Source organism: Megascapheus bottae, chromosome 4 (genome assembly GCF_031878675.1).
Source record: "Megascapheus bottae isolate mThoBot1 chromosome 4, mThoBot2.hap1, whole genome shotgun sequence".
Taxonomy (NCBI): domain Eukaryota; kingdom Metazoa; phylum Chordata; class Mammalia; order Rodentia; family Geomyidae; genus Megascapheus; species Megascapheus bottae.
The window spans coordinates 3,492,234-3,564,322 of record NC_143512.1 but is presented as its reverse complement, the minus strand read 5'-3'; positions in this window follow the sequence as shown (position 1 = coordinate 3,564,322).

Genomic DNA, 72,089 nt, shown 5'->3' with positions numbered 1-72,089 from the left:
CAGTTGATGAGTGGATCAACAAGTTGTGGTATTTGTACACAATGGAATTCTATGCTGCTGTCAGAAAGAATGACATCGCCCCATTTGTTAGGAAATGGAAAGACTTAGAAAAAAAATCATATTAAGTGAAATAAGCCAGACTCAAAGGAACTTAGGTGCAAGGTTTCCCTCATTCGTCATAATCAGTAGAAACCTTGGGCTCTACTAGCAGAGATTTGCAATAGAGCAAAATCTTGATACATAAGGCCATATAATGTGAAGCTAATTGAAAGGACCTCCAGGATATTGAAACAAAAGCCATATAATGAATGATTGTTGTCCTTAATGTACTATGTTGTCTCTCATCTCCTTTGCTGTCCCTTGGTTATCTCATATTGCTATAGTATCTCACTTTGTTATCTGATATATTGAATTTATTTGTATTTGGATATTTGAAATTTGATAGGGAAGGGGGAAAACCAAGAAGGGTGGGGGATGAGGGGGGGAGGGAAATGGGTACCAAGACATGTGAAAGGGTATCAATGTATGTGAATTAATGCACCTTCAATCTGGCAAATATCATGTAAACCTTTTACTAATTACAATAAAAAAAATAAAATAAAATAGTTCCTGTAATGAAAAAAAAAAACTAGACCTGCACAATTTGTGATACAGCTCCACTTCTGGCTTTTGGGTGGTTAACTGGAGATAGCGTTTACAGACTTTGATGCCAAGGCTGCCTTTTTACTGGGATAATCAGATCTCAACCTCCTGAACAGCTAGGATTACTGGCATGAGCCATTGGAACCTGGCTAAAATTTGTACTTTCTAATTTTTCCTTTTATTTTATTGTAATTAATAGAAGGGTGACATTACATTCACCATGAAGAGGGTGCATTACTTAACAAGCATTGATACCCTTTCTCATGTCTTGGTCCCTATTTCCCTCCTCCCACCCCCGCCACTCATCTTGTTTCCTTCCCTTTCCTATCAGCCTCAAATAACCAAATACACATATATACAATATATCATAACCAGGTGAAATTGTTTCTTTAATGTAAAATTAGCACATTTTCAAAATAAAACTTGGGGGCTAGGAGTTTGGCCTAGTGGTTAAAGTGCTTGCCTAACATGCACGAAGGCCCGGGTTCGATTCCTTGGTACCACATACATAGAAAAAAGCCGGAAGTGGTGCTGAGGCTCAAGTGGTAGAGCTCTAGCCTTGAGAAAGTCCAAGCACAGTGCTCAGGCCCTGAGCTCAAGCCCAGGACTGGCAAAAACAAACAAAAAAAAACAAAAAATAAAATCAAATAAAATAAAAATAAAACTTGATATTGAAGAACTTGCATGCACACAAATGAATATGCACATACAAGCAAAATAGGGCTGGGAGTTTGGCCTAGTGGTAGTATTTGCCTAGTATGCATGAAGACCCAGATTCAATTCCTCAGTACCACATACATAGAAAAGCCAGAAGTGGTGCTATGGTTCAAGTGGTAAAGTACTTGAGGAAAGTGGTAACCTTGAGGAAAGCCTAAGGACAGTGCTCAGACCCTGAGTTCAGTCTCCATGACTGACCAAAAAAAAGAAAAAGAAAAATATTTCTTATGAGACTTAAAAATAAATTAGCTACGGTTATAGTAATAAATAAGAACATAACATTTTCTATAACAGAATGTTTCTAAAGAGTTATTAAAATACTAAACTCTATAGGTAAAACTTAGAAAATGCAAATAAGCTATTAATCCCTATTGTTGGGGTCCTTCTCGGAGGTCTACGAGGAGGGTAAGATGGCCGCGGAGCCCACAAATAATCCTGGGAACACAGATTCCGGAGACCCGACTCTCGGTGCAGATCTAACTTTATTTTACAAAAGGTGCTCGCTAAATACAGATTGAGTAGTGGCCGCCACATCATCAAATAGGGACCTCCCTGAATGTGACTGTCAGCCAATGGTGTCCTGAGACATACCCCACTTGCTCCAAGCCAGAGCGGCCAGGAGCCCTCTGGCTCCTGACTGCTTGCTTCACTGAGTGTGTACAGGCTGAAGCACAGGTGACAAGCAGCAGGGTTCCTGTAGTTACCCCACCCCCTATAAACACAGAAGAATGTTTTACCAAATTCAACTTTCCTATGCTATATAAAAATTTCAAGAACAGAACACTTCTGACAGTAGTACCTGCTAATAAGTGATGATTTCTTCTTTTCTGTATTTCCCATGTATTAAAGCAAACATGAATTGCTTTTGAAGTTAGAAAACAATCACTGAACTTTACTTTTAAAATCAACCATCACAATCAAAGCTTCTGTTACTGTGATCCTGTCACTTCAACAAACTAAAGTTAAAATACATGTTTTAGAAAATTATCATCTTCTAAAATTCTATGTTGCTGTTGAAAGAACAATATTGCCCCATTGGTAAGGAAATGGAAAGACTTAGAAAAAATCATATTAAGTGAAGAAAGCCAGACTCAAAGGAACATAGGCTCAATGGTTTCCCTCATTTGTCAGTAGAAACCTTGGGCTCTCCTAGCAGAGATTCACAATAGAACAAAATCTAGGTGCATTAAGTCCATATAGTATGACGCTAAATGTAAGGACCTCCAGGACATAGAAACAAAAGTCATATAATGAGTGATTGTTGTCCTTAATGTACTTTGTTATCTCTCATCTGTTTTGCTGTACCTTGGTTATCTCATATTGTTACAGTATTTCACCTTGTTATCTGATATATTTTATATATGCTTAATTGGTTACCACGTTAACCGAACAAATCTTAGCAGAGCAATGTCAGTGGAAGTACACTCTCCGTTGTACTTACTCAGAGACAGCATTGAAATAAAAGCAGATACAGGGAAGTTGAATGAGGAAGAATAAAATACCCCGCTTAGACAAGAAGGTTCTTAGCAGAAAGAGCAATGCCATAGGAAGATCAATGGCAAAATCCAGTGTCCATTACACTGGATGAAAACCTCCAAGAAGTAAAACCAGATACACTGAAGTTGCTTGTGGTAGAGTAATTGACCACGTTTACACAGAACAAATCTTAGTAGATAGAGCAATGTCAGTGGTAGTTCAGTCTCCGTTGTACTGGATGAAGCACCCCGATAAAATAAAAGCAGATACACTGAAGTTGCAGGAGGAAGAATAAAATACCCCATTTAGACAAAAAAGTTCTTAGCAGATAGAACAAGGCCGAAGGATGTTCAACGCAAATATTCAGTATCCATTACACCAGATGAAATCTTCCAGGAAGTAAAAGCAGATAGAATAAAACTGCATGTGGGAGTATAAATGACCACGTTTATAAAGAACAAATCTTACCAGATAGAGCAATGTCGGTGGAAGTATAATCTCAGTTGTACGGCATCAACATCCACGATGAAAGAACAGCAGGTATACTAAAGTTGCATGAGGAAATTTAAAATACTCCCCTTAGACAAAAAAGTTCTTAGCAGATGGAACAAGGGCGAGGAATGGTCAACGCAAAAACTCCAGTATCCATTACACTGGATGAAATATTGGAAATAGTAAAAGCAGATACACTGAAGTTGCTTGTGGAAGAAGAAACGACCACATTAACTGAACAAATCTTACCAGATATAGCAAAGTCGGTGGAAGTACAGTTCCCGTTGTACTTGCTCAGAGACCACGACGAAATAAAAGCAGGTACACTGAAATTGAATGAGGAAGAATAAAATACCCTGCTTAGCCAAGAAAGTTCTTAGCAGAAAGGGAAATGCCAGGGGAAGTTCAATGACAAAATCCAGTATCCATTACACTGGATGAAAACCTCCAAGAAGTAAACCAGATACATTGAAGTTGCTTGTGGTAGAATAAATGACCACGTTTACACAGAACAAATCTTAGTAGATAGAGCAATGTCAGTGGTAGTTCAGTCTCTGTTGTACAGGATGAAGCACCACGATGAAATGAAAGCAGATACACTGAAGTTTCAGGAGGAAGAGTAAAATCCTACGTTTAGACAAAAAAGTTCTTAGCAGATAGAAGAAGGCCGAGGAATGTTCAACGCAAAAATCCAGTATCCATTACACTGGATGAAATACTCCAAGTAGTAAGAGCAGATACATTGAAGTTGCATGGGAAACAATGACCACGTTTAGACAGAACAAATCTTAGCAGTTAGAGCAATGTCATTGGTAGTACTGTCTCCATTGTACTGGACGAGGCACCACGATGAAATAAAAGCAGATACGCTGAAGTTGGATGAGGAAGAATGAAATACACCGCTTAGACGAAAAAGTTCTTAGCAGACAGAACAATGCCGAAGGGAGTTCAACCACACAATCCAGTATCAATTACACTGGATGGAATCCTCCAAGAAGTAAAAGCAGATACAGTGAAGTTGCTTGTAGAAGAATAAATGACCATGTGTACACAGAACAAATCTAACAGATAGAGAAGTGTTGGTGGAAGTACAATCTCTATTGTACTGGATCAAGGACCACGATAAAAGAAAAGCAGGTACACAATAGTTGCGTGAGGAAATTAAAAATATCCTGATTAGACAAAAAAGATCATAGCAGAAAGAACACTCCTGGAGGAATTTTAAGGCAAAATCCAGTATCCTTTACACTGGATGAAATCCTCCAAGAAGTAAAAGCAGATACATTGAAGTTGCATGGGAAAGAATAAATGCCCACGTTTAGACAGAACAAATCTTAGCAGTTAGAGCAGTGTCAGTGGAAGTTCAGTCTCAGTTGTACTGGATGAAGCACCACGATAAAAGAAAAGCAGGTACACTAAAGTTGCATGAGGAAATTTAAAATACCACCCTTAGACAAAAATGTACTTAGCAGATAGAACAAGGCCGAGGGAATTTCAACCGAAAAATCCATTACACCGGATGTAAAAGCAGATACATTGAGTTGCATGAGGAAGGGTAATTGACCACGTTTGCACAGAAAACAATCTTAGCAGTTAGAGCAATGTCGGTGGAAGTACAGTCTCCGTTGTACTTTATCAAGTACCACAGTGAAAGAAAAGCAGATACAGTGAAGTTGCATGTGGAAGAATAAATGACCATGTTTAGTCTGAACAAATCTTAACAGTTAGCGCAACGTCAGTGGAAGTACAGTCTCAGTTGTACTGGATCAAAAACAATGATGCCAGTGACTGTTGCATTGTCTGTTTATATTGGGTGGGGGATATTATTCCTTGATTTGACAATTTTCTTGAGTTTCTTGTTCTGCCCATTTGAAAATGGGAGCATGATTAATACTAAACACGATTCTAGTTTTTCAGATATAACCAACCTCGACCTCTTTTGCTGGCAGTCACGAGATGTTCACAATTTTTGATTGGTATTATCACTCTTTCTTTTTTTACACTGACAGACCAGTCTAATACAACCACTTGTCACCGATTTATGACCAAAACAATGAGCCTCTCAATCCAATCTCTATTGTACTTAAGTCCCTCTGGACCTAGAGTATTAATGAACACCTAGATATACAATATTGCTCAACAGCCATCAAGTGTAGATCCATGCATTATAAGGGTTGAAAGATGAACAGAGGACCAGAGTTAGAAAAATAGTATGAGAGAGATCAGGGGAGGTACAAGAAGAATAAGATTATTATAGTAATGAAGAAAAGGTATAGCATAAGTTGATTAGCAGGTAGCGAATTTGAGTACAAAGTTTGGAAAGTATTAGATAAAACTTGTGAAAGTAAGAAGGGTAATAAGAAGAATATGTCGAGAAAAGAGGGAGGTAGATATCGGAGATTTCAATGATGGAAAATTTTAAAAAGAAAGAAAGAAAAAAAGGAAAGTAAGACAACAAGCACAGAAAACAAAAAAAAACCCATACAGAACAAAAAGCAGAGAAACAAAAAAGAAAAACGAAAAAGCAAAAAGAACAACAACAACAACAACAAAATCAATAAAAAAGAAAGAAAAAGAAAAAGGTGGGGGGAGGTTCCTCACTATTGTGAGCTCTTACTTAAGAAATACTAGGGTTGAGACCAGGACATTAAAAAGCAGGTGACTGTATCAATATAGATATCATTTGTATTCAGACTGTACCCAGAGTTGTCACTATGTTTGCAGGAACGAGCACAGTGACAGAGGGATGCGGGAGAGAAAAGAGAAAAAAAAGTGTAGGTAGGATGGTAAAGATAAAATAAGAACACCTATAAATGCAAATGAAAGAAGGGGTGGAAGAAAAAAAAAGAAAAAAATCCCAAAAACAAAGAACCAAAAAAAAGGATTTTAAAAATAAAAATGAAAACGAAAAAAAAAAAAGGTCTTCTTCAGGATATATTTTTTTTTAGCGGGGGGGGGGGGGAGGTCAGGGCAGGATAGGAAACTTGGGTCTCCACTAAATTCGGGATCCAAACAGTTCAGAAAGGCTTTTTCTCTTGTGATCTGGCTATGAGGTTTTTTTGGATCTGATTGTTTGTTTGGAAAAGGAAGCTGAAGGTTTGGGGGGGGCGGGTTTTGTTTACCAGGCTGTGGCTGGCGCAGGGGACGGACTTCAGCAGCTCTGGGGCGGGATTTCCGGCTAAGGGATCTCTGGGAAATCCTTTGCCAGTAAGAAAGATGGCGCTGCCAGCACCACCCCTCTAGTTCCAATTGCTTTGGCCTGGGTCCTTGCCAGTAGTCAAGATGGAGCTGCTCTCAGCTTGTGGGGGAGGGGCTCCCTCCCAATGCTGATCTGCGAGTAGAAGTGGAAACTTCTCCTCGGTGGTACTCACAAATTGCTGGATTCTCCGGTTCCGTGAAGCTGGCAGGTCCGTGCACAGCCCGGTGTCGGCTCTGGGCTCCCTCAGGCTCTGTGTGGCTCTGTCTGCAGCTGGCGGGTTACAGCTCCAAGAAGCACTGCTCCTCAGATTTAGAAGAGCCGCTTTGTCTCCGCGGCTGCTCCGAGCGGCTGGAACCGGTCCCAGCTGTCTTCTTTGTGCCGGATTTCTGCCTTTTTCCTCTGTGAATGAGATCTGTGTGTCGCTAAAGCTTACTTAGGCTCGATTTGAGGTATGTACTGTCCCCTACGCTGCCAAAACTGATGTCTCGGCCCCGTTCAATCTGCTAAGAACTTTTTTGTCTAAGTGTGGTATTTATACTTCCTCATGCAACTTCTGTGTCCTGCTTTTTTTCATCCCTGTCTTTGATCGATTGCAAGGGAGACTGTTCTTCCACCAACATTGCTCTATGTGCTAAGATTTGTTCTGTGTAAAGGTGGTCATTTATTCTTCTTCAAGCAACTTCAATGTATCTGCTTTTACTTTTTGAATATTTCATCCAGTGTAATTGGTCCTGGATTTTGGCCTTGAAATTCCTACAGCATTGTTCTATCTGCTGAGATCTTTCTTGTCTAAGTGGGGTATTTTAAATTTCCTCAAGCAACTTTAGTTTTCCTGCTTTTCTTTCATCGTGGTCTTTCATCCAGTACAATGGAGACTGTATTTCCACTGACATTACTCTCTCTGCTAAGATTTGTTCTGTGCAAACGTGATCAATTATTCTTCCACAAGCACATTCAATGTATCTGCTTTTACTTTTTGTTTTATTTCATCCAGTGTAATGGGTACTGGATTTTGCTTTGAAATTCCTACCTCATTGTTCTGTTTGCTATAATCTTATTTCAAAGCAGCATATTATAAATTTCCTCATGCAACTTTTGTGTACCTGCTTTTCTTTCACCGTGGTCCTTGATACAGTACAATGGAGACTGTACTTCCACCGACATTGCCCTATCTGCTAAGATTTGTTCTGTTTAAACGTGGTCATTTATTCTAACACAAGCAACTTCAATGTATCTGCTTTTACTTCTTGGACGTTTTCATCCAGTGTAATGGATACTGGAGTTTTGCGTTCAACTTCCCTCGGCCCTCTTCTATCTATTAAGAACATTTTTGTCAAACCGGAGTATTTTATTCTTCCTCCTGCAACTTCAGTGTATCTGCTTTTATTTCATCGTGTTGCTTGATCCAGTACAACGGAGACTGAACTTCCACCGACATTGCTCTAACTGCTAGGATTGTTCTGTCTAAACGTGGTCATTTATTCTTCCACATGCAACTTCGATGTATCTGATTTTACTTCTTGGAGGATTTCATCCAGTGTAATGGATACTGGATTTTTGCGTTGAACATTCCTCGGCTATGTTCTATCTGCTAAGAACTTCTCTGAAGAAGAAACAAAAATGGCCTATAGACACATGAAGAAATGCTCAACATCTCTGGTCATAAAAGAAATGCAAACCAAAACAACTCTAAGATTCCACCTCACTCCACTTAGAATGGCCAGGATCAGGAAAACGAATAACAACAGATGCTGGAGGGGATGTGGCCAGGAGGGATCACTACTACACTGTTGGTAGGAGTGCAAACTCATTCAACCACTATGGAAAGCAGTGTGGCAGTGCCTCAAAAGGCTAAACATAGAACTCCCCTATGACCCAGCAATTCCACTACTTGGCATTTACCCAACCATCCAGAAACAAGGACATACTAAATCCACTACCACAACAATGTTCATTGCAGCACTATTCACCATAGCAAAGGTATGGAACCAACCTAGATGTCCCTCAGTTGATGAGTGGATCAACAAGTTGTGGTATTTGTACACAATGGAATTCTATGCTGCTGTCAGAAAGAATGACATCGCCCCATTTGTTAGGAAATGGAAAGACTTAGAAAAAAAATCATATTAAGTGAAATAAGCCAGACTCAAAGGAACTTAGGTGCAAGGTTTCCCTCATTCGTCATAATCAGTAGAAACCTTGGGCTCTACTAGCAGAGATTTGCAATAGAGCAAAATCTTGATACATAAGGCCATATAATGTGAAGCTAATTGAAAGGACCTCCAGGATATTGAAACAAAAGCCATATAATGAATGATTGTTGTCCTTAATGTACTATGTTGTCTCTCATCTCCTTTGCTGTCCCTTCGTTATCTCATATTGCTATAGTATCTCACTTTGTTATCTGATATATTGAATTTATTTGTATTTGGATATTTGAAATTTGATAGGGAAGGGGGAAAACCAAGAAGGGTGGGGGATGAGGGGGGGAGGGAAATGGGTACCAAGACATGTGAAAGGGTATCAATGTATGTGAATTAATGCACCTTCAATCTGGCAAATATCATGTAAACCTTTTACTAATTACAATAAAAAAAATAAAATAAAATAGTTCCTGTAATGAAAAAAAAAACTAGACCTGCACAATTTGTGATACAGCTCCACTTCTGGCTTTTGGGTGGTTAACTGGAGATAGCGTTTACAGACTTTGATGCCAAGGCTGCCTTTTTTACTGGGATAATCAGATCTCAACCTCCTGAACAGCTAGGATTACTGGCATGAGCCATTGGAACCTGGCTAAAATTTGTACTTTTTAATTTTTCCTTTTATTTTATTGTAATTAATAGAAGGGTGACATTACATTCACCATGAAGAGGGTGCATTACTTAACAAGCATTGATACCCTTTCTCATGTCTTGGTCCCTATTTCCCTCCCCCCACCCCCGCCCCTCATCTTGGTTCCTTCCCTTTCCTATCGGCCTCAAATAACCAAATACACATATATACAATATATCATAACCAGGTGAAATTGTTTCTTTAATGTAAAATTAGCACATTTTCAAAATAAAACTTGGGGGCTAGGAGTTTGGCCTAGTGGTTAAAGTGCTTGCCTAACATGCATGAAGACCCGGGTTCGATTCCTTGGTACCACATACATAGAAAAAAGCCGGAAGTGGTGCTGAGGCTCAAGTGGTAGAGCTCTAGCCTTGACAAAGTCCACGGACAGTGCTCAGGCCCTGAGCTCAAGCACAGGACTGACAAGAACAAACAAAAAAAACAAAAAATAAAATCAAATAAAATAAAAATAAAACTTGATATTGAAGAACTTGCATGCACACAAATGAATATGCACATACAAGCAAAATAGGGCTGGGAGTTTGGCCTACTGGTAGTATTTGCCTAGTATGCATGAAGACCCAGATTCAATTCCTCAGTACCACATACATAGAAAAGCCAGAAGTGGTGCTATGGTTCAAGTGGTAAAGTACTTGAGGAAAGTGGTAACCTTGAGGAAAGCCTAAGGACAGTGCTCAGACCCTGAGTTCAGTCTCCATGACTGACCAAAAAAAAGAAAAAGAAAAATATTTCTTATGAGACTTAAAAATAAATTAGCTACGGTTATAGTAATAAATAAGAACATAACATTTTCTATAACAGAATGTTTCTAAAGAGTTATTAAAATACTAAAACTTAGAAAATGCAAATAAGCTATTAATCCCTATTGTTGGGGTCCTTCTCGGAGGTCTACGAGGAGGGTAAGATGGCCGCGGAGCCCACAAATAATCCTGGGAACACAGATTCCGGAGACCCGACTCTCGGTGCAGATCTAACTTTATTTTACAAAAGGTGCTCGCTAAATACAGATTGAGTAGTGGCCGCCACATCATCAAATAGGGACCTCCCTGAATGTGACTGTCAGCCAATGGTGTCCTGAGACATACCCCACTTGCTCCAAGCCAGAGCGGCCAGGAGCCCTCTGGCTCCTGACTGCTTGCTTCACTGAGTGTGTACAGGCTGAAGCACAGGTGACAAGCAGCAGGGTTCCTGTAGTTACCCCACCCCCTATAAACACAGAAGAATGTTTTACCAAATTCAACTTTCCTATGCTATATAAAAATTTCAAGAACAGAACACTTCTGACAGTAGTACCTGCTAATAAGTGATGATTTCTTCTTTTCTGTATTTCCCATGTATTAAAGCAAACATGAATTGCTTTTGAAGTTAGAAAACAATCACTGAACTTTACTTTTAAAATCAACCATCACAATCAAAGCTTCTGTTACTGTGATCCTGTCACTTCAACAAACTAAAGTTAAAATACATGTTTTAGAAAATTATCATCTTCTAAAATTCTATGTTGCTGTTGAAAGAACAATATTGCCCCATTGGTAAGGAAATGGAAAGACTTAGAAAAAATCATATTAAGTGAAGAAAGCCAGACTCAAAGGAACATAGGCTCAATGGTTTCCCTCATTTGTCAGTAGAAACCTTGGGCTCTCCTAGCAGAGATTCACAATAGAACAAAATCTAGGTGCATTAAGTCCATATAGTATGACGCTAAATGTAAGGACCTCCAGGACATAGAAACAAAAGTCATATAATGAGTGATTGTTGTCCTTAATGTACTTTGTTATCTCTCATCTGTTTTGCTGTACCTTGGTTATCTCATATTGTTACAGTATTTCACCTTGTTATCTGATATATTTTATATATGCTTAATTGGTTACCACGTTAACCGAACAAATCTTAGCAGAGCAATGTCAGTGGAAGTACACTCTCCGTTGTACTTACTCAGAGACAGCATTGAAATAAAAGCAGATACAGGGAAGTTGAATGAGGAAGAATAAAATACCCCGCTTAGACAAGAAGGTTCTTAGCAGAAAGAGCAATGCCATAGGAAGATCAATGGCAAAATCCAGTGTCCATTACACTGGATGAAAACCTCCAAGAAGTAAAACCAGATACACTGAAGTTGCTTGTGGTAGAGTAATTGACCACGTTTACACAGAACAAATCTTAGTAGATAGAGCAATGTCAGTGGTAGTTCAGTCTCCGTTGTACTGGACGAAGCACCCCGATAAAATAAAAGCAGATACACTGAAGTTGCAGGAGGAAGAATAAAATACCCCATTTAGACAAAAAAGTTCTTAGCAGATAGAACAAGGCCGAAGGATGTTCAACGCAAATATTCAGTATCCATTACACCAGATGAAATCTTCCAGGAAGTAAAAGCAGATAGAATAAAACTGCATGTGGGAGTATAAATGACCACGTTTATAAAGAACAAATCTTACCAGATAGAGCAATGTCGGTGGAAGTATAATCTCAGTTGTACGGCATCAACATCCACGATGAAAGAACAGCAGGTATACTAAAGTTGCATGAGGAAATTTAAAATACTCCCCTTAGACAAAAAAGTTCTTAGCAGATGGAACAAGGGCGAGGAATGGTCAACGCAAAAACTCCAGTATCCATTACACTGGATGAAATATTGGAAATAGTAAAAGCAGATACACTGAAGTTGCTTGTGGAAGAAGAAACGACCACATTAACTGAACAAATCTTACCAGATATAGCAAAGTCGGTGGAAGTACAGTTCCCATTGTACTTGCTCAGAGACCACGACGAAATAAAAGCAGGTACACTGAAATTGAATGAGGAAGAATAAAATACCCTGCTTAGCCAAGAAAGTTCTTAGCAGAAAGGGAAATGCCAGGGGAAGTTCAATGACAAAATCCAGTATCCATTACACTGGATGAAAACCTCCAAGAAGTAAACCAGATACATTGAAGTTGCTTGTGGTAGAATAAATGACCACGTTTACACAGAACAAATCTTAGTAGATAGAGCAATGTCAGTGGTAGTTCAGTCTCTGTTGTACAGGATGAAGCACCACGATGAAATGAAAGCAGATACACTGAAGTTTCAGGAGGAAGAGTAAAATCCTACGTTTAGACAAAAAAGTTCTTAGCAGATAGAAGAAGGCCGAGGAATGTTCAACGCAAAAATCCAGTATCCATTACACTGGATGAAATACTCCAAGTAGTAAGAGCAGATACATTGAAGTTGCATGGGAAACAATGACCACGTTTAGACAGAACAAATCTTAGCAGTTAGAGCAATGTCATTGGTAGTACTGTCTCCATTGTACTGGACGAGGCACCACGATGAAATAAAAGCAGATACGCTGAAGTTGGATGAGGAAGAATGAAATACAACGCTTAGACGGAAAAGTTCTTAGCAGACAGAACAATGCCGAAGGGAGTTCAACCACACAATCCAGTATCAATTACACTGGATGGAATCCTCCAAGAAGTAAAAGCAGATACAGTGAAGTTGCTTGTAGAAGAATAAATGACCATGTGTACACAGAACAAATCTAACAGATAGAGAAGTGTTGGTGGAAGTACAATCTCTATTGTACTGGATCAAGGACCACGATAAAAGAAAAGCAGGTACACAATAGTTGCGTGAGGAAATTAAAAATATCCTGATTAGACAAAAAAGATCATAGCAGAAAGAACACTCCTGGAGGAATTTTAAGGCAAAATCCAGTATCCTTTACACTGGATGAAATCCTCCAAGAAGTAAAAGCAGATACATTGAAGTTGCATGGGAAAGAATAAATGCCCACGTTTAGACAGAACAAATCTTAGCAGTTAGAGCAGTGTCAGTGGAAGTTCAGTCTCAGTTGTACTGGATGAAGCACCACGATAAAAGAAAAGCAGGTACACTAAAGTTGCATGAGGAAATTTAAAATACCACCCTTAGACAAAAATGTACTTAGCAGATAGAACAAGGCCGAGGGAATTTCAACCGAAAAATCCATTACACCGGATGTAAAAGCAGATACATTGAGTTGCATGAGGAAGGGTAATTGACCACGTTTGCACAGAAAACAATCTTAGCAGTTAGAGCAATGTTGGTGGAAGTACAGTCTCCGCTGTACTTTATCAAGTACCACAGTGAAAGAAAAGCAGATACAGTGAAGTTGCATGTGGAAGAATAAATGACCATGTTTAGTCTGAACAAATCTTAACAGTTAGCGCAATGTCAGTAGAAGTACAGTCTCAGTTGTACTGGATCAAAAACAATGATGCCAGTGACTGTGGCATTGTCTGTTTATATTGGGTGGGGGATATTATTCCTTGATTTGACAATTTTCTTGAGTTTCTTGTTCTGCCCATTTGAAAATGGGAGCATGATTAATACTAAACACGATTCTAGTTTTTCAGATATAACCAACCTCGACCTCTTTTGCTGGCAGTCACGAGATGTTCACAATTTTTGATTGGTATTATCACTCTTTCTTTTTTTACACTGACAGACCAGTCTAATACAACCACTTGTCACCGATTTATGACCAAAACAATGAGCCTCTCAATCCAATCTCTATTGTACTTAAGTCCCTCTGGACCTAGAGTATTAATGAACACCTAGATATACAATATTGCTCAACAGCCATCAAGTGTAGATCCATGCATTGTAAGGGTTGAAAGATGAACAGAGGACCAGAGTTAGAAAAATAGTATGAGAGAGATCAGGGGAGGTACAAGAAGAATAAGATTATTATAGTAATGAAGAAAAGGTATAGCATAAGTTGATTAGCAGGTAGCGAATTTGAGTACAAAGTTTGGAAAGTATTAGATAAAACTTGTGAAAGTAAGAAGGGTAATAAGAAGAATATGTCGAGAAAAGAGGGAGGTAGATATCGGAGATTTCAATGATGGAAAATTTTAAAAAGAAAGAAAGAAAAAAAGGAAAGTAAGACAACAAGCACAGAAAACAAAAAAAAACCCATACAGAACAAAAAGCAGAGAAACAAAAAAGAAAAACAAAAAAGCAAAAAGAACAACAACAACAACAACAAAATCAATAAAAAAGAAAGAAAAAGAAAAAGGTGGGGGGAGGTTCCTCACTATTGTGAGCTCTTACTTAAGAAATACTAGGGTTGAGACCAGGACATTAAAAAGCAGGTGACTGTATCAATATAGATATCATTTGTATTCAGACTGTACCCAGAGTTGTCACTATGTTTGCAGGAACGAGCACAGTGACAGAGGGATGCGGGAGAGAAAAGAGAAAAAAAAGTGTAGGTAGGATGGTAAAGATAAAATAAGAACACCTATAAATGCAAATGAAAGAAGGGGTGGAAGAAAAAAAAAAGAAAAAAATCCCAAAAACAAAGAACCAAAAAAAAGGATTTTAAAAATAAAAATGAAAACGAAAAAAAAAAAAAGGTCTTCTTCAGGATATATTTTTTTTTAGCGGGGGTGGGGGAGGTCAGGGCAGGATAGGAAACTTGGGTCTCCACTAAATTCGGGATCCAAACAGTTCAGAAAGGCTTTTTCTCTTGTGATCTGGCTATGAGGTTTTTTTGGATCTGATTGTTTGTTTGGAAAAGGAAGCTGAAGGTTTCGGGGGGGGGGGGGGCCGGTTTTGTTTACCAGGCTGTGGCTGGCGCAGGGGACGGACTTCAGCAGCTCTGGGGCGGGATTTCCGGCTAAGGGATCTCTGGGAAATCCTTTGCCAGTAAGAAAGATGGCGCTGCCAGCACCACCCCTCTAGTTCCAATTGCTTTGGCCTGGGTCCTTGCCAGTAGTCAAGATGGAGCTGCTCTCAGCTTGTGGGGGAGGGGCTCCCTCCCAATGCCGATCTGCGAGTAGAAGTGGAAACTTCTCCTCGGTGGTACTCACAAATTGCTGGATTCTCCGGTTCCGTGAAGCTGGCAGGTCCGTGCACAGCCCGGTGTCGGCTCTGGGCTCCCTCAGGCTCTGTGTGGCTCTGTCTGCAGCTGGCGGGTTACAGCTCCAAGAAGCACTGCTCCTCAGATTTAGAAGAGCCGCTTTGTCTCCGCGGCTGCTCCGAGCGGCTGGAACCGGTCCCAGCTGTCTTCTTTGTGCCGGATTTCTGCCTTTTTCCTCTGTGAATGAGATCTGTGTGTCGCTAAAGCTTACTTAGGCTCGATTTGAGGTATGTACTGTCCCCTACGCTGCCAAAACTGATGTCTCGGCCCCGTTCAATCTGCTAAGAACTGTTTTGTCTAAGTGTGGTATTTATACTTCCTCATGCAACTTCTGTGTCCTGCTTTTTTTCATCCCTGTCTTTGATCGATTGCAACGGAGACTGTTCTTCCACCGACATTGCTCTATGTGCTAAGATTTGTTCTGTGTAAAGGTGGTCATTTATTCTTCTTCAAGCAACTTCAATGTATCTGCTTTTACTTTTTGAATATTTCATCCAGTGTAATTGGTCCTGGATTTTGGCCTTGAAATTCCTACAGCATTGTTCTATCTGCTGAGATCTTTCTTGTCTAAGTGGGGTATTTTAAATTTCCTCAAGCAACTTTAGTTTTCCTGCTTTTCTTTCATCGTGGTCTTTCATCCAGTACAATGGAGACTGTATTTCCACTGACATTACTCTCTCTGCTAAGATTTGTTCTGTGCAAACGTGATCAATTATTCTTCCACAAGCACATTCAATGTATCTGCCTTTACTTTTTGTTTTATTTCATCCAGTGTAATGGGTACTGGATTTTGCTTTGAAATTCCTACCTCATTGTTCTGTTTGCTATAATCTTATTTCAAAGCAGCATATTATAAATTTCCTCATGCAACTTTTGTGTACCTGCTTTTCTTTCACCGTGGTCCTTGATACAGTACAATGGAGACTGTACTTCCACCGACATTGCCCTATCTGCTAAGATTTGTTCTGTTTAAACGTGGTCATTTATTCTAACACAAGCAACTTCAATGTATCTGCTTTTACTTCTTGGACGTTTTCATCCAGTGTAATGGATACTGGAGTTTTGCGTTCAACTTCCCTCGGCCCTCTTCTATCTATTAAGAACATTTTTGTCAAACCGGAGTATTTTATTCTTCCTCCTGCAACTTCAGTGTATCTGCTTTTATTTCATCGTGTTGCTTGATCCAGTACAACGGAGACTGAACTTCCACCGACATTGCTCTAACTGCTAGGATTGTTCTGTCTAAACGTGGTCATTTATTCTTCCACATGCAACTTCGATGTATCTGATTTTACTTCTTGGAGGATTTCATCCAGTGTAATGGATACTGGATTTTTGCGTTGAACATTCCTCGGCTATGTTCTATCTGCTAAGAACTTCTCTGAAGAAGAAACAAAAATGGCCTATAGACACATGAAGAAATGCTCAACATCTCTGGTCATAAAAGAAATGCAAACCAAAACAACTCTAAGATTCCACCTCACTCCACTTAGAATGGCCAGGATCAGGAAAACGAATAACAACAGATGCTGGAGGGGATGTGGCCAGGAGGGATCACTACTACACTGTTGGTAGGAGTGCAAACTCATTCAACCACTATGGAAAGCAGTGTGGCAGTGCCTCAAAAGGCTAAACATAGAACTCCCCTATGACCCAGCAATTCCACTACTTGGCATTTACCCAACCATCCAGAAACAAGGACATACTAAATCCACTACCACAACAATGTTCATTGCAGCACTATTCACCATAGCAAAGGTATGGAACCAACCTAGATGTCCCTCAGTTGATGAGTGGATCAACAAGTTGTGGTATTTGTACACAATGGAATTCTATACTGCTGTCAGAAAGAGTGACATCGCCCCATTTGTTAGGAAATGGAAAGACTTAGAAAAAAAAATCATATTAAGTGAAATAAGCCAGACTCAAAGGAACTTAGGTGCAAGGTTTCCCTCATTCGTCATAATCAGTAGAAACCTTGGGCTCTACTAGCAGAGATTTGCAATAGAGCAAAATCTTGATACATAAGGCCATATAATGTGAAGCTAATTGAAAGGACCTCCAGGATATTGAAACAAAAGCCATATAATGAATGATTGTTGTCCTTAATGTACTATGTTGTCTCTCATCTCCTTTGCTGTCCCTTGGTTATCTCATATTGCTATAGTATCTCACTTTGTTATCTGATATATTGAATTTATTTGTATTTGGATATTTGAAATTTGATAGGGAAGGGGGAAAACCAAGAAGGGTGGGGGATGAGGGGGGGAGGGAAATGGGTACCAAGACATGTGAAAGGGTATCAATGTATGTGAATTAATGCACCTTCAATCTGGCAAATATCATGTAAACCTTTTACTAATTACAATAAAAAAAATAAAATAAAATAGTTCCTGTAATGAAAAAAAAAACTAGACCTGCACAATTTGTGATACAGCTCCACTTCTGGCTTTTGGGTGGTTAACTGGAGATAGCGTTTACAGACTTTGATGCCAAGGCTGCCTTTTTACTGGGATAATCAGATCTCAACCTCCTGAACAGCTAGGATTACTGGCATGAGCCATTGGAACCTGGCTAAAATTTGTACTTTCTAATTTTTCCTTTTATTTTATTGTAATTAATAGAAGGGTGACATTACATTCACCATGAAGAGGGTGCATTACTTAACAAGCATTGATACCCTTTCTCATGTCTTGGTCCCTATTTCCCTCCCCCCACCCCCGCCACTCATCTTGTTTCCTTCCCTTTCCTATCAGCGTCAAATAAAAAAATACACATATATACAATATATCATAACCAGGTGAAATTGTTTCTTTAATGTAAAATTAGCACATTTTCAAAATAAAACTTGGGGGCTAGGAGTTTGGCCTAGTGGTTAAAGTGCTTGCCTAACATGCACGAAGACCCGGGTTCGATTCCTTGGTACCACATACATAGAAAAAAGCCGGAAGTGGTGCTGAGGCTCAAGTGGTAGAGCTCTAGCCTTGAGAAAGTCCAAGGACAGTGCTCAGGCCCTGAGCTCAAGCCCAGGACTGGCAAAAACAAACAAAAAAAAACAAAAAAATAAAATCAAATAAAATAAAAATAAAACTTGATATTGAAGAACTTGCATGCACACAAATGAATATGCACATACGAGCAAAATAGGGCTGGGAGTTTGGCCTAGTGGTAGTATTTGCCTAGTATGCATGAAGACCCAGATTCAATTCCTCAGTACCACATACATAGAAAAGCCAGAAGTGGTGCTATGGTTCAAGTGGTAAAGTACTTGAGGAAAGTGGTAACCTTGAGGAAAGCCTAAGGACAGTGCTCAGACCCTGAGTTCAGTCTCCATGACTGACCAAAAAAAAAGAAAAAGAAAAATATTTCTTATGAGACTTAAAAATAAATTAGCTACGGTTATAGTAATAAATAAGAACATAACATTTTCTATAACAGAATGTTTCTAAAGAGTTATTAAAATACTAAACTCTATAGGTAAAACTTAGAAAATGCAAATAAGCTATTAATCCCTATTGTTGGGGTCCTTCTCGGAGGTCTACGAGGAGGGTAAGATGGCCGCGGAGCCCACAAATAATCCTGGGAACACAGATTCCGGAGACCAGACTCTCGGTGCAGATCTAACTTTATTTTACAAAAGGTGCTCGCTAAATACAGATTGAGTAGTGGCCGCCACATCATCAAATAGGGACCTCCCTGAATGTGACTGTCAGCCAATGGTGTCCTGAGACATACCCCACTTGCTCCAAGCCAGAGCGGCCAGGAGCCCTCTGGCTCCTGACTGCTTGCTTCACTGAGTGTGTACAGGCTGAAGCACAGGTGACAAGCAGCAGGGTTCCTGTAGTTACCCCACCCCCTATAAACACAGAAGAATGTTTTACCAAATTCAACTTTCCTATGCTATATAAAAATTTCAAGAACAGAACACTTCTGACAGTAGTACCTGCTAATAAGTGATGATTTCTTCTTTTCTGTATTTCCCATGTATTAAAGCAAACATGAATTGCTTTTGAAGTTAGAAAACAATCACTGAACTTTACTTTTAAAATCAACCATCACAATCAAAGCTTCTGTTACTGTGATCCTGTCACTTCAACAAACTAAAGTTAAAATACATGTTTTAGAAAATTATCATCTTCTAAAATTCTATGTTGCTGTTGAAAGAACAATATTGCCCCATTGGTAAGGAAATGGAAAGACTTAGAAAAAATCATATTAAGTGAAGAAAGCCAGACTCAAAGGAACATAGGCTCAATGGTTTCCCTCATTTGTCAGTAGAAACCTTGGGCTCTCCTAGCAGAGATTCACAATAGAACAAAATCTAGGTGCATTAAGTCCATATAGTATGACGCTAAATGTAAGGACCTCCAGGACATAGAAACAAAAGTCATATAATGAGTGATTGTTGTCCTTAATGTACTTTGTTATCTCTCATCTGTTTTGCTGTACCTTGGTTATCTCATATTGTTACAGTATTTCACCTTGTTATCTGATATATTTTATATATGCTTAATTGGTTACCACGTTAACCGAACAAATCTTAGCAGAGCAATGTCAGTGGAAGTACACTCTCCGTTGTACTTACTCAGAGACAGCATTGAAATAAAAGCAGATACAGGGAAGTTGAATGAGGAAGAATAAAATACCCCGCTTAGACAAGAAGGTTCTTAGCAGAAAGAGCAATGCCATAGGAAGATCAATGGCAAAATCCAGTGTCCATTACACTGGATGAAAACCTCCAAGAAGTAAAACCAGATACACTGAAGTTGCTTGTGGTAGAGTAATTGACCACGTTTACACAGAACAAATCTTAGTAGATAGAGCAATGTCAGTGGTAGTTCAGTCTCCGTTGTACTGGATGAAGCACCCCGATAAAATAAAAGCAGATACACTGAAGTTGCAGGAGGAAGAATAAAATACCCCATTTAGACAAAAAAGTTCTTAGCAGATAGAACAAGGCCGAAGGATGTTCAACGCAAATATTCAGTATCCATTACACCAGATGAAATCTTCCAGGAAGTAAAAGCAGATAGAATAAAACTGCATGTGGGAGTATAAATGACCACGTTTATAAAGAACAAATCTTACCAGATAGAGCAATGTCGGTGGAAGTATAATCTCAGTTGTACGGCATCAACATCCACGATGAAAGAACAGCAGGTATACTAAAGTTGCATGAGGAAATTTAAAATACTCCCCTTAGACAAAAAAGTTCTTAGCAGATGGAACAAGGGCGAGGAATGGTCAACGCAAAAACTCCAGTATCCATTACACTGGATGAAATATTGGAAATAGTAAAAGCAGATACACTGAAGTTGCTTGTGGAAGAAGAAACGACCACATTAACTGAACAAATCTTACCAGATATAGCAAAGTCGGTGGAAGTACAGTTCCCATTGTACTTGCTCAGAGACCACGACGAAATAAAAGCAGGTACACTGAAATTGAATGAGGAAGAATAAAATACCCTGCTTAGCCAAGAAAGTTCTTAGCAGAAAGGGAAATGCCAGGGGAAGTTCAATGACAAAATCCAGTATCCATTACACTGGATGAAAACCTCCAAGAAGTAAACCAGATACATTGAAGTTGCTTGTGGTAGAATAAATGACCACGTTTACACAGAACAAATCTTAGTAGACAGAGCAATGTCAGTGGTAGTTCAGTCTCTGTTGTACAGGATGAAGCACCACGATGAAATGAAAGCAGATACACTGAAGTTTCAGGAGGAAGAGTAAAATCCTACGTTTAGACAAAAAAGTTCTTAGCAGATAGAAGAAGGCCGAGGAATGTTCAACGCAAAAATCCAGTATCCATTACACTGGATGAAATACTCCAAGTAGTAAGAGCAGATACATTGAAGTTGCATGGGAAACAATGACCACGTTTAGACAGAACAAATCTTAGCAGTTAGAGCAATGTCATTGGTAGTACTGTCTCCATTGTACTGGACGAGGCACCACGATGAAATAAAAGCAGATACGCTGAAGTTGGATGAGGAAGAATGAAATACACCGCTTAGACGAAAAAGTTCTTAGCAGACAGAACAATGCCGAAGGGAGTTCAACCACACAATCCAGTATCAATTACACTGGATGGAATCCTCCAAGAAGTAAAAGCAGATACAGTGAAGTTGCTTGTAGAAGAATAAATGACCATGTGTACACAGAACAAATCTAACAGATAGAGAAGTGTTGGTGGAAGTACAATCTCTATTGTACTGGATCAAGGACCACGATAAAAGAAAAGCAGGTACACAATAGTTGCGTGAGGAAATTAAAAATATCCTGATTAGACAAAAAAGATCATAGCAGAAAGAACACTGCTGGAGGAATTTTAAGGCAAAATCCAGTATCCTTTACACTGGATGAAATCCTCCAAGAAGTAAAAGCAGATACATTGAAGTTGCATGGGAAAGAATAAATGCCCACGTTTAGACAGAACAAATCTTAGCAGTTAGAGCAGTGTCAGTGGAAGTTCAGTCTCAGTTGTACTGGATGAAGCACCACGATAAAAGAAAAGCAGGTACACTAAAGTTGCATGAGGAAATTTAAAATACCACCCTTAGACAAAAATGTACTTAGCAGATAGAACAAGGCCGAGGGAATTTCAACCGAAAAATCCATTACACCGGATGTAAAAGCAGATACATTGAGTTGCATGAGGAAGGGTAATTGACCACGTTTGCACAGAAAACAATCTTAGCAGTCGGTGGAAGTACAGTCTCCGTTGTACTTTATCAAGTACCACAGTGAAAGAAAAGCAGATACAGTGAAGTTGCATGTGGAAGAATAAATGACCATGTTTAGTCTGAACAAATCTTAACAGTTAGCGCAATGTCAGTGGAAGTACAGTCTCAGTTGTACTGGATCAAAAACAATGATGCCAGTGACTGTGGCATTGTCTGTTTATATTGGGTGGGGGATATTATTCCTTGATTTGACAATTTTCTTGAGTTTCTTGTTCTGCCCATTTGAAAATGGGAGCATGATTAATACTAAACACGATTCTAGTTTTTCAGATATAACCAACCTCGACCTCTTTTGCTGGCAGTCACGAGATGTTCACAATTTTTGATTGGTATTATCACTCTTTCTTTTTTTACACTGACAGACCAGTCTAATACAACCACTTGTCACCGATTTATGACCAAAACAATGAGCCTCTCAATCCAATCTCTATTGTACTTAAGTCCCTCTGGACCTAGAGTATTAATGAACACCTAGATATACAATATTGCTCAACAGCCATCAAGTGTAGATCCATGCATTGTAAGGGTTGAAAGATGAACAGAGGACCAGAGTTAGAAAAATAGTATGAGAGAGATCAGGGGAGGTACAAGAAGAATAAGATTATTATAGTAATGAAGAAAAGGTATAGCATAAGGATATCTGACCTAAGTTGATTAGCAGGTAGCGAATTTGAGTACAAAGTTTGGAAAGTATTAGATAAAACTTGTGAAAGTAAGAAGGGTAATAAGAAGAATATGTCGAGAAAAGAGGGAGGTAGATATCGGAGATTTCAATGATGGAAAATTTTAAAAAGAAAGAAAGAAAAAAAGGAAAGTAAGACAACAAGCACAGAAAACAAAAAAAAAACCCATACAGAACAAAAAGCAGAGAAACAAAAAAGAAAAACAAAAAAGCAAAAAGAACAACACCAACAACAACAAAATCAATAAAAAAGAAAGAAAAAGAAAAAGGTGGGGGGAGGTTCCTCACTATTGTGAGCTCTTACTTAAGAAATACTAGGGTTGAGACCAGGACATTAAAAAGCAGGTGACTGTATCAATATAGATATCATTTGTATTCAGACTGTACCCAGAGTTGTCACTATGTTTGCAGGAACGAGCACAGTGACAGAGGGATGCGGGAGAGAAAAGAGAAAAAAAAGTGTAGGTAGGATGGTAAAGATAAAATAAGAACACCTATAAATGCAAATGAAAGAAGGGGTGGAAGAAAAAAAAAGAAAAAAAATCCCAAAAACAAAGAACCAAAAAAAAGGATTTTAAAAATAAAAATGAAAACGAAAAAAAAAAAAGGTCTTCTTCAGGATATATTTTTTTTAGCGGGGGGGGGGAGGTCAGGGCAGGATAGGAAACTTGGGTCTCCACTAAATTCGGGATCCAAACAGTTCAGAAAGGCTTTTTCTCTTGTGATCTGGCTATGAGGTTTTTTTGGATCTGATTGTTTGTTTGGAAAAGGAAGCTGAAGGTTTGGGGGGGGCGGGTTTTGTTTACCAGGCTGTGGCTGGCGCAGGGGACGGACTTCAGCAGCTCTGGGGCGGGATTTCCGGCTAAGGGATCTCTGGGAAATCCTTTGCCAGTAAGAAAGATGGCGCTGCCAGCACCACCCCTCTAGTTCCAATTGCTTTGGCCTGGGTCCTTGCCAGTAGTCAAGATGGAGCTGCTCTCAGCTTGTGGGGGAGGGGCTCCCTCCCAATGCCGATCTGCGAGTAGAAGTGGAAACTTCTCCTCGGTGGTACTCACAAATTGCTGGATTCTCCGGTTCCGTGAAGCTGGCAGGTCCGTGCACAGCCCGGTGTCGGCTCTGGGCTCCCTCAGGCTCTGTGTGGCTCTGTCTGCAGCTGGCGGGTTACAGCTCCAAGAAGCACTGCTCCTCAGATTTAGAAGAGCCGCCGCTTTGTCTCCGCGGCTGCTCCGAGCGGCTGGAACCGGTCCCAGCTGTCTTCTTTGTGCCGGATTTCTGCCTTTTTCCTCTGTGAATGAGATCTGTGTGTCGCTAAAGCTTACTTAGGCTCGATTTGAGGTATGTACTGTCCCCTACGCTGCCAAAACTGATGTCTCGGCCCCGTTCAATCTGCCAAGAACTTTTTTGTCTAAGTGTGGTATTTATACTTCCTCATGCAACTTCTGTGTCCTGCTTTTTTTCATCCCTGTCTTTGATCGATTGCAACGGAGACTGTTCTTCCACCGACATTGCTCTATGTGCTAAGATTTGTTCTGTGTAAAGGTGGTCATTTATTCTTCTTCAAGCAACTTCAATGTATCTGCTTTTACTTTTTGAATATTTCATCCAGTGTAATTGGTCCTGGATTTTGGCCTTGAAATTCCTACAGCATTGTTCTATCTGCTGAGATCTTTCTTGTCTAAGTGGGGTATTTTAAATTTCCTCAAGCAACTTTAGTTTTCCTGCTTTTCTTTCATCGTGGTCTTTCATCCAGTACAATGGAGACTGTATTTCCACTGACATTACTCTCTCTGCTAAGATTTGTTCTGTGCAAACGTGATCAATTATTCTTCCACAAGCACATTCAATGTATCTGCTTTTACTTTTTGTTTTATTTCATCCAGTGTAATGGGTACTGGATTTTGCTTTGAAATTCCTACCTCATTGTTCTGTTTGCTATAATCTTATTTCAAAGCAGCATATTATAAATTTCCTCATGCAACTTTTGTGTACCTGCTTTTCTTTCACCGTGGTCCTTGATACAGTACAATGGAGACTGTACTTCCACCGACATTGCCCTATCTGCTAAGATTTGTTCTGTTTAAACGTGGTCATTTATTCTAACACAAGCAACTTCAATGTATCTGCTTTTACTTCTTGGACGTTTTCATCCAGTGTAATGGATACTGGAGTTTTGCGTTCAACTTCCCTCGGCCCTCTTCTATCTATTAAGAACATTTTTGTCAAACCGGAGTATTTTATTCTTCCTCCTGCAACTTCAGTGTATCTGCTTTTATTTCATCGTGTTGCTTGATCCAGTACAACGGAGACTGAACTTCCACCGACATTGCTCTAACTGCTAGGATTGTTCTGTCTAAACGTGGTCATTTATTCTTCCACATGCAACTTCGATGTATCTGATTTTACTTCTTGGAGGATTTCATCCAGTGTAATGGATACTGGATTTTTGCGTTGAACATTCCTCGGCTATGTTCTATCTGCTAAGAACTTCTCTGAAGAAGAAACAAAAATGGCCTATAGACACATGAAGAAATGCTCAACATCTCTGGTCATAAAAGAAATGCAAACCAAAACAACTCTAAGATTCCACCTCACTCCACTTAGAATGGCCAGGATCAGGAAAACGAATAACAACAGATGCTGGAGGGGATGTGGCCAGGAGGGATCACTACTACACTGTTGGTAGGAGTGCAAACTCATTCAACCACTATGGAAAGCAGTGTGGCAGTGCCTCAAAAGGCTAAACATAGAACTCCCCTGTGACCCAGCAATTCCACTACTTGGCATTTACCCAACCATCCAGAAACAAGGACATACTAAATCCACTACCACAACAATGTTCATTGCAGCACTATTCACCATAGCAAAGGTATGGAACCAACCTAGATGTCCCTCAGTTGATGAGTGGATCAACAAGTTGTGGTATTTGTACACAATGGAATTCTATACTGCTGTCAGAAAGAGTGACATCGCCCCATTTGTTAGGAAATGGAAAGACTTAGAAAAAAAAATCATATTAAGTGAAATAAGCCAGACTCAAAGGAACTTAGGTGCAAGGTTTCCCTCATTCGTCATAATCAGTAGAAACCTTGGGCTCTACTAGCAGAGATTTGCAATAGAGCAAAATCTTGATACATAAGGCCATATAATGTGAAGCTAATTGAAAGGACCTCCAGGATATTGAAACAAAAGCCATATAATGAATGATTGTTGTCCTTAATGTACTATGTTGTCTCTCATCTCCTTTGCTGTCCCTTGGTTATCTCATATTGCTATAGTATCTCACTTTGTTATCTGATATATTGAATTTATTTGTATTTGGATATTTGAAATTTGATAGGGAAGGGGGAAAACCAAGAAGGGTGGGGGATGAGGGGGGGAGGGAAATGGGTACCAAGACATGTGAAAGGGTATCAATGTATGTGAATTAATGCACCTTCAATCTGGCAAATATCATGTAAACCTTTTACTAATTACAATAAAAAAAATAAAATAAAATAGTTCCTGTAATGAAAAAAAAAAACTAGACCTGCACAATTTGTGATACAGCTCCACTTCTGGCTTTTGGGTGGTTAACTGGAGATAGCGTTTACAGACTTTGATGCCAAGGCTGCCTTTTTTACTGGGATAATCAGATCTCAACCTCCTGAACAGCTAGGATTACTGGCATGAGCCATTGGAACCTGGCTAAAATTTGTACTTTTTAATTTTTCCTTTTATTTTATTGTAATTAATAGAAGGGTTACATTACATTCACCATGAAGAGGGTGCATTACTTAACAAGCATTGATACCCTTTCTCATGTCTTGGTCCCTATTTCCCTCCCCCCACCCCCGCCCCTCATCTTGGTTCCTTCCCTTTCCTATCGGCCTCAAATAACCAAATACACATATATACAATATATCATAACCAGGTGAAATTGTTTCTTTAATGTAAAATTAGCACATTTTCAAAATAAAACTTGGGGGCTAGGAGTTTGGCCTAGTGGTTAAAGTGCTTGCCTAACATGCACGAAGACCCGGGTTCGATTCCTTGGTACCACATACATAGAAAAAAGCCGGAAGTGGTGCTGAGGCTCAAGTGGTAGAGCTCTAGCCTTGAGAAAGTCCAAGGACAGTGCTCAGGCCCTGAGCTCAAGCCCAGGACTGGCAAAAACAAACAAAAAAAAAAACAAAAAAATAAAATCAAATAAAATAAAAATAAAACTTGATATTGAAGAACTTGCATGCACACAAATGAATATGCACATACGAGCAAAATAGGGCTGGGAGTTTGGCCTACTGGTAGTATTTGCCTAGTATGCATGAAGACCCAGATTCAATTCCTCAGTACCACATACATAGAAAAGCCAGAAGTGGTGCTATGGTTCAAGTGGTAAAGTACTTGAGGAAAGTGGTAACCTTGAGGAAAGCCTAAGGACAGTGCTCAGACCCTAAGTTCAGTCTCCATGACTGACCAAAAAAAAAGAAAAAGAAAAATATTTCTTATGAGACTTAAAAATAAATTAGCTACGGTTATAGTAATAAATAAGAACATAACATTTTCTATAACAGAATGTTTCTAAAGAGTTATTAAAATACTAAACTCTATAGGTAAAACTTAGAAAATGCAAATAAGCTATTAATCCCTATTGTTGGGGTCCTTCTCGGAGGTCTACGAGGAGGGTAAGATGGCCGCGGAGCCCACAAATAATCCTGGGAACACAGATTCCGGAGACCCGACTCTCGGTGCAGATCTAACTTTATTTTACAAAAGGTGCTCGCTAAATACAGATTGAGTAGTGGCCGCCACATCATCAAATAGGGACCTCCCTGAATGTGACTGTCAGCCAATGGTGTCCTGAGACATACCCCACTTGCTCCAAGCCAGAGCGGCCAGGAGCCCTCTGGCTCCTGACTGCTTGCTTCACTGAGTGTGTACAGGCTGAAGCACAGGTGACAAGCAGCAGGGTTCCTGTAGTTACCCCACCCCCTATAAACACAGAAGAATGTTTTACCAAATTCAACTTTCCTATGCTATATAAAAATTTCAAGAACAGAACACTTCTGACAGTAGTACCTGCTAATAAGTGATGATTTCTTCTTTTCTGTATTTCCCATGTATTAAAGCAAACATGAATTGCTTTTGAAGTTAGAAAACAATCACTGAACTTTACTTTTAAAATCAACCATCACAATCAAAGCTTCTGTTACTGTGATCCTGTCACTTCAACAAACTAAAGTTAAAATACATGTTTTAGAAAATTATCATCTTCTAAAATTCTATGTTGCTGTTGAAAGAACAATATTGCCCCATTGGTAAGGAAATGGAAAGACTTAGAAAAAATCATATTAAGTGAAGAAAGCCAGACTCAAAGGAACATAGGCTCAATGGTTTCCCTCATTTGTCAGTAGAAACCTTGGGCTCTCCTAGCAGAGATTCACAATAGAACAAAATCTAGGTGCATTAAGTCCATATAGTATGACGCTAAATGTAAGGACCTCCAGGACATAGAAACAAAAGTCATATAATGAGTGATTGTTGTCCTTAATGTACTTTGTTATCTCTCATCTGTTTTGCTGTACCTTGGTTATCTCATATTGTTACAGTATTTCACCTTGTTATCTGATATATTTTATATATGCTTAATTGGTTACCACGTTAACCGAACAAATCTTAGCAGAGCAATGTCAGTGGAAGTACACTCTCCGTTGTACTTACTCAGAGACAGCATTGAAATAAAAGCAGATACAGGGAAGTTGAATGAGGAAGAATAAAATACCCCGCTTAGACAAGAAGGTTCTTAGCAGAAAGAGCAATGCCATAGGAAGATCAATGGCAAAATCCAGTGTCCATTACACTGGATGAAAACCTCCAAGAAGTAAAACCAGATACACTGAAGTTGCTTGTGGTAGAGTAATTGACCACGTTTACACAGAACAAATCTTAGTAGATAGAGCAATGTCAGTGGTAGTTCAGTCTCCGTTGTACTGGACGAAGCACCCCGATAAAATAAAAGCAGATACACTGAAGTTGCAGGAGGAAGAATAAAATACCCCATTTAGACAAAAAAGTTCTTAGCAGATAGAACAAGGCCGAAGGATGTTCAACGCAAATATTCAGTATCCATTACACCAGATGAAATCTTCCAGGAAGTAAAAGCAGATAGAATAAAACTGCATGTGGGAGTATAAATGACCACGTTTATAAAGAACAAATCTTACCAGATAGAGCAATGTCGGTGGAAGTATAATCTCAGTTGTACGGCATCAACATCCACGATGAAAGAACAGCAGGTATACTAAAGTTGCATGAGGAAATTTAAAATACTCCCCTTAGACAAAAAAGTTCTTAGCAGATGGAACAAGGGCGAGGAATGGTCAACGCAAAAACTCCAGTATCCATTACACTGGATGAAATATTGGAAATAGTAAAAGCAGATACACTGAAGTTGCTTGTGGAAGAAGAAACGACCACATTAACTGAACAAATCTTACCAGATATAGCAAAGTCGGTGGAAGTACAGTTCCCATTGTACTTGCTCAGAGACCACGACGAAATAAAAGCAGGTACACTGAAATTGAATGAGGAAGAATAAAATACCCTGCTTAGCCAAGAAAGTTCTTAGCAGAAAGGGAAATGCCAGGGGAAGTTCAATGACAAAATCCAGTATCCATTACACTGGATGAAAACCTCCAAGAAGTAAACCAGATACATTGAAGTTGCTTGTGGTAGAATAAATGACCACGTTTACACAGAACAAATCTTAGTAGACAGAGCAATGTCAGTGGTAGTTCAGTCTCTGTTGTACAGGATGAAGCACCACGATGAAATGAAAGCAGATACACTGAAGTTTCAGGAGGAAGAGTAAAATCCTACGTTTAGACAAAAAAGTTCTTAGCAGATAGAAGAAGGCCGAGGAATGTTCAACGCAAAAATCCAGTATCCATTACACTGGATGAAATACTCCAAGTAGTAAGAGCAGATACATTGAAGTTGCATGGGAAACAATGACCACGTTTAGACAGAACAAATCTTAGCAGTTAGAGCAATGTCATTGGTAGTACTGTCTCCATTGTACTGGACGAGGCACCACGATGAAATAAAAGCAGATACGCTGAAGTTGGATGAGGAAGAATGAAATACACCGCTTAGACGAAAAAGTTCTTAGCAGACAGAACAATGCCGAAGGGAGTTCAACCACACAATCCAGTATCAATTACACTGGATGGAATCCTCCAAGAAGTAAAAGCAGATACAGTGAAGTTGCTTGTAGAAGAATAAATGACCATGTGTACACAGAACAAATCTAACAGATAGAGAAGTGTTGGTGGAAGTACAATCTCTATTGTACTGGATCAAGGACCACGATAAAAGAAAAGCAGGTACACAATAGTTGCGTGAGGAAATTAAAAATATCCTGATTAGACAAAAAAGATCATAGCAGAAAGAACACTCCTGGAGGAATTTTAAGGCAAAATCCAGTATCCTTTACACTGGATGAAATCCTCCAAGAAGTAAAAGCAGATACATTGAAGTTGCATGGGAAAGAATAAATGCCCACGTTTAGACAGAACAAATCTTAGCAGTTAGAGCAGTGTCAGTGGAAGTTCAGTCTCAGTTGTACTGGATGAAGCACCACGATAAAAGAAAAGCAGGTACACTAAAGTTGCATGAGGAAATTTAAAATACCACCCTTAGACAAAAATGTACTTAGCAGATAGAACAAGGCCGAGGGAATTTCAACCGAAAAATCCATTACACCGGATGTAAAAGCAGATACATTGAGTTGCATGAGGAAGGGTAATTGACCACGTTTGCACAGAAAACAATCTTAGCAGGTAGAGCAATGTCGGTGGAAGTACAGTCTCCGTTGTACTTTATCAAGTACCACAGTGAAAGAAAAGCAGATACAGTGAAGTTGCATGTGGAAGAATAAATGACCATGTTTAGTCTGAACAAATCTTAACAGTTAGCGCAATGTCAGTGGAAGTACAGTCTCAGTTGTACTGGATCAAAAACAATGATGCCAGTGACTGTGGCATTGTCTGTTTATATTGGGTGGGGGATATTATTCCTTGATTTGACAATTTTCTTGAGTTTCTTGTTCTGCCCATTTGAAAATGGGAGCATGATTAATACTAAACACGATTCTAGTTTTTCAGATATAACCAACCTCGACCTCTTTTGCTGGCAGTCACGAGATGTTCACAATTTTTGATTGGTATTATCACTCTTTCTTTTTTTACACTGACAGACCAGTCTAATACAACCACTTGTCACCGATTTATGACCAAAACAATGAGCCTCTCAATCCAATCTCTATTGTACTTAAGTCCCTCTGGACCTAGAGTATTAATGAACACCTAGATATACAATATTGCTCAACAGCCATCAAGTGTAGATCCATGCATTGTAAGGGTTGAAAGATGAACAGAGGACCAGAGTTAGAAAAATAGTATGAGAGAGATCAGGGGAGGTACAAGAAGAATAAGATTATTATAGTAATGAAGAAAAGGTATAGCATAAGGATATCTGACCTAAGTTGATTAGCAGGTAGCGAATTTGAGTACAAAGTTTGGAAAGTATTAGATAAAACTTGTGAAAGTAAGAAGGGTAATAAGAAGAATATGTCGAGAAAAGAGGGAGGTAGATATCGGAGATTTCAATGATGGAAAATTTTAAAAAGAAAGAAAGAAAAAAAGGAAAGTAAGACAACAAGCACAGAAAACAAAAAAAAACCCATACAGAACAAAAAGCAGAGAAACAAAAAAGAAAAACGAAAAAGCAAAAAGAACAACAACAACAACAACAAAATCAATAAAAAAGAAAGAAAAAGAAAAAGGTGGGGGGAGGTTCCTCACTATTGTGAGCTCTTACTTAAGAAATACTAGGGTTGAGACCAGGACATTAAAAAGCAGGTGACTGTATCAATATAGATATCATTTGTATTCAGACTGTACCCAGAGTTGTCACTATGTTTGCAGGAACGAGCACAGTGACAGAGGGATGCGGGAGAGAAAAGAGAAAAAAAAGTGTAGGTAGGATGGTAAAGATAAAATAAGAACACCTATAAATGCAAATGAAAGAAGGGGTGGAAGAAAAAAAAAGAAAAAAATCCCAAAAGCAAAGAACCAAAAAAAAAGGATTTTAAAAATAAAAATGAAAACGAAAAAACAAAAAAAGGTCTTCTTCAGGATATATTTTTTTTTTAGCGGGGGGGGGGGGAGGTCAGGGCAGGATAGGAAACTTGGGTCTCCACTAAATTCGGGATCCAAACAGTTCAGAAAGGCTTTTTCTCTTGTGATCTGGCTATGAGGTTTTTTTGGATCTGATTGTTTGTTTGGAAAAGGAAGCTGAAGGTTTGGGGGGGGCGGGTTTTGTTTACCAGGCTGTGGCTGGCGCAGGGGACGGACTTCAGCAGCTCTGGGGCGGGATTTCCGGCTAAGGGATCTCTGGGAAATCCTTTGCCAGTAAGAAAGATGGCGCTGCCAGCACCACCCCTCTAGTTCCAATTGCTTTGGCCTGGGTCCTTGCCAGTAGTCAAGATGGAGCTGCTCTCAGCTTGTGGGGGAGGGGCTCCCTCCCAATGCCGATCTGCGAGTAGAAGTGGAAACTTCTCCTCGGTGGTACTCACAAATTGCTGGATTCTCCGGTTCCGTGAAGCTGGCAGGTCCGTGCACAGCCCGGTGTCGGCTCTGGGCTCCCTCAGGCTCTGTGTGGCTCTGTCTGCAGCTGGCGGGTTACAGCTCCAAGAAGCACTGCTCCTCAGATTTAGAAGAGCCGCTTTGTCTCCGCGGCTGCTCCGAGCGGCTGGAACCGGTCCCAGCTGTCTTCTTTGTGCCGGATTTCTGCCTTTTTCCTCTGTGAATGAGATCTGTGTGTCGCTAAAGCTTACTTAGGCTCGATTTGAGGTATGTACTGTCCCCTACGCTGCCAAAACTGATGTCTCGGCCCCGTTCAATCTGCCAAGAACTTTTTTGTCTAAGTGTGGTATTTATACTTCCTCATGCAACTTCTGTGTCCTGCTTTTTTTCATCCCTGTCTTTGATCGATTGCAACGGAGACTGTTCTTCCACCGACATTGCTCTATGTGCTAAGATTTGTTCTGTGTAAAGGTGGTCATTTATTCTTCTTCAAGCAACTTCAATGTATCTGCTTTTACTTTTTGAATATTTCATCCAGTGTAATTGGTCCTGGATTTTGGCCTTGAAATTCCTACAGCATTGTTCTATCTGCTGAGATCTTTCTTGTCTAAGTGGGGTATTTTAAATTTCCTCAAGCAACTTTAGTTTTCCTGCTTTTCTTTCATCGTGGTCTTTCATCCAGTACAATGGAGACTGTATTTCCACTGACATTACTCTCTCTGCTAAGATTTGTTCTGTGCAAACGTGATCAATTATTCTTCCACAAGCACATTCAATGTATCTGCTTTTACTTTTTGTTTTATTTCATCCAGTGTAATGGGTACTGGATTTTGCTTTGAAATTCCTACCTCATTGTTCTGTTTGCTATAATCTTATTTCAAAGCAGCATATTATAAATTTCCTCATGCAACTTTTGTGTACCTGCTTTTCTTTCACCGTGGTCCTTGATACAGTACAATGGAGACTGTACTTCCACCGACATTGCCCTATCTGCTAAGATTTGTTCTGTTTAAACGTGGTCATTTATTCTAACACAAGCAACTTCAATGTATCTGCTTTTACTTCTTGGACGTTTTCATCCAGTGTAATGGATACTGGAGTTTTGCGTTCAACTTCCCTCGGCCCTCTTCTATCTATTAAGAACATTTTTGTCAAACCGGAGTATTTTATTCTTCCTCCTGCAACTTCAGTGTATCTGCTTTTATTTCATCGTGTTGCTTGATCCAGTACAACGGAGACTGAACTTCCACCGACATTGCTCTAACTGCTAGGATTGTTCTGTCTAAACGTGGTCATTTATTCTTCCACATGCAACTTCGATGTATCTGATTTTACTTCTTGGAGGATTTCATCCAGTGTAATGGATACTGGATTTTTGCGTTGAACATTCCTCGGCTATGTTCTATCTGCTAAGAACTTCTCTGAAGAAGAAACAAAAATGGCCTATAGACACATGAAGAAATGCTCAACATCTCTGGTCATAAAAGAAATGCAAACCAAAACAACTCTAAGATTCCACCTCACTCCACTTAGAATGGCCAGGATCAGGAAAACGAATAACAACAGATGCTGGAGGGGATGTGGCCAGGAGGGATCACTACTACACTGTTGGTAGGAGTGCAAACTCATTCAACCACTATGGAAAGCAGTGTGGCAGTGCCTCAAAAGGCTAAACATAGAACTCCCCTGTGACCCAGCAATTCCACTACTTGGCATTTACCCAACCATCCAGAAACAAGGACATACTAAATCCACTACCACAACAATGTTCATTGCAGCACTATTCACCATAGCAAAGGTATGGAACCAACCTAGATGTCCCTCAGTTGATGAGTGGATCAACAAGTTGTGGTATTTGTACACAATGGAATTCTATACTGCTGTCAGAAAGAGTGACATCGCCCCATTTGTTAGGAAATGGAAAGACTTAGAAAAAAAAATCATATTAAGTGAAATAAGCCAGACTCAAAGGAACTTAGGTGCAAGGTTTCCCTCATTCGTCATAATCAGTAGAAACCTTGGGCTCTACTAGCAGAGATTTGCAATAGAGCAAAATCTTGATACATAAGGCCATATAATGTGAAGCTAATTGAAAGGACCTCCAGGATATTGAAACAAAAGCCATATAATGAATGATTGTTGTCCTTAATGTACTATGTTGTCTCTCATCTCCTTTGCTGTCCCTTGGTTATCTCATATTGCTATAGTATCTCACTTTGTTATCTGATATATTGAATTTATTTGTATTTGGATATTTGAAATTTGATAGGGAAGGGGGAAAACCAAGAAGGGTGGGGGATGACGGGGGGAGGGAAATGGGTACCAAGACATGTGAAAGGGTATCAATGTATGTGAATTAATGCACCTTCAATCTGGCAAATATCATGTAAACCTTTTACTAATTACAATAAAAAAAATAAAATAAAATAGTTCCTGTAATGAAAAAAAAAACTAGACCTGCACAATTTGTGATACAGCTCCACTTCTGGCTTTTGGGTGGTTAACTGGAGATAGCGTTTACAGACTTTGATGCCAAGGCTGCCTTTTTTACTGGGATAATCAGATCTCAACCTCCTGAACAGCTAGGATTACTGGCATGAGCCATTGGAACCTGGCTAAAATTTGTACTTTTTAATTTTTCCTTTTATTTTATTGTAATTAATAGAAGGGTGACATTACATTCACCATGAAGAGGGTGCATTACTTAACAAGCATTGATACCCTTTCTCATGTCTTGGTCCCTATTTCCCTCCCCCCACCCCCGCCCCTCATCTTGGTTCCTTCCCTTTCCTATCGGCCTCAAATAACCAAATACACATATATACAATATATCATAACCAGGTGAAATTGTTTCTTTAATGTAAAATTAGCACATTTTCAAAATAAAACTTGGGGGCTAGGAGTTTGGCCTAGTGGTTAAAGTGCTTGCCTAACATGCACGAAGACCCGGGTTCGATTCCTTGGTACCACATACATAGAAAAAAGCCGGAAGTGGTGCTGAGGCTCAAGTGGTAGAGCTCTAGCCTTGAGAAAGTCCAAGGACAGTGCTCAGGCCCTGAGCTCAAGCCCAGGACTGGCAAAAACAAACAAAAAAAAACAAAAAAATAAAATCAAATAAAATAAAACTAAAACTTGATATTGAAGAACTTGCATGCACACAAATGAATATGCACATACGAGCAAAATAGGGCTGGGAGTTTGGCCTACTGGTAGTATTTGCCTAGTATGCATGAAGACCCAGATTCAATTCCTCAGTACCACATACATAGAAAAGCCAGAAGTGGTGCTATGGTTCAAGTGGTAAAGTACTTGAGGAAAGTGGTAACCTTGAGGAAAGCCTAAGGACAGTGCTCAGACCCTGAGTTCAGTCTCCATGACTGACCAAAAAAAAGAAAAAGAAAAATATTTCTTATGAGACTTAAAAATAAATTAGCTACGGTTATAGTAATAAATAAGAACATAACATTTTCTATAACAGAATGTTTCTAAAGAGTTATTAAAATACTAAACTCTATAGGTAAAACTTAGAAAATGCAAATAAGCTATTAATCCCTATTGTTGGGGTCCTTCTCGGAGGTCTACGAGGAGGGTAAGATGGCCGCGGAGCCCACAAATAATCCTGGGAACACAGATTCCGGAGACCCGACTCTCGGTGCAGATCTAACTTTATTTTACAAAAGGTGCTCGCTAAATACAGATTGAGTAGTGGCCGCCACATCATCAAATAGGGACCTCCCTGAATGTGACTGTCAGCCAATGGTGTCCTGAGACATACCCCACTTGCTCCAAGCCAGAGCGGCCAGGAGCCCTCTGGCTCCTGACTGCTTGCTTCACTGAGTGTGTACAGGCTGAAGCACAGGTGACAAGCAGCAGGGTTCCTGTAGTTACCCCACCCCCTATAAACACAGAAGAATGTTTTACCAAATTCAACTTTCCTATGCTATATAAAAATTTCAAGAACAGAACACTTCTGACAGTAGTACCTGCTAATAAGTGATGATTTCTTCTTTTCTGTATTTCCCATGTATTAAAGCAAACATGAATTGCTTTTGAAGTTAGAAAACAATCACTGAACTTTACTTTTAAAATCAACCATCACAATCAAAGCTTCTGTTACTGTGATCCTGTCACTTCAACAAACTAAAGTTAAAATACATGTTTTAGAAAATTATCATCTTCTAAAATTCTATGTTGCTGTTGAAAGAACAATATTGCCCCATTGGTAAGGAAATGGAAAGACTTAGAAAAAATCATATTAAGTGAAGAAAGCCAGACTCAAAGGAACATAGGCTCAATGGTTTCCCTCATTTGTCAGTAGAAACCTTGGGCTCTCCTAGCAGAGATTCACAATAGAACAAAATCTAGGTGCATTAAGTCCATATAGTATGACGCTAAATGTAAGGACCTCCAGGACATAGAAACAAAAGTCATATAATGAGTGATTGTTGTCCTTAATGTACTTTGTTATCTCTCATCTGTTTTGCTGTACCTTGGTTATCTCATATTGTTACAGTATTTCACCTTGTTATCTGATATATTTTATATATGCTTAATTGGTTACCACGTTAACCGAACAAATCTTAGCAGAGCAATGTCAGTGGAAGTACACTCTCCGTTGTACTTACTCAGAGACAGCATTGAAATAAAAGCAGATACAGGGAAGTTGAATGAGGAAGAATAAAATACCCCGCTTAGACAAGAAGGTTCTTAGCAGAAAGAGCAATGCCATAGGAAGATCAATGGCAAAATCCAGTGTCCATTACACTGGATGAAAACCTCCAAGAAGTAAAACCAGATACACTGAAGTTGCTTGTGGTAGAGTAATTGACCACGTTTACACAGAACAAATCTTAGTAGATAGAGCAATGTCAGTGGTAGTTCAGTCTCCGTTGTACTGGATGAAGCACCCCGATAAAATAAAAGCAGATACACTGAAGTTGCAGGAGGAAGAATAAAATACCCCATTTAGACAAAAAAGTTCTTAGCAGATAGAACAAGGCCGAAGGATGTTCAACGCAAATATTCAGTATCCATTACACCAGATGAAATCTTCCAGGAAGTAAAAGCAGATAGAATAAAACTGCATGTGGGAGTATAAATGACCACGTTTATAAAGAACAAATCTTACCAGATAGAGCAATGTCGGTGGAAGTATAATCTCAGTTGTACGGCATCAACATCCACGATGAAAGAACAGCAGGTATACTAAAGTTGCATGAGGAAATTTAAAATACTCCCCTTAGACAAAAAAGTTCTTAGCAGATGGAACAAGGGCGAGGAATGGTCAACGCAAAAACTCCAGTATCCATTACACTGGATGAAATATTGGAAATAGTAAAAGCAGATACACTGAAGTTGCTTGTGGAAGAAGAAACGACCACATTAACTGAACAAATCTTACCAGATATAGCAAAGTCGGTGGAAGTACAGTTCCCGTTGTACTTGCTCAGAGACCACGACGAAATAAAAGCAGGTACACTGAAATTGAATGAGGAAGAATAAAATACCCTGCTTAGCCAAGAAAGTTCTTAGCAGAAAGGGAAATGCCAGGGGAAGTTCAATGACAAAATCCAGTATCCATTACACTGGATGAAAACCTCCAAGAAGTAAACCAGATACATTGAAGTTGCTTGTGGTAGAATAAATGACCACGTTTACACAGAACAAATCTTAGTAGATAGAGCAATGTCAGTGGTAGTTCAGTCTCTGTTGTACAGGATGAAGCACCACGATGAAATGAAAGCAGATACACTGAAGTTTCAGGAGGAAGAGTAAAATCCTACGTTTAGACAAAAAAGTTCTTAGCAGATAGAAGAAGGCCGAGGAATGTTCAACGCAAAAATCCAGTATCCATTACACTGGATGAAATACTCCAAGTAGTAAGAGCAGATACATTGAAGTTGCATGGGAAACAATGACCACGTTTAGACAGAACAAATCTTAGCAGTTAGAGCAATGTCATTGGTAGTACTGTCTCCATTGTACTGGACGAGGCACCACGATGAAATAAAAGCAGATACGCTGAAGTTGGATGAGGAAGAATGAAATACACCGCTTAGACGAAAAAGTTCTTAGCAGACAGAACAATGCCGAAGGGAGTTCAACCACACAATCCAGTATCAATTACACTGGATGGAATCCTCCAAGAAGTAAAAGCAGATACAGTGAAGTTGCTTGTAGAAGAATAAATGACCATGTGTACACAGAACAAATCTAACAGATAGAGAAGTGTTGGTGGAAGTACAATCTCTATTGTACTGGATCAAGGACCACGATAAAAGAAAAGCAGGTACACAATAGTTGCGTGAGGAAATTAAAAATATCCTGATTAGACAAAAAAGATCATAGCAGAAAGAACACTGCTGGAGGAATTTTAAGGCAAAATCCAGTATCCTTTACACTGGATGAAATCCTCCAAGAAGTAAAAGCAGATACATTGAAGTTGCATGGGAAAGAATAAATGCCCACGTTTAGACAGAACAAATCTTAGCAGTTAGAGCAGTGTCAGTGGAAGTTCAGTCTCAGTTGTACTGGATGAAGCACCACGATAAAAGAAAAGCAGGTACACTAAAGTTGCATGAGGAAATTTAAAATACCACCCTTAGACAAAAATGTACTTAGCAGATAGAACAAGGCCGAGGGAATTTCAACCGAAAAATCCATTACACCGGATGTAAAAGCAGATACATTGAGTTGCATGAGGAAGGGTAATTGACCACGTTTGCACAGAAAACAATCTTAGCAGGTAGAGCAATGTCGGTGGAAGTACAGTCTCCGTTGTACTTTATCAAGTACCACAGTGAAAGAAAAGCAGATACAGTGAAGTTGCATGTGGAAGAATAAATGACCATGTTTAGTCTGAACAAATCTTAACAGTTAGCGCAATGTCAGTGGAAGTACAGTCTCAGTTGTAGTGGATCAAAAACAATGATGCCAGTGACTGTGGCATTGTCTGTTTATATTGGGTGGGGGATATTATTCCTTGATTTGACAATTTTCTTGAGTTTCTTGTTCTGCCCATTTGAAAATGGGAGCATGATTAATACTAAACACGATTCTAGTTTTTCAGATATAACCAACCTCGACCTCTTTTGCTGGCAGTCACGAGATGTTCACAATTTTTGATTGGTATTATCACTCTTTCTTTTTTTACACTGACAGACCAGTCTAATACAACCACTTGTCACCGATTTATGACCAAAACAATGAGCCTCTCAATCCAATCTCTATTGTACTTAAGTCCCTCTGGACCTAGAGTATTAATGAACACCTAGATATACAATATTGCTCAACAGCCATCAAGTGTAGATCCATGCATTGTAAGGGTTGAAAGATGAACAGAGGACCAGAGTTAGAAAAATAGTATGAGAGAGATCAGGGGAGGTACAAGAAGAATAAGATTATTATAGTAATGAAGAAAAGGTATAGCATAAGTTGATTAGCAGGTAGCGAATTTGAGTACAAAGTTTGGAAAGTATTAGATAAAACTTGTGAAAGTAAGAAGGGTAATAAGAAGAATATGTCGAGAAAAGAGGGAGGTAGATATCGGAGATTTCAATGATGGAAAATTTTAAAAAGAAAGAAAGAAAAAAAGGAAAGTAAGACAACAAGCACAGAAAACAAAAAAAAACCCATACAGAACAAAAAGCAGAGAAACAAAAAAGAAAAACAAAAAAGCAAAAAGAACAACAACAACAACAACAAAATCAATAAAAAAGAAAGAAAAAGAAAAAGGTGGGGGGAGGTTCCTCACTATTGTGAGCTCTTACTTAAGAAATACTAGGGTTGAGACCAGGACATTAAAAAGCAGGTGACTGTATCAATATAGATATCATTTGTATTCAGACTGTACCCAGAGTTGTCACTATGTTTGCAGGAACGAGCACAGTGACAGAGGGATGCGGGAGAGAAAAGAGAAAAAAAAGTGTAGGTAGGATGGTAAAGATAAAATAAGAACACCTATAAATGCAAATGAAAGAAGGGGTGGAAGAAAAAAAAAGAAAAAAATCCCAAAAGCAAAGAACCAAAAAAAAAGGATTTTAAAAATAAAAATGAAAACGAAAAAAAAAAAAGGTCTTCTTCAGGATATATTTTTTTTTTAGCGGGGGGGGGGAGGTCAGGGCAGGATAGGAAACTTGGGTCTCCACTAAATTCGGGATCCAAACAGTTCAGAAAGGCTTTTTCTCTTGTGATCTGGCTATGAGGTTTTTTTGGATCTGATTGTTTGTTTGGAAAAGGAAGCTGAAGGTTTGGGGGGGGCGGGTTTTGTTTACCAGGCTGTGGCTGGCGCAGGGGACGGACTTCAGCAGCTCTGGGGCGGGATTTCCGGCTAAGGGATCTCTGGGAAATCCTTTGCCAGTAAGAAAGATGGCGCTGCCAGCACCACCCCTCTAGTTCCAATTGCTTTGGCCTGGGTCCTTGCCAGTAGTCAAGATGGAGCTGCTCTCAGCTTGTGGGGGAGGGGCTCCCTCCCAATGCCGATCTGCGAGTAGAAGTGGAAACTTCTCCTCGGTGGTACTCACAAATTGCTGGATGCTCCGGTTCCGTGAAGCTGGCAGGTCCGTGCACAGCCCGGTGTCGGCTCTGGGCTCCCTCAGGCTCTGTGTGGCTCTGTCTGCAGCTGGCGGGTTACAGCTCCAAGAAGCACTGCTCCTCAGATTTAGAAGAGCCGCTTTGTCTCCGCGGCTGCTCCGAGCGGCTGGAACCGGTCCCAGCTGTCTTCTTTGTGCCGGATTTCTGCCTTTTTCCTCTGTGAATGAGATCTGTGTGTCGCTAAAGCTTACTTAGGCTCGATTTGAGGTATGTACTGTCCCCTACGCTGCCAAAACTGATGTCTCGGCCCCGTTCAATCTGCTAAGAACTTTTTTGTCTAAGTGTGGTATTTATACTTCCTCATGCAACTTCTGTGTCCTGCTTTTTTTCATCCCTGTCTTTGATCGATTGCAACGGAGACTGTTCTTCCACCGACATTGCTCTATGTGCTAAGATTTGTTCTGTGTAAAGGTGGTCATTTATTCTTCTTCAAGCAACTTCAATGTATCTGCTTTTACTTTTTGAATATTTCATCCAGTGTAATTGGTCCTGGATTTTGGCCTTGAAATTCCTACAGCATTGTTCTATCTGCTGAGATCTTTCTTGTCTAAGTGGGGTATTTTAAATTTCCTCAAGCAACTTTAGTTTTCCTGCTTTTCTTTCATCGTGGTCTTTCATCCAGTACAATGGAGACTGTATTTCCACTGACATTACTCTCTCTGCTAAGATTTGTTCTGTGCAAACGTGATCAATTATTCTTCCACAAGCACATTCAATGTATCTGCTTTTACTTTTTGTTTTATTTCATCCAGTGTAATGGGTACTGGATTTTGCTTTGAAATTCCTACCTCATTGTTCTGTTTGCTATAATCTTATTTCAAAGCAGCGTATTATAAATTTCCTCATGCAACTTTTGTGTACCTGCTTTTCTTTCACCGTGGTCCTTGATACAGTACAATGGAGACTGTACTTCCACCGACATTGCCCTATCTGCTAAGATTTGTTCTGTTTAAACGTGGTCATTTATTCTAACACAAGCAACTTCAATGTATCTGCTTTTACTTCTTGGACGTTTTCATCCAGTGTAATGGATACTGGAGTTTTGCGTTCAACTTCCCTCGGCCCTCTTCTATCTATTAAGAACATTTTTGTCAAACCGGAGTATTTTATTCTTCCTCCTGCAACTTCAGTGTATCTGCTTTTATTTCATCGTGTTGCTTGATCCAGTACAACGGAGACTGAACTTCCACCGACATTGCTCTAACTGCTAGGATTGTTCTGTCTAAACGTGGTCATTTATTCTTCCACATGCAACTTCGATGTATCTGATTTTACTTCTTGGAGGATTTCATCCAGTGTAATGGATACTGGATTTTTGCGTTGAACATTCCTCGGCTATGTTCTATCTGCTAAGAACTTCTCTGAAGAAGAAACAAAAATGGCCTATAGACACATGAAGAAATGCTCAACATCTCTGGTCATAAAAGAAATGCAAACCAAAACAACTCTAAGATTCCACCTCACTTCACTTAGAATGGCCAGGATCAGGAAAACGAATAACAACAGATGCTGGAGGGGATGTGGCCAGGAGGGATCACTACTACACTGTTGGTAGGAGTGCAAACTCATTCAACCACTATGGAAAGCAGTGTGGCAGTGCCTCAAAAGGCTAAACATAGAACTCCCCTATGACCCAGCAATTCCACTACTTGGCATTTACCCAACCATCCAGAAACAAGGACATACTAAATCCACTACCACAACAATGTTCATTGCAGCACTATTCACCATAGCAAAGGTATGGAACCAACCTAGATGTCCCTCAGTTGATGAGTGGATCAACAAGTTGTGGTATTTGTACACAATGGAATTCTATACTGCTGTCAGAAAGAGTGAGCATCGCCCCATTTGCTAGGAAATGGAAAGACTTAGAAAAAAAATCATATTAAGTGAAATAAGCCAGACTCAAAGGAACTTAGGTGCAAGGTTTCCCTCATTCGTCATAATCAGTAGAAACCTTGGGCTCTACTAGCAGAGATTTGCAATAGAGCAAAATCTTGATACATAAGGCCATATAATGTGAAGCTAATTGAAAGGACCTCCAGGATATTGAAACAAAAGCCATATAATGAATGATTGTTGTCCTTAATGTACTATGTTGTCTCTCATCTCCTTTGCTGTCCCTTGGTTATCTCATATTGCTATAGTATCTCACTTTGTTATCTGATATATTGAATTTATTTGTATTTGGATATTTGAAATTTGATAGGGAAGGGGGAAAACCAAGAAGGGTGGGGGATGAGGGGGGGAGGGAAATGGGTACCAAGACATGTGAAAGGGTATCAATGTATGTGAATTAATGCACCTTCAATCTGGCAAATATCATGTAAACCTTTTACTAATTACAATAAAAAAAATAAAATAAAATAGTTCCTGTAATGAAAAAAAAAAACTAGACCTGCACAATTTGTGATACAGCTCCACTTCTGGCTTTTGGGTGGTTAACTGGAGATAGCGTTTACAGACTTTGATGCCAAGGCTGCCTTTTTTACTGGGATAATCAGATCTCAACCTCCTGAACAGCTAGGATTACTGGCATGAGCCATTGGAACCTGGCTAAAATTTGTACTTTTTAATTTTTCCTTTAATTTTATTGTAATTAATAGAAGGGTGACATTACATTCACCATGAAGAGGGTGCATTACTTAACAAGCATTGATACCCTTTCTCATGTCTTGGTCCCTATTTCCCTCCCCCCACCCCCGCCCCTCATCTTGGTTCCTTCCCTTTCCTATCGGCCTCAAATAACCAAATACACATATATACAATATATCATAACCAGGTGAAATTGTTTCTTTAATGTAAAATTAGCACATTTTCAAAATAAAACTTGGGGGCTAGGAGTTTGGCCTAGTGGTTAAAGTGCTTGCCTAACATGCACGAAGACCCGGGTTCGATTCCTTGGTACCACATACATAGAAAAAAGCCGGAAGTGGTGCTGAGGCTCAAGTGGTAGAGCTCTAGCCTTGACAAAGTCCAAGCACAGTGCTCAGGCCCTGAGCTCAAGCCCAGGACTGGCAAAAACAAACAAAAAAAAACAAAAAATAAAATCAAATAAAATAAAAATAAAACTTGATATTGAAGAACTTGCATGCACACAAATGAATATGCACATACAAGCAAAATAGGGCTGGGAGTTTGGCCTACTGGTAGTATTTGCCTAGTATGCATGAAGACCCAGATTCAATTCCTCAGTACCACATACATAGAAAAGCCAGAAGTGGTGCTATGGTTCAAGTGGTAAAGTACTTGAGGAAAGTGGTAACCTTGAGGAAAGCCTAAGGACAGTGCTCAGACCCTGAGTTCAGTCTCCATGACTGACCAAAGAAAAAGAAAAAGAAAAATATTTCTTATGAGACTTAAAAATAAATTAGCTACGGTTATAGTAATAAATAAGAACATAACATTTTCTATAACAGAATGTTTCTAAAGAGTTATTAAAATACTAAACTCTATAGGTAAAACTTAGAAAATGCAAATAAGCTATTAATCCCTATTGTTGGGGTCCTTCTCGGAGGTCTACGAGGAGGGTAAGATGGCCGCGGAGCCCACAAATAATCCTGGGAACACAGATTCCGGAGACCAGACTCTCGGTGCAGATCTAACTTTATTTTACAAAAGGTGCTCGCTAAATACAGATTGAGTAGTGGCCGCCACATCATCAAATAGGGACCTCCCTGAATGTGACTGTCAGCCAATGGTGTCCTGAGACATACCCCACTTGCTCCAAGCCAGAGCGGCCAGGAGCCCTCTGGCTCCTGACTGCTTGCTTCACTGAGTGTGTACAGGCTGAAGCACAGGTGACAAGCAGCAGGGTTCCTGTAGTTACCCCACCCCCTATAAACACAGAAGAATGTTTTACCAAATTCAACTTTCCTATGCTATATAAAAATTTCAAGAACAGAACACTTCTGACAGTAGTACCTGCTAATAAGTGATGATTTCTTCTTTTCTGTATTTCCCATGTATTAAAGCAAACATGAATTGCTTTTGAAGTTAGAAAACAATCACTGAACTTTACTTTTAAAATCAACCATCACAATCAAAGCTTCTGTTACTGTGATCCTGTCACTTCAACAAACTAAAGTTAAAATACATGTTTTAGAAAATTATCATCTTCTAAAATTCTATGTTGCTGTTGAAAGAACAATATTGCCCCATTGGTAAGGAAATGGAAAGACTTAGAAAAAATCATATTAAGTGAAGAAAGCCAGACTCAAAGGAACATAGGCTCAATGGTTTCCCTCATTTGTCAGTAGAAACCTTGGGCTCTCCTAGCAGAGATTCACAATAGAACAAAATCTAGGTGCATTAAGTCCATATAGTATGACGCTAAATGTAAGGACCTCCAGGACATAGAAACAAAAGTCATATAATGAGTGATTGTTGTCCTTAATGTACTTTGTTATCTCTCATCTGTTTTGCTGTACCTTGGTTATCTCATATTGTTACAGTATTTCACCTTGTTATCTGATATATTTTATATATGCTTAATTGGTTACCACGTTAACCGAACAAATCTTAGCAGAGCAATGTCAGTGGAAGTACACTCTCCGTTGTACTTACTCAGAGACAGCATTGAAATAAAAGCAGATACAGGGAAGTTGAATGAGGAAGAATAAAATACCCCGCTTAGACAAGAAGGTTCTTAGCAGAAAGAGCAATGCCATAGGAAGATCAATGGCAAAATCCAGTGTCCATTACACTGGATGAAAACCTCCAAGAAGTAAAACCAGATACACTGAAGTTGCTTGTGGTAGAGTAATTGACCACGTTTACACAGAACAAATCTTAGTAGATAGAGCAATGTCAGTGGTAGTTCAGTCTCCGTTGTACTGGATGAAGCACCCCGATAAAATAAAAGCAGATACACTGAAGTTGCAGGAGGAAGAATAAAATACCCCATTTAGACAAAAAAGTTCTTAGCAGATAGAACAAGGCCGAAGGATGTTCAACGCAAATATTCAGTATCCATTACACCAGATGAAATCTTCCAGGAAGTAAAAGCAGATAGAATAAAACTGCATGTGGGAGTATAAATGACCACGTTTATAAAGAACAAATCTTACCAGATAGAGCAATGTCGGTGGAAGTATAATCTCAGTTGTACGGCATCAACATCCACGATGAAAGAACAGCAGGTATACTAAAGTTGCATGAGGAAATTTAAAATACTCCCCTTAGACAAAAAAGTTCTTAGCAGATGGAACAAGGGCGAGGAATGGTCAACGCAAAAACTCCAGTATCCATTACACTGGATGAAATATTGGAAATAGTAAAAGCAGATACACTGAAGTTGCTTGTGGAAGAAGAAACGACCACATTAACTGAACAAATCTTACCAGATATAGCAAAGTCGGTGGAAGTACAGTTCCCGTTGTACTTGCTCAGAGACCACGACGAAATAAAAGCAGGTACACTGAAATTGAATGAGGAAGAATAAAATACCCTGCTTAGCCAAGAAAGTTCTTAGCAGAAAGGGAAATGCCAGGGGAAGTTCAATGACAAAATCCAGTATCCATTACACTGGATGAAAACCTCCAAGAAGTAAACCAGATACATTGAAGTTGCTTGTGGTAGAATAAATGACCACGTTTACACAGAACAAATCTTAGTAGATAGAGCAATGTCAGTGGTAGTTCAGTCTCTGTTGTACAGGATGAAGCACCACGATGAAATGAAAGCAGATACACTGAAGTTTCAGGAGGAAGAGTAAAATCCTACGTTTAGACAAAAAAGTTCTTAGCAGATAGAAGAAGGCCGAGGAATGTTCAACGCAAAAATCCAGTATCCATTACACTGGATGAAATACTCCAAGTAGTAAGAGCAGATACATTGAAGTTGCATGGGAAACAATGACCACGTTTAGACAGAACAAATCTTAGCAGTTAGAGCAATGTCATTGGTAGTACTGTCTCCATTGTACTGGACGAGGCACCACGATGAAATAAAAGCAGATACGCTGAAGTTGGATGAGGAAGAATGAAATACACCGCTTAGACGAAAAAGTTCTTAGCAGACAGAACAATGCCGAAGGGAGTTCAACCACACAATCCAGTATCAATTACACTGGATGGAATCCTCCAAGAAGTAAAAGCAGATACAGTGAAGTTGCTTGTAGAAGAATAAATGACCATGTGTACACAGAACAAATCTAACAGATAGAGAAGTGTTGGTGGAAGTACAATCTCTATTGTACTGGATCAAGGACCACGATAAAAGAAAAGCAGGTACACAATAGTTGCGTGAGGAAATTAAAAATATCCTGATTAGACAAAAAAGATCATAGCAGAAAGAACACTGCTGGAGGAATTTTAAGGCAAAATCCAGTATCCTTTACACTGGATGAAATCCTCCAAGAAGTAAAAGCAGATACATTGAAGTTGCATGGGAAAGAATAAATGCCCACGTTTAGACAGAACAAATCTTAGCAGTTAGAGCAGTGTCAGTGGAAGTTCAGTCTCAGTTGTACTGGATGAAGCACCACGATAAAAGAAAAGCAGGTACACTAAAGTTGCATGAGGAAATTTAAAATACCACCCTTAGACAAAAATGTACTTAGCAGATAGAACAAGGCCGAGGGAATTTCAACCGAAAAATCCATTACACCGGATGTAAAAGCAGATACATTGAGTTGCATGAGGAAGGGTAATTGACCACGTTTGCACAGAAAACAATCTTAGCAGGTAGAGCAATGTCGGTGGAAGTACAGTCTCCGTTGTACTTTATCAAGTACCACAGTGAAAGAAAAGCAGATACAGTGAAGTTGCATGTGGAAGAATAAATGACCATGTTTAGTCTGAACAAATCTTAACAGTTAGCGCAATGTCAGTGGAAGTACAGTCTCAGTTGTAGTGGATCAAAAACAATGATGCCAGTGACTGTGGCATTGTCTGTTTATATTGGGTGGGGGATATTATTCCTTGATTTGACAATTTTCTTGAGTTTCTTGTTCTGCCCATTTGAAAATGGGAGCATGATTAATACTAAACACGATTCTAGTTTTTCAGATATAACCAACCTCGACCTCTTTTGCTGGCAGTCACGAGATGTTCACAATTTTTGATTGGTATTATCACTCTTTCTTTTTTTACACTGACAGACCAGTCTAATACAACCACTTGTCACCGATTTATGACCAAAACAATGAGCCTCTCAATCCAATCTCTATTGTACTTAAGTCCCTCTGGACCTAGAGTATTAATGAACACCTAGATATACAATATTGCTCAACAGCCATCAAGTGTAGATCCATGCATTGTAAGGGTTGAAAGATGAACAGAGGACCAGAGTTAGAAAAATAGTATGAGAGAGATCAGGGGAGGTACAAGAAGAATAAGATTATTATAGTAATGAAGAAAAGGTATAGCATAAGTTGATTAGCAGGTAGCGAATTTGAGTACAAAGTTTGGAAAGTATTAGATAAAACTTGTGAAAGTAAGAAGGGTAATAAGAAGAATATGTCGAGAAAAGAGGGAGGTAGATATCGGAGATTTCAATGATGGAAAATTTTAAAAAGAAAGAAAGAAAAAAAGGAAAGTAAGACAACAAGCACAGAAAACAAAAAAAAACCCATACAGAACAAAAAGCAGAGAAACAAAAAAGAAAAACAAAAAAGCAAAAAGAACAACAACAACAACAACAAAATCAATAAAAAAGAAAGAAAAAGAAAAAGGTGGGGGGAGGTTCCTCACTATTGTGAGCTCTTACTTAAGAAATACTAGGGTTGAGACCAGGACATTAAAAAGCAGGTGACTGTATCAATATAGATATCATTTGTATTCAGACTGTACCCAGAGTTGTCACTATGTTTGCAGGAACGAGCACAGTGACAGAGGGATGCGGGAGAGAAAAGAGAAAAAAAAGTGTAGGTAGGATGGTAAAGATAAAATAAGAACACCTATAAATGCAAATGAAAGAAGGGGTGGAAGAAAAAAAAAGAAAAAAATCCCAAAAGCAAAGAACCAAAAAAAAAGGATTTTAAAAATAAAAATGAAAACGAAAAAAAAAAAAGGTCTTCTTCAGGATATATTTTTTTTTTAGCGGGGGGGGGGAGGTCAGGGCAGGATAGGAAACTTGGGTCTCCACTAAATTCGGGATCCAAACAGTTCAGAAAGGCTTTTTCTCTTGTGATCTGGCTATGAGGTTTTTTTGGATCTGATTGTTTGTTTGGAAAAGGAAGCTGAAGGTTTGGGGGGGGCGGGTTTTGTTTACCAGGCTGTGGCTGGCGCAGGGGACGGACTTCAGCAGCTCTGGGGCGGGATTTCCGGCTAAGGGATCTCTGGGAAATCCTTTGCCAGTAAGAAAGATGGCGCTGCCAGCACCACCCCTCTAGTTCCAATTGCTTTGGCCTGGGTCCTTGCCAGTAGTCAAGATGGAGCTGCTCTCAGCTTGTGGGGGAGGGGCTCCCTCCCAATGCCGATCTGCGAGTAGAAGTGGAAACTTCTCCTCGGTGGTACTCACAAATTGCTGGATGCTCCGGTTCCGTGAAGCTGGCAGGTCCGTGCACAGCCCGGTGTCGGCTCTGGGCTCCCTCAGGCTCTGTGTGGCTCTGTCTGCAGCTGGCGGGTTACAGCTCCAAGAAGCACTGCTCCTCAGATTTAGAAGAGCCGCTTTGTCTCCGCGGCTGCTCCGAGCGGCTGGAACCGGTCCCAGCTGTCTTCTTTGTGCCGGATTTCTGCCTTTTTCCTCTGTGAATGAGATCTGTGTGTCGCTAAAGCTTACTTAGGCTCGATTTGAGGTATGTACTGTCCCCTACGCTGCCAAAACTGATGTCTCGGCCCCGTTCAATCTGCTAAGAACTTTTTTGTCTAAGTGTGGTATTTATACTTCCTCATGCAACTTCTGTGTCCTGCTTTTTTTCATCCCTGTCTTTGATCGATTGCAACGGAGACTGTTCTTCCACCGACATTGCTCTATGTGCTAAGATTTGTTCTGTGTAAAGGTGGTCATTTATTCTTCTTCAAGCAACTTCAATGTATCTGCTTTTACTTTTTGAATATTTCATCCAGTGTAATTGGTCCTGGATTTTGGCCTTGAAATTCCTACAGCATTGTTCTATCTGCTGAGATCTTTCTTGTCTAAGTGGGGTATTTTAAATTTCCTCAAGCAACTTTAGTTTTCCTGCTTTTCTTTCATCGTGGTCTTTCATCCAGTACAATGGAGACTGTATTTCCACTGACATTACTCTCTCTGCTAAGATTTGTTCTGTGCAAACGTGATCAATTATTCTTCCACAAGCACATTCAATGTATCTGCTTTTACTTTTTGTTTTATTTCATCCAGTGTAATGGGTACTGGATTTTGCTTTGAAATTCCTACCTCATTGTTCTGTTTGCTATAATCTTATTTCAAAGCAGCGTATTATAAATTTCCTCATGCAACTTTTGTGTACCTGCTTTTCTTTCACCGTGGTCCTTGATACAGTACAATGGAGACTGTACTTCCACCGACATTGCCCTATCTGCTAAGATTTGTTCTGTTTAAACGTGGTCATTTATTCTAACACAAGCAACTTCAATGTATCTGCTTTTACTTCTTGGACGTTTTCATCCAGTGTAATGGATACTGGAGTTTTGCGTTCAACTTCCCTCGGCCCTCTTCTATCTATTAAGAACATTTTTGTCAAACCGGAGTATTTTATTCTTCCTCCTGCAACTTCAGTGTATCTGCTTTTATTTCATCGTGTTGCTTGATCCAGTACAACGGAGACTGAACTTCCACCGACATTGCTCTAACTGCTAGGATTGTTCTGTCTAAACGTGGTCATTTATTCTTCCACATGCAACTTCGATGTATCTGATTTTACTTCTTGGAGGATTTCATCCAGTGTAATGGATACTGGATTTTTGCGTTGAACATTCCTCGGCTATGTTCTATCTGCTAAGAACTTCTCTGAAGAAGAAACAAAAATGGCCTATAGACACATGAAGAAATGCTCAACATCTCTGGTCATAAAAGAAATGCAAACCAAAACAACTCTAAGATTCCACCTCACTTCACTTAGAATGGCCAGGATCAGGAAAACGAATAACAACAGATGCTGGAGGGGATGTGGCCAGGAGGGATCACTACTACACTGTTGGTAGGAGTGCAAACTCATTCAACCACTATGGAAAGCAGTGTGGCAGTGCCTCAAAAGGCTAAACATAGAACTCCCCTATGACCCAGCAATTCCACTACTTGGCATTTACCCAACCATCCAGAAACAAGGACATACTAAATCCACTACCACAACAATGTTCATTGCAGCACTATTCACCATAGCAAAGGTATGGAACCAACCTAGATGTCCCTCAGTTGATGAGTGGATCAACAAGTTGTGGTATTTGTACACAATGGAATTCTATACTGCTGTCAGAAAGAGTGAGCATCGCCCCATTTGCTAGGAAATGGAAAGACTTAGAAAAAAAATCATATTAAGTGAAATAAGCCAGACTCAAAGGAACTTAGGTGCAAGGTTTCCCTCATTCGTCATAATCAGTAGAAACCTTGGGCTCTACTAGCAGAGATTTGCAATAGAGCAAAATCTTGATACATAAGGCCATATAATGTGAAGCTAATTGAAAGGACCTCCAGGATATTGAAACAAAAGCCATATAATGAATGATTGTTGTCCTTAATGTACTATGTTGTCTCTCATCTCCTTTGCTGTCCCTTGGTTATCTCATATTGCTATAGTATCTCACTTTGTTATCTGATATATTGAATTTATTTGTATTTGGATATTTGAAATTTGATAGGGAAGGGGGAAAACCAAGAAGGGTGGGGGATGAGGGGGGGAGGGAAATGGGTACCAAGACATGTGAAAGGGTATCAATGTATGTGAATTAATGCACCTTCAATCTGGCAAATATCATGTAAACCTTTTACTAATTACAATAAAAAAAATAAAATAAAATAGTTCCTGTAATGAAAAAAAAAAACTAGACCTGCACAATTTGTGATACAGCTCCACTTCTGGCTTTTGGGTGGTTAACTGGAGATAGCGTTTACAGACTTTGATGCCAAGGCTGCCTTTTTTACTGGGATAATCAGATCTCAACCTCCTGAACAGCTAGGATTACTGGCATGAGCCATTGGAACCTGGCTAAAATTTGTACTTTTTAATTTTTCCTTTAATTTTATTGTAATTAATAGAAGGGTGACATTACATTCACCATGAAGAGGGTGCATTACTTAACAAGCATTGATACCCTTTCTCATGTCTTGGTCCCTATTTCCCTCCCCCCACCCCCGCCCCTCATCTTGGTTCCTTCCCTTTCCTATCGGCCTCAAATAACCAAATACACATATATACAATATATCATAACCAGGTGAAATTGTTTCTTTAATGTAAAATTAGCACATTTTCAAAATAAAACTTGGGGGCTAGGAGTTTGGCCTAGTGGTTAAAGTGCTTGCCTAACATGCACGAAGACCCGGGTTCGATTCCTTGGTACCACATACATAGAAAAAAGCCGGAAGTGGTGCTGAGGCTCAAGTGGTAGAGCTCTAGCCTTGACAAAGTCCAAGCACAGTGCTCAGGCCCTGAGCTCAAGCCCAGGACTGGCAAAAACAAACAAAAAAAAACAAAAAATAAAATCAAATAAAATAAAAATAAAACTTGATATTGAAGAACTTGCATGCACACAAATGAATATGCACATACAAGCAAAATAGGGCTGGGAGTTTGGCCTACTGGTAGTATTTGCCTAGTATGCATGAAGACCCAGATTCAATTCCTCAGTACCACATACATAGAAAAGCCAGAAGTGGTGCTATGGTTCAAGTGGTAAAGTACTTGAGGAAAGTGGTAACCTTGAGGAAAGCCTAAGGACAGTGCTCAGACCCTGAGTTCAGTCTCCATGACTGACCAAAGAAAAAGAAAAAGAAAAATATTTCTTATGAGACTTAAAAATAAATTAGCTACGGTTATAGTAATAAATAAGAACATAACATTTTCTATAACAGAATGTTTCTAAAGAGTTATTAAAATACTAAACTCTATAGGTAAAACTTAGAAAATGCAAATAAGCTATTAATCCCTATTGTTGGGGTCCTTCTCGGAGGTCTACGAGGAGGGTAAGATGGCCGCGGAGCCCACAAATAATCCTGGGAACACAGATTCCGGAGACCAGACTCTCGGTGCAGATCTAACTTTATTTTACAAAAGGTGCTCGCTAAATACAGATTGAGTAGTGGCCGCCACATCATCAAATAGGGACCTCCCTGAATGTGACTGTCAGCCAATGGTGTCCTGAGACATACCCCACTTGCTCCAAGCCAGAGCGGCCAGGAGCCCTCTGGCTCCTGACTGCTTGCTTCACTGAGTGTGTACAGGCTGAAGCACAGGTGACAAGCAGCAGGGTTCCTGTAGTTACCCCACCCCCTATAAACACAGAAGAATGTTTTACCAAATTCAACTTTCCTATGCTATATAAAAATTTCAAGAACAGAACACTTCTGACAGTAGTACCTGCTAATAAGTGATGATTTCTTCTTTTCTGTATTTCCCATGTATTAAAGCAAACATGAATTGCTTTTGAAGTTAGAAAACAATCACTGAACTTTACTTTTAAAATCAACCATCACAATCAAAGCTTCTGTTACTGTGATCCTGTCACTTCAACAAACTAAAGTTAAAATACATGTTTTAGAAAATTATCATCTTCTAAAATTCTATGTTGCTGTTGAAAGAACAATATTGCCCCATTGGTAAGGAAATGGAAAGACTTAGAAAAAATCATATTAAGTGAAGAAAGCCAGACTCAAAGGAACATAGGCTCAATGGTTTCCCTCATTTGTCAGTAGAAACCTTGGGCTCTCCTAGCAGAGATTCACAATAGAACAAAATCTAGGTGCATTAAGTCCATATAGTATGACGCTAAATGTAAGGACCTCCAGGACATAGAAACAAAAGTCATATAATGAGTGATTGTTGTCCTTAATGTACTTTGTTATCTCTCATCTGTTTTGCTGTACCTTGGTTATCTCATATTGTTACAGTATTTCACCTTGTTATCTGATATATTTTATATATGCTTAATTGGTTACCACGTTAACCGAACAAATCTTAGCAGAGCAATGTCAGTGGAAGTACACTCTCCGTTGTACTTACTCAGAGACAGCATTGAAATAAAAGCAGATACAGGGAAGTTGAATGAGGAAGAATAAAATACCCCGCTTAGACAAGAAGGTTCTTAGCAGAAAGAGCAATGCCATAGGAAGATCAATGGCAAAATCCAGTGTCCATTACACTGGATGAAAACCTCCAAGAAGTAAAACCAGATACACTGAAGTTGCTTGTGGTAGAGTAATTGACCACGTTTACACAGAACAAATCTTAGTAGATAGAGCAATGTCAGTGGTAGTTCAGTCTCCGTTGTACTGGATGAAGCACCCCGATAAAATAAAAGCAGATACACTGAAGTTGCAGGAGGAAGAATAAAATACCCCATTTAGACAAAAAAGTTCTTAGCAGATAGAACAAGGCCGAAGGATGTTCAACGCAAATATTCAGTATCCATTACACCAGATGAAATCTTCCAGGAAGTAAAAGCAGATAGAATAAAACTGCATGTGGGAGTATAAATGACCACGTTTATAAAGAACAAATCTTACCAGATAGAGCAATGTCGGTGGAAGTATAATCTCAGTTGTACGGCATCAACATCCACGATGAAAGAACAGCAGGTATACTAAAGTTGCATGAGGAAATTTAAAATACTCCCCTTAGACAAAAAAGTTCTTAGCAGATGGAACAAGGGCGAGGAATGGTCAACGCAAAAACTCCAGTATCCATTACACTGGATGAAATATTGGAAATAGTAAAAGCAGATACACTGAAGTTGCTTGTGGAAGAAGAAACGACCACATTAACTGAACAAATCTTACCAGATATAGCAAAGTCGGTGGAAGTACAGTTCCCATTGTACTTGCTCAGAGACCACGACGAAATAAAAGCAGGTACACTGAAATTGAATGAGGAAGAATAAAATACCCTGCTTAGCCAAGAAAGTTCTTAGCAGAAAGGGAAATGCCAGGGGAAGTTCAATGACAAAATCCAGTATCCATTACACTGGATGAAAACCTCCAAGAAGTAAACCAGATACATTGAAGTTGCTTGTGGTAGAATAAATGACCACGTTTACACAGAACAAATCTTAGTAGATAGAGCAATGTCAGTGGTAGTTCAGTCTCTGTTGTACAGGATGAAGCACCACGATGAAATGAAAGCAGATACACTGAAGTTTCAGGAGGAAGAGTAAAATCCTACGTTTAGACAAAAAAGTTCTTAGCAGATAGAAGAAGGCCGAGGAATGTTCAACGCAAAAATCCAGTATCCATTACACTGGATGAAATACTCCAAGTAGTAAGAGCAGATACATTGAAGTTGCATGGGAAACAATGACCACCTTTAGACAGAACAAATCTTAGCAGTTAGAGCAATGTCATTGGTAGTACTGTCTCCATTGTACTGGACGAGGCACCACGATGAAATAAAAGCAGATACGCTGAAGTTGGATGAGGAAGAATGAAATACACCGCTTAGACGAAAAAGTTCTTAGCAGACAGAACAATGCCGAAGGGAGTTCAACCACACAATCCAGTATCAATTACACTGGATGGAATCCTCCAAGAAGTAAAAGCAGATACAGTGAAGTTGCTTGTAGAAGAATAAATGACCATGTGTACACAGAACAAATCTAACAGATAGAGAAGTGTTGGTGGAAGTACAATCTCTATTGTACTGGATCAAGGACCACGATAAAAGAAAAGCAGGTACACAATAGTTGCGTGAGGAAATTAAAAATATCCTGATTAGACAAAAAAGATCATAGCAGAAAGAACACTGCTGGAGGAATTTTAAGGCAAAATCCAGTATCCTTTACACTGGATGAAATCCTCCAAGAAGTAAAAGCAGATACATTGAAGTTGCATGGGAAAGAATAAATGCCCACGTTTAGACAGAACAAATCTTAGCAGTTAGAGCAGTGTCAGTGGAAGTTCAGTCTCAGTTGTACTGGATGAAGCACCACGATAAAAGAAAAGCAGGTACACTAAAGTTGCATGAGGAAATTTAAAATACCACCCTTAGACAAAAATGTACTTAGCAGATAGAACAAGGCCGAGGGAATTTCAACCGAAAAATCCATTACACCGGATGTAAAAGCAGATACATTGAGTTGCATGAGGAAGGGTAATTGACCACGATTGCACAGAAAACAATCTTAGCAGTTAGAGCAATGTCGGTGGAAGTACAGTCTCCGTTGTACTTTATCAAGTACCACAGTGAAAGAAAAGCAGATACAGTGAAGTTGCATGTGGAAGAATAAATGACCATGTTTAGTCTGAACAAATCTTAACAGTTAGCGCAATGTCAGTGGAAGTACAGTCTCAGTTGTACTGGATCAAAAACAATGATGCCAGTGACTGTGGCATTGTCTGTTTATATTGGGTGGGGGATGTTATTCCTTGATTTGACAATTTTCTTGAGTTTCTTGTTCTGCCCATTTGAAAATGGGAGCATGATTAATACTAAACACGATTCTAGTTTTTCAGATATAACCAACCTCGACCTCTTTTGCTGGCAGTCACGAGATGTTCACAATTTTTGATTGGTATTATCACTCTTTCTTTTTTTACACTGACAGACCAGTCTAATACAACCACTTGTCACCGATTTATGACCAAAACAATGAGCCTCTCAATCCAATCTCTATTGTACTTAAGTCCCTCTGGACCTAGAGTATTAATGAACACCTAGATATACAATATTGCTCAACAGCCATCAAGTGTAGATCCATGCATTGTAAGGGTTGAAAGATGAACAGAGGACCAGAGTTAGAAAAATAGTATGAGAGAGATCAGGGGAGGTACAAGAAGAATAAGATTATTATAGTAATGAAGAAAAGGTATAGCATAAGTTGATTAGCAGGTAGCGAATTTGAGTACAAAGTTTGGAAAGTATTAGATAAAACTTGTGAAAGTAAGAAGGGTAATAAGAAGAATATGTCGAGAAAAGAGGGAGGTAGATATCGGAGATTTCAATGATGGAAAATTTTAAAAAGAAAGAAAGAAAAAAAGGAAAGTAAGACAACAAGCACAGAAAACAAAAAAAAACCCATACAGAACAAAAAGCAGAGAAACAAAAAAGAAAAACAAAAAAGCAAAAAGAACAACAACAACAACAACAAAATCAATAAAAAAGAAAGAAAAAGAAAAAGGTGGGGGGAGGTTCCTCACTATTGTGAGCTCTTACTTAAGAAATACTAGGGTTGAGACCAGGACATTAAAAAGCAGGTGACTGTATCAATATAGATATCATTTGTATTCAGACTGTACCCAGAGTTGTCACTATGTTTGCAGGAACGAGCACAGTGACAGAGGGATGCGGGAGAGAAAAGAGAAAAAAAAGTGTAGGTAGGATGGTAAAGATAAAATAAGAACACCTATAAATGCAAATGAAAGAAGGGGTGGAAGAAAAAAAAAGAAAAAAATCCCAAAAGCAAAGAACCAAAAAAAAAGGATTTTAAAAATAAAAATGAAAACGAAAAAAAAAAAAGGTCTTCTTCAGGATATATTTTTTTTTTAGCGGGGGGGGGGGAGGTCAGGGCAGGATAGGAAACTTGGGTCTCCACTAAATTCGGGATCCAAACAGTTCAGAAAGGCTTTTTCTCTTGTGATCTGGCTATGAGGTTTTTTTGGATCTGATTGTTTGTTTGGAAAAGGAAGCTGAAGGTTTGGGGGGGGCGGGTTTTGTTTACCAGGCTGTGGCTGGCACAGGGGACGGACTTCAGCAGCTCTGGGGCGGGATTTCCGGCTAAGGGATCTCTGGGAAATCCTTTGCCAGTAAGAAAGATGGCGCTGCCAGCACCACCCCTCTAGTTCCAATTGCTTTGGCCTGGGTCCTTGCCAGTAGTCAAGATGGAGCTGCTCTCAGCTTGTGGGGGAGGGGCTCCCTCCCAATGCCGATCTGCGAGTAGAAGTGGAAACTTCTCCTCGGTGGTACTCACAAATTGCTGGATTCTCCGGTTCCGTGAAGCTGGCAGGTCCGTGCACAGCCCGGTGTCGGCTCTGGGCTCCCTCAGGCTCTGTGTGGCTCTGTCTGCAGCTGGCGGGTTACAGCTCCAAGAAGCACTGCTCCTCAGATTTAGAAGAGCCGCCGCTTTGTCTCCGCGGCTGCTCCGAGCGGCTGGAACCGGTCCCAGCTGTCTTCTTTGTGCCGGATTTCTGCCTTTTTCCTCTGTGAATGAGATCTGTGTGTCGCTAAAGCTTACTTAGGCTCGATTTGAGGTATGTACTGTCCCCTACGCTGCCAAAACTGATGTCTCGGCCCCGTTCAATCTGCTAAGAACTTTTTTGTCTAAGTGTGGTATTTATACTTCCTCATGCAACTTCTGTGTCCTGCTTTTTTTCATCCCTGTCTTTGATCGATTGCAACGGAGACTGTTCTTCCACCGACATTGCTCTATGTGCTAAGATTTGTTCTGTGTAAAGGTGGTCACTTATTCTTCTTCAAGCAACTTCAATGTATCTGCTTTTACTTTTTGAATATTTCATCCAGTGTAATTGGTCCTGGATTTTGGCCTTGAAATTCCTACAGCATTGTTCTATCTGCTGAGATCTTTCTTGTCTAAGTGGGGTATTTTAAATTTCCTCAAGCAACTTTAGTTTTCCTGCTTTTCTTTCATCGTGGTCTTTCATCCAGTACAATGGAGACTGTATTTCCACTGACATTACTCTCTCTGCTAAGATTTGTTCTGTGCAAACGTGATCAATTATTCTTCCACAAGCACATTCAATGTATCTGCTTTTACTTTTTGTTTTATTTCATCCAGTGTAATGGGTACTGGATTTTGCTTTGAAATTCCTACCTCATTGTTCTGTTTGCTATAATCTTATTTCAAAGCAGCGTATTATAAATTTCCTCATGCAACTTTTGTGTACCTGCTTTTCTTTCACCGTGGTCCTTGATACAGTACAATGGAGACTGTACTTCCACCGACATTGCCCTATCTGCTAAGATTTGTTCTGTTTAAACGTGGTCATTTATTCTAACACAAGCAACTTCAATGTATCTGCTTTTACTTCTTGGACGTTTTCATCCAGTGTAATGGATACTGGAGTTTTGCGTTCAACTTCCCTCGGCCCTCTTCTATCTATTAAGAACATTTTTGTCAAACCGGAGTATTTTATTCTTCCTCCTGCAACTTCAGTGTATCTGCTTTTATTTCATCGTGTTGCTTGATCCAGTACAACGGAGACTGAACTTCCACCGACATTGCTCTAACTGCTAGGATTGTTCTGTCTAAACGTGGTCATTTATTCTTCCACATGCAACTTCGATGTATCTGATTTTACTTCTTGGAGGATTTCATCCAGTGTAATGGATACTGGATTTTTGCGTTGAACATTCCTCGGCTATGTTCTATCTGCTAAGAACTTCTCTGAAGAAGAAACAAAAATGGCCTATAGACACATGAAGAAATGCTCAACATCTCTGGTCATAAAAGAAATGCAAACCAAAACAACTCTAAGATTCCACCTCACTTCACTTAGAATGGCCAGGATCAGGAAAACGAATAACAACAGATGCTGGAGGGGATGTGGCCAGGAGGGATCACTACTACACTGTTGGTAGGAGTGCAAACTCATTCAACCACTATGGAAAGCAGTGTGGCAGTGCCTCAAAAGGCTAAACATAGAACTCCCCTATGACCCAGCAATTCCACTACTTGGCATTTACCCAACCATCCAGAAACAAGGACATACTAAATCCACTACCACAACAATGTTCATTGCAGCACTATTCACCATAGCAAAGGTATGGAACCAACCTAGATGTCCCTCAGTTGATGAGTGGATCAACAAGTTGTGGTATTTGTACACAATGGAATTCTATACTGCTGTCAGAAAGAGTGAGCATCGCCCCATTTGTTAGGAAATGGAAAGACTTAGAGAAAAAATCATATTAAGTGAAATAAGCCAGACTCAAAGGAACTTAGGTGCAAGGTTTCCCTCATTCGTCATAATCAGTAGAAACCTTGGGCTCTACTAGCAGAGATTTGCAATAGAGCAAAATCTTGATACATAAGGCCATATAATGTGAAGCTAATTGAAAGGACCTCCAGGATATTGAAACAAAAGCCATATAATGAATGATTGTTGTCCTTAATGTACTATGTTGTCTCTCATCTCCTTTGCTGTCCCTTGGTTATCTCATATTGCTATAGTATCTCACTTTGTTATCTGATATATTGAATTTATTTGTATTTGGATATTTGAAATTTGATAGGGAAGGGGGAAAACCAAGAAGGGTGGGGGATGAGGGGGGGAGGGAAATGGGTACCAAGACATGTGAAAGGGTATCAATGTATGTGAATTAATGCACCTTCAATCTGGCAAATATCATGTAAACCTTTTACTAATTACAATAAAAAAAATAAAATAAAATAGTTCCTGTAATGAAAAAAAAAAACTAGACCTGCACAATTTGTGATACAGCTCCACTTCTGGCTTTTGGGTGGTTAACTGGAGATAGCGTTTACAGACTTTGATGCCAAGGCTGCCTTTTTTACTGGGATAATCAGATCTCAACCTCCTGAACAGCTAGGATTACTGGCATGAGCCATTGGAACCTGGCTAAAATTTGTACTTTTTAATTTTTCCTTTTATTTTATTGTAATTAATAGAAGGGTGACATTACATTCACCATGAAGAGGGTGCATTACTTAACAAGCATTGATACCCTTTCTCATGTCTTGGTCCCTATTTCCCTCCCCCCACCCCCGCCCCTCATCTTGGTTCCTTCCCTTTCCTATCGGCCTCAAATAACCAAATACACATATATACAATATATCATAACCAGGTGAAATTGTTTCTTTAATGTAAAATTAGCACATTTTCAAAATAAAACTTGGGGGCTAGGAGTTTGGCCTAGTGGTTAAAGTGCTTGCCTAACATGCACGAAGACCCGGGTTCGATTCCTTGGTACCACATACATAGAAAAAAGCCGGAAGTGGTGCTGAGGCTCAAGTGGTAGAGCTCTAGCCTTGACAAAGTCCAAGCACAGTGCTCAGGCCCTGAGCTCAAGCCCAGGACTGGCAAAAACAAACAAAAAAAAACAAAAAATAAAATCAAATAAAATAAAAATAAAACTTGATATTGAAGAACTTGCATGCACACAAATGAATATGCACATACAAGCAAAATAGGGCTGGGAGTTTGGCCTACTGGTAGTATTTGCCTAGTATGCATGAAGACCCAGATTCAATTCCTCAGTACCACATACATAGAAAAGCCAGAAGTGGTGCTATGGTTCAAGTGGTAAAGTACTTGAGGAAAGTGGTAACCTTGAGGAAAGCCTAAGGACAGTGCTCAGACCCTGAGTTCAGTCTCCATGACTGACCAAAGAAAAAGAAAAAGAAAAATATTTCTTATGAGACTTAAAAATAAATTAGCTACGGTTATAGTAATAAATAAGAACATAACATTTTCTATAACAGAATGTTTCTAAAGAGTTATTAAAATACTAAACTCTATAGGTAAAACTTAGAAAATGCAAATAAGCTATTAATCCCTATTGTTGGGGTCCTTCTCGGAGGTCTACGAGGAGGGTAAGATGGCCGCGGAGCCCACAAATAATCCTGGGAACACAGATTCCGGAGACCAGACTCTCGGTGCAGATCTAACTTTATTTTACAAAAGGTGCTCGCTAAATACAGATTGAGTAGTGGCCGCCACATCATCAAATAGGGACCTCCCTGAATGTGACTGTCAGCCAATGGTGTCCTGAGACATACCCCACTTGCTCCAAGCCAGAGCGGCCAGGAGCCCTCTGGCTCCTGACTGCTTGCTTCACTGAGTGTGTACAGGCTGAAGCACAGGTGACAAGCAGCAGGGTTCCTGTAGTTACCCCACCCCCTATAAACACAGAAGAATGTTTTACCAAATTCAACTTTCCTATGCTATATAAAAATTTCAAGAACAGAACACTTCTGACAGTAGTACCTGCTAATAAGTGATGATTTCTTCTTTTCTGTATTTCCCATGTATTAAAGCAAACATGAATTGCTTTTGAAGTTAGAAAACAATCACTGAACTTTACTTTTAAAATCAACCATCACAATCAAAGCTTCTGTTACTGTGATCCTGTCACTTCAACAAACTAAAGTTAAAATACATGTTTTAGAAAATTATCATCTTCTAAAATTCTATGTTGCTGTTGAAAGAACAATATTGCCCCATTGGTAAGGAAATGGAAAGACTTAGAAAAAATCATATTAAGTGAAGAAAGCCAGACTCAAAGGAACATAGGCTCAATGGTTTCCCTCATTTGTCAGTAGAAACCTTGGGCTCTCCTAGCAGAGATTCACAATAGAACAAAATCTAGGTGCATTAAGTCCATATAGTATGACGCTAAATGTAAGGACCTCCAGGACATAGAAACAAAAGTCATATAATGAGTGATTGTTGTCCTTAATGTACTTTGTTATCTCTCATCTGTTTTGCTGTACCTTGGTTATCTCATATTGTTACAGTATTTCACCTTGTTATCTGATATATTTTATATATGCTTAATTGGTTACCACGTTAACCGAACAAATCTTAGCAGAGCAATGTCAGTGGAAGTACACTCTCCGTTGTACTTACTCAGAGACAGCATTGAAATAAAAGCAGATACAGGGAAGTTGAATGAGGAAGAATAAAATACCCCGCTTAGACAAGAAGGTTCTTAGCAGAAAGAGCAATGCCATAGGAAGATCAATGGCAAAATCCAGTGTCCATTACACTGGATGAAAACCTCCAAGAAGTAAAACCAGATACACTGAAGTTGCTTGTGGTAGAGTAATTGACCACGTTTACACAGAACAAATCTTAGTAGATAGAGCAATGTCAGTGGTAGTTCAGTCTCCGTTGTACTGGATGAAGCACCCCGATAAAATAAAAGCAGATACACTGAAGTTGCAGGAGGAAGAATAAAATACCCCATTTAGACAAAAAAGTTCTTAGCAGATAGAACAAGGCCGAAGGATGTTCAACGCAAATATTCAGTATCCATTACACCAGATGAAATCTTCCAGGAAGTAAAAGCAGATAGAATAAAACTGCATGTGGGAGTATAAATGACCACGTTTATAAAGAACAAATCTTACCAGATAGAGCAATGTCGGTGGAAGTATAATCTCAGTTGTACGGCATCAACATCCACGATGAAAGAACAGCAGGTATACTAAAGTTGCATGAGGAAATTTAAAATACTCCCCTTAGACAAAAAAGTTCTTAGCAGATGGAACAAGGGCGAGGAATGGTCAACGCAAAAACTCCAGTATCCATTACACTGGATGAAATATTGGAAATAGTAAAAGCAGATACACTGAAGTTGCTTGTGGAAGAAGAAACGACCACATTAACTGAACAAATCTTACCAGATATAGCAAAGTCGGTGGAAGTACAGTTCCCGTTGTACTTGCTCAGAGACCACGACGAAATAAAAGCAGGTACACTGAAATTGAATGAGGAAGAATAAAATACCCTGCTTAGCCAAGAAAGTTCTTAGCAGAAAGGGAAATGCCAGGGGAAGTTCAATGACAAAATCCAGTATCCATTACACTGGATGAAAACCTCCAAGAAGTAAACCAGATACATTGAAGTTGCTTGTGGTAGAATAAATGACCACGTTTACACAGAACAAATCTTAGTAGATAGAGCAATGTCAGTGGTAGTTCAGTCTCTGTTGTACAGGATGAAGCACCACGATGAAATGAAAGCAGATACACTGAAGTTTCAGGAGGAAGAGTAAAATCCTACGTTTAGACAAAAAAGTTCTTAGCAGATAGAAGAAGGCCGAGGAATGTTCAACGCAAAAATCCAGTATCCATTACACTGGATGAAATACTCCAAGTAGTAAGAGCAGATACATTGAAGTTGCATGGGAAACAATGACCACGTTTAGACAGAACAAATCTTAGCAGTTAGAGCAATGTCATTGGTAGTACTGTCTCCATTGCACTGGACGAGGCACCACGATGAAATAAAAGCAGATACGCTGAAGTTGGATGAGGAAGAATGAAATACACCGCTTAGACGAAAAAGTTCTTAGCAGACAGAACAATGCCGAAGGGAGTTCAACCACACAATCCAGTATCAATTACACTGGATGGAATCCTCCAAGAAGTAAAAGCAGATACAGTGAAGTTGCTTGTAGAAGAATAAATGACCATGTGTACACAGAACAAATCTAACAGATAGAGAAGTGTTGGTGGAAGTACAATCTCTATTGTACTGGATCAAGGACCACGATAAAAGAAAAGCAGGTACACAATAGTTGCGTGAGGAAATTAAAAATATCCTGATTAGACAAAAAAGATCATAGCAGAAAGAACACTGCTGGAGGAATTTTAAGGCAAAATCCAGTATCCTTTACACTGGATGAAATCCTCCAAGAAGTAAAAGCAGATACATTGAAGTTGCATGGGAAAGAATAAATGCCCACGTTTAGACAGAACAAATCTTAGCAGTTAGAGCAGTGTCAGTGGAAGTTCAGTCTCAGTTGTACTGGATGAAGCACCACGATAAAAGAAAAGCAGGTACACTAAAGTTGCATGAGGAAATTTAAAATACCACCCTTAGACAAAAATGTACTTAGCAGATAGAACAAGGCCGAGGGAATTTCAACCGAAAAATCCATTACACCGGATGTAAAAGCAGATACATTGAGTTGCATGAGGAAGGGTAATTGACCACGTTTGCACAGAAAACAATCTTAGCAGTTAGAGCAATGTCGGTGGAAGTACAGTCTCCGTTGTACTTTATCAAGTACCACAGTGAAAGAAAAGCAGATACAGTGAAGTTGCATGTGGAAGAATAAATGACCATGTTTAGTCTGAACAAATCTTAACAGTTAGCGCAATGTCAGTGGAAGTACAGTCTCAGTTGTACTGGATCAAAAACAATGATGCCAGTGACTGTGGCATTGTCTGTTTATATTGGGTGGGGGATGTTATTCCTTGATTTGACAATTTTCTTGAGTTTCTTGTTCTGCCCATTTGAAAATGGGAGCATGATTAATACTAAACACGATTCTAGTTTTTCAGATATAACCAACCTCGACCTCTTTTGCTGGCAGTCACGAGATGTTCACAATTTTTGATTGGTATTATCACTCTTTCTTTTTTTACACTGACAGACCAGTCTAATACAACCACTTGTCACCGATTTATGACCAAAACAATGAGCCTCTCAATCCAATCTCTATTGTACTTAAGTCCCTCTGGACCTAGAGTATTAATGAACACCTAGATATACAATATTGCTCAACAGCCATCAAGTGTAGATCCATGCATTGTAAGGGTTGAAAGATGAACAGAGGACCAGAGTTAGAAAAATAGTATGAGAGAGATCAGGGGAGGTACAAGAAGAATAAGATTATTATAGTAATGAAGAAAAGGTATAGCATAAGTTGATTAGCAGGTAGCGAATTTGAGTACAAAGTTTGGAAAGTATTAGATAAAACTTGTGAAAGTAAGAAGGGTAATAAGAAGAATATGTCGAGAAAAGAGGGAGGTAGATATCGGAGATTTCAATGATGGAAAATTTTAAAAAGAAAGAAAGAAAAAAAGGAAAGTAAGACAACAAGCACAGAAAACAAAAAAAAACCCATACAGAACAAAAAGCAGAGAAACAAAAAAGAAAAACAAAAAAGCAAAAAGAACAACAACAACAACAACAAAATCAATAAAAAAGAAAGAAAAAGAAAAAGGTGGGGGGAGGTTCCTCACTATTGTGAGCTCTTACTTAAGAAATACTAGGGTTGAGACCAGGACATTAAAAAGCAGGTGACTGTATCAATATAGATATCATTTGTATTCAGACTGTACCCAGAGTTGTCACTATGTTTGCAGGAACGAGCACAGTGACAGAGGGATGCGGGAGAGAAAAGAGAAAAAAAAGTGTAGGTAGGATGGTAAAGATAAAATAAGAACACCTATAAATGCAAATGAAAGAAGGGGTGGAAGAAAAAAAAAGAAAAAAATCCCAAAAGCAAAGAACCAAAAAAAAAGGATTTTAAAAATAAAAATGAAAACGAAAAAAAAAAAAGGTCTTCTTCAGGATATATTTTTTTTTTAGCGGGGGGGGGGAGGTCAGGGCAGGATAGGAAACTTGGGTCTCCACTAAATTCGGGATCCAAACAGTTCAGAAAGGCTTTTTCTCTTGTGATCTGGCTATGAGGTTTTTTTGGATCTGATTGTTTGTTTGGAAAAGGAAGCTGAAGGTTTGGGGGGGGCGGGTTTTGTTTACCAGGCTGTGGCTGGCGCAGGGGACGGACTTCAGCAGCTCTGGGGCGGGATTTCCGGCTAAGGGATCTCTGGGAAATCCTTTGCCAGTAAGAAAGATGGCGCTGCCAGCACCACCCCTCTAGTTCCAATTGCTTTGGCCTGGGTCCTTGCCAGTAGTCAAGATGGAGCTGCTCTCAGCTTGTGGGGGAGGGGCTCCCTCCCAATGCTGATCTGCGAGTAGAAGTGGAAACTTCTCCTCGGTGGTACTCACAAATTGCTGGATTCTCCGGTTCCGTGAAGCTGGCAGGTCCGTGCACAGCCCGGTGTCGGCTCTGGGCTCCCTCAGGCTCTGTGTGGCTCTGTCTGCAGCTGGCGGGTTACAGCTCCAAGAAGCACTGCTCCTCAGATTTAGAAGAGCCGCCGCTTTGTCTCCGCGGCTGCTCCGAGCGGCTGGAACCGGTCCCAGCTGTCTTCTTTGTGCCGGATTTCTGCCTTTTTCCTCTGTGAATGAGATCTGTGTGTCGCTAAAGCTTACTTAGGCTCGATTTGAGGTATGTACTGTCCCCTACGCTGCCAAAACTGATGTCTCGGCCCCGTTCAATCTGCTAAGAACTTTTTTGTCTAAGTGTGGTATTTATACTTCCTCATGCAACTTCTGTGTCCTGCTTTTTTTCATCCCTGTCTTTGATCGATTGCAACGGAGACTGTTCTTCCACCGACATTGCTCTATGTGCTAAGATTTGTTCTGTGTAAAGGTGGTCATTTATTCTTCTTCAAGCAACTTCAATGTATCTGCTTTTACTTTTTGAATATTTCATCCAGTGTAATTGGTCCTGGATTTTGGCCTTGAAATTCCTACAGCATTGTTCTATCTGCTGAGATCTTTCTTGTCTAAGTGGGGTATTTTAAATTTCCTCAAGCAACTTTAGTTTTCTTGCTTTTCTTTCATCGTGGTCTTTCATCCAGTACAATGGAGACTGTATTTCCACTGACATTACTCTCTCTGCTAAGATTTGTTCTGTGCAAACGTGATCAATTATTCTTCCACAAGCACATTCAATGTATCTGCTTTTACTTTTTGTTTTATTTCATCCAGTGTAATGGGTACTGGATTTTGCTTTGAAATTCCTACCTCATTGTTCTGTTTGCTATAATCTTATTTCAAAGCAGCGTATTATAAATTTCCTCATGCAACTTTTGTGTACCTGCTTTTCTTTCACCGTGGTCCTTGATACAGTACAATGGAGACTGTACTTCCACCGACATTGCCCTATCTGCTAAGATTTGTTCTGTTTAAACGTGGTCATTTATTCTAACACAAGCAACTTCAATGTATCTGCTTTTACTTCTTGGACGTTTTCATCCAGTGTAATGGATACTGGAGTTTTGCGTTCAACTTCCCTCGGCCCTCTTCTATCTATTAAGAACATTTTTGTCAAACCGGAGTATTTTATTCTTCCTCCTGCAACTTCAGTGTATCTGCTTTTATTTCATCGTGTTGCTTGATCCAGTACAACGGAGACTGAACTTCCACCGACATTGCTCTAACTGCTAGGATTGTTCTGTCTAAACGTGGTCATTTATTCTTCCACATGCAACTTCGATGTATCTGATTTTACTTCTTGGAGGATTTCATCCAGTGTAATGGATACTGGATTTTTGCGTTGAACATTCCTCGGCTATGTTCTATCTGCTAAGAACTTCTCTGAAGAAGAAACAAAAATGGCCTATAGACACATGAAGAAATGCTCAACATCTCTGGTCATAAAAGAAATGCAAACCAAAACAACTCTAAGATTCCACCTCACTCCACTTAGAATGGCCAGGATCAGGAAAACGAATAACAACAGATGCTGGAGGGGATGTGGCCAGGAGGGATCACTACTACACTGTTGGTAGGAGTGCAAACTCATTCAACCACTATGGAAAGCAGTGTGGCAGTGCCTCAAAAGGCTAAACATAGAACTCCCCTATGACCCAGCAATTCCACTACTTGGCATTTACCCAACCATCCAGAAACAAGGACATACTAAATCCACTACCACAACAATGTTCATTGCAGCACTATTCACCATAGCAAAGGTATGGAACCAACCTAGATGTCCCTCAGTTGATGAGTGGATCAACAAGTTGTGGTATTTGTACACAATGGAATTCTATGCTGCTGTCAGAAAGAATGACATCGCCCCATTTGTTAGGAAATGGAAAGACTTAGAAAAAAAATCATATTAAGTGAAATAAGCCAGACTCAAAGGAACTTAGGTGCAAGGTTTCCCTCATTCGTCATAATCAGTAGAAACCTTGGGCTCTACTAGCAGAGATTTGCAATAGAGCAAAATCTTGATACATAAGGCCATATAATGTGAAGCTAATTGAAAGGACCTCCAGGATATTGAAACAAAAGCCATATAATGAATGATTGTTGTCCTTAATGTACTATGTTGTCTCTCATCTCCTTTGCTGTCCCTTGGTTATCTCATATTGCTATAGTATCTCACTTTGTTATCTGATATATTGAATTTATTTGTATTTGGATATTTGAAATTTGATAGGGAAGGGGGAAAACCAAGAAGGGTGGGGGATGAGGGGGGGAGGGAAATGGGTACCAAGACATGTGAAAGGGTATCAATGTATGCGAATTAATGCACCTTCAATCTGGCAAATATCATGTAAACCTTTTACTAATTACAATAAAAAAAATAAAATAAAATAGTTCCTGTAATGAAAAAAAAACTAGACCTGCACAATTTGTGATACAGCTCCACTTCTGGCTTTTGGGTGGTTAACTGGAGATAGCGTTTACAGACTTTGATGCCAAGGCTGCCTTTTTTACTGGGATAATCAGATCTCAACCTCCTGAACAGCTAGGATTACTGGCATGAGCCATTGGAACCTGGCTAAAATTTGTACTTTTTAATTTTTCCTTTTATTTTATTGTAATTAATAGAAGGGTGACATTACATTCACCATGAAGAGGGTGCATTACTTAACAAGCATTGATACCCTTTCTCATGTCTTGGTCCCTATTTCCCTCCCCCCACCCCCGCCCCTCATCTTGGTTCCTTCCCTTTCCTATCGGCCTCAAATAACCAAATACACATATATACAATATATCATAACCAGGTGAAATTGTTTCTTTAATGTAAAATTAGCACATTTTCAAAATAAAACTTGGGGGCTAGGAGTTTGGCCTAGTGGTTAAAGTGCTTGCCTAACATGCACGAAGACCCGGGTTCGATTCCTTGGTACCACATACATAGAAAAAAGCCGGAAGTGGTGCTGAGGCTCAAGTGGTAGAGCTCTAGCCTTGAGAAAGTCCAAGGACAGTGCTCAGGCCCTGAGCTCAAGCCCAGGACTGGCAAAAACAAACAAAAAAAAACAAAAAAATAAAATCAAATAAAATAAAAATAAAACTTGATATTGAAGAACTTGCATGCACACAAATGAATATGCACATACGAGCAAAATAGGGCTGGGAGTTTGGCCTAGTGGTAGTATTTGCCTAGTATGCATGAAGACCCAGATTCAATTCCTCAGTACCACATACATAGAAAAGCCAGAAGTGGTGCTATGGTTCAAGTGGTAAAGTACTTGAGGAAAGTGGTAACCTTGAGGAAAGCCTAAGGACAGTGCTCAGACCCTGAGTTCAGTCTCCATGACTGACCAAAAAAAAAGAAAAAGAAAAATATTTCTTATGAGACTTAAAAATAAATTAGCTACGGTTATAGTAATAAATAAGAACATAACATTTTCTATAACAGAATGTTTCTAAAGAGTTATTAAAATACTAAACTCTATAGGTAAAACTTAGAAAATGCAAATAAGCTATTAATCCCTATTGTTGGGGTCCTTCTCGGAGGTCTACGAGGAGGGTAAGATGGCCGCGGAGCCCACAAATAATCCTGGGAACACAGATTCCGGAGACCCGACTCTCGGTGCAGATCTAACTTTATTTTACAAAAGGTGCTCGCTAAATACAGATTGAGTAGTGGCCGCCACATCATCAAATAGGGACCTCCCTGAATGTGACTGTCAGCCAATGGTGTCCTGAGACATACCCCACTTGCTCCAAGCCAGAGCGGCCAGGAGCCCTCTGGCTCCTGACTGCTTGCTTCACTGAGTGTGTACAGGCTGAAGCACAGGTGACAAGCAGCAGGGTTCCTGTAGTTACCCCACCCCCTATAAACACAGAAGAATGTTTTACCAAATTCAACTTTCCTATGCTATATAAAAATTTCAAGAACAGAACACTTCTGACAGTAGTACCTGCTAATAAGTGATGATTTCTTCTTTTCTGTATTTCCCATGTATTAAAGCAAACATGAATTGCTTTTGAAGTTAGAAAACAATCACTGAACTTTACTTTTAAAATCAACCATCACAATCAAAGCTTCTGTTACTGTGATCCTGTCACTTCAACAAACTAAAGTTAAAATACATGTTTTAGAAAATTATCATCTTCTAAAATTCTATGTTGCTGTTGAAAGAACAATATTGCCCCATTGGTAAGGAAATGGAAAGACTTAGAAAAAATCATATTAAGTGAAGAAAGCCAGACTCAAAGGAACATAGGCTCAATGGTTTCCCTCATTTGTCAGTAGAAACCTTGGGCTCTCCTAGCAGAGATTCACAATAGAACAAAATCTAGGTGCATTAAGTCCATATAGTATGACGCTAAATGTAAGGACCTCCAGGACATAGAAACAAAAGTCATATAATGAGTGATTGTTGTCCTTAATGTACTTTGTTATCTCTCATCTGTTTTGCTGTACCTTGGTTATCTCATATTGTTACAGTATTTCACCTTGTTATCTGATATATTTTATATATGCTTAATTGGTTACCACGTTAACCGAACAAATCTTAGCAGAGCAATGTCAGTGGAAGTACACTCTCCGTTGTACTTACTCAGAGACAGCATTGAAATAAAAGCAGATACAGGGAAGTTGAATGAGGAAGAATAAAATACCCCGCTTAGACAAGAAGGTTCTTAGCAGAAAGAGCAATGCCATAGGAAGATCAATGGCAAAATCCAGTGTCCATTACACTGGATGAAAACCTCCAAGAAGTAAAACCAGATACACTGAAGTTGCTTGTGGTAGAGTAATTGACCACGTTTACACAGAACAAATCTTAGTAGATAGAGCAATGTCAGTGGTAGTTCAGTCTCCGTTGTACTGGATGAAGCACCCCGATAAAATAAAAGCAGATACACTGAAGTTGCAGGAGGAAGAATAAAATACCCCATTTAGACAAAAAAGTTCTTAGCAGATAGAACAAGGCCGAAGGATGTTCAACGCAAATATTCAGTATCCATTACACCAGATGAAATCTTCCAGGAAGTAAAAGCAGATAGAATAAAACTGCATGTGGGAGTATAAATGACCACGTTTATAAAGAACAAATCTTACCAGATAGAGCAATGTCGGTGGAAGTATAATCTCAGTTGTACGGCATCAACATCCACGATGAAAGAACAGCAGGTATACTAAAGTTGCATGAGGAAATTTAAAATACTCCCCTTAGACAAAAAAGTTCTTAGCAGATGGAACAAGGGCGAGGAATGGTCAACGCAAAAACTCCAGTATCCATTACACTGGATGAAATATTGGAAATAGTAAAAGCAGATACACTGAAGTTGCTTGTGGAAGAAGAAACGACCACATTAACTGAACAAATCTTACCAGATATAGCAAAGTCGGTGGAAGTACAGTTCCCGTTGTACTTGCTCAGAGACCACGACGAAATAAAAGCAGGTACACTGAAATTGAATGAGGAAGAATAAAATACCCTGCTTAGCCAAGAAAGTTCTTAGCAGAAAGGGAAATGCCAGGGGAAGTTCAATGACAAAATCCAGTATCCATTACACTGGATGAAAACCTCCAAGAAGTAAACCAGATACATTGAAGT